This window comes from Vombatus ursinus, unplaced genomic scaffold, assembly GCF_900497805.2.
Source record: "Vombatus ursinus unplaced genomic scaffold, bare-nosed wombat genome assembly UNPS02014791.1, whole genome shotgun sequence".
Lineage (NCBI taxonomy): Eukaryota > Metazoa > Chordata > Mammalia > Diprotodontia > Vombatidae > Vombatus > Vombatus ursinus.
In genome coordinates this window covers 10,646,605-10,718,693 of record NW_020954569.1, presented here as the reverse complement: position 1 = coordinate 10,718,693, position 72,089 = coordinate 10,646,605, and the positions used below count along the sequence as shown (strand labels likewise).

The window sequence follows — 72,089 nt, the reverse complement described above, 5'->3', positions numbered from 1 at the left end:
GAAAGAGAACTTTCATTTAAAGTTACAGTAGAACTTTCATTTAAAGTTAAAGGAAGTTACATGATAAAATACTTGTGATTCTGCCTGCACAGACAAAGAAGGAATTACATGAACATAATTACAAAACACTTCACACAAAGAAAGTTAGATCTAAATAATTAGAAAAACATTAGTTGGTCATAGGTAGGCCAAGTTAATATAAAAAATGGCAATTTTACCTAAATTAATTTACTTATTCAGTGGCAATTAACCTACCAAAATATTTTACAGAGCTAAAATTCATCTGGAAGAACAAAAGGTCCAGAATATCAATGGAATTAATGAAAAGAAATGCAGGGGAAGGTGGCATAGCCATACCAGATCTTAAATTGTGTTATGAAACAGTCATCATCTGAACTACTTGGTATTGGCTAAGAAATATAGTGGTGCATCAGTGGAATAGGTTAGGTACACAAGACTTAGTAGTCAACGACTATAGTAATAGAAAAGCTTCAAGTATTCCTGAAGAAAAGAGATCTGAATAGAAAATTTGACTTTCCAATACAAGACTCAAAAGAAGAAGAAGCAGAAGAAAAGGTTAAACCTGCATCAAAAATAATCAAGAATAACGTTAAACTGTTTAAATATCTATATGGGAAGATGACACATGGAATATCTGAGAACCTTATCATTATTGGGCAGCTAGAAGGAGTATACATAGAAAGAAGTTGTGGGGAAAAGTCGATTATGTTGGGATGATTTTTAAAACATATATTAGAGAAAGAGGGATGTACTGGAAGAAAGGGGATGAGAGAGAAAGAACAGGGGAAATTGTATGAAACAAAAGAGATACATATACATGCAAGAGCTTTTATAGTGGAGGGGAAAATAAGGTGGAGCAATGTTTCAACATCACTGACATTTAATTGGTTCGAAGAGGATACACACAGTTATACTGCACACACACACGTGTATATGTATGTGCATATGTGTACATATACATACCTATGTAATGGATAAGATAAATATATCTCATTTCAGAGCAAAATGAGGAGGGGAAAGGAATAAAGGAAATGGAGGGTGATGAATAGGAGGGAAGAATAAAGTAAGCAGTGGTCAGGAGCAAAATAGGCTTTTGTGGAAAGACAGGATAAAAAAGAGAGAAGGATAAACAAAATGAAATAGGATTCAGGGAAAGGTATAGTTAGCAATTATAACTGTGAATATGAATGAGATGAACTCACCCATAAAATGGAAGTGGTCAGTATAATAGATTAGAAACCAGAGACCAATAACATGTTTCTGAGGAACACATTTGATGATAAATGTTGGAGAAGACTTGGGAAAATTGGAACACTTATGCATTGTTTGTGATGTTGCGAACTGATCCAACCATTCTGGAGAGCAATTTGGAACTATGCTAAGGGGCTAAAAAACTGTGCATAAGCTTTGACTCAACAATACCACTTCTAGGTCTGTATCCCAAAGATATAATAAAAATGGTTAAAACACCTACACGTACAAAAATATTTATAGCAGCTCCTTTTGTGGTGGCCAGGAATTGGAAATTGAAGGGATGCCCAACAGTTGGGGAATGGCTGAACAAGTTGTAGTATAAGAATGTAATGAAATACTATTGTGGTATAAGAAATGATGAGCAGGCATACTTCAGAAAAACCTGGAAAGACTTACATTAACTGATGCTGAGTGAAGTGAGCAGAACCAGGAGAACATTGTACATAGTAACAGCAACATTGTGTGATGACTAATTATGATAGACTTAGCTCTTCTCAGCAAAGCAAGTATCTAAGACAACTCCAAAAGTCTCATGATGGAAAATGCTGTCAATAACCAGAGAAAGAACTATGGATTCTGAATGCAGATCAAAACATACTATTTACTCTCTCTATCTCTCTGTCTTTCTGTCTCTGTCTCTCTGTCTCTGCTGTCTCTCTGTTTCTCTCTCTGTCTCTTTGTCTCTGTCTCTGTCTCCACCTCTCTCTCTCTCTCTCTCTTTTTCTCTCTCTCTCATTTTGTTTCTTATTTCTCATGGTTTCTCCAATTTGTTCTAATTCTTCTTTACAACCTGCCTATTGTGAAAATGTTTAATATGAATCCACATGTAGAGCCTATATCAGACTGCATGCCATCTTGGGGAGGACAAAGGAGAGGGAGAGTGAGAAAATTTAGACTTCAAAATCTTATGGAAGTTAATATTGAAAACTAAAAACAAATAATTTTTTTAAAAATATAAAACACATTTGAAACAGAGAGACAGAATTAAAATAAGGAACTGAGGCAGAGTCTATTTTTCAATTATTTAATTTATTTTTAGTTTTCAATATTCACTTTTATAAGATTTTGAATTCTAAATTCTGCCCCCATCCCCAAGATGGTAAGCAATCTGATATAGGCAATACATGTACAATTATATTGAACATATTTCCACATTAGTCATGTTGTAAAAGAAGAATCAGAACTAAAAGGAAAAAAAAGACGAGAAATTAAAAAACAATAAACAAAAGAGAGAAAGAAAATAGTATGCTTAGATCTACATTCAGACTCCATAGCTTTTTTCTCTGTATGTGTATATCATTTTCCATCATGAGTCTTTTGATATTGCCTTAGATCATTCCATTGCTCAGGAGAACTAAATCTGACAGAATCATTCATTGCAAAATTTTGCTATTACTTTGTACAATGTATACACCCAAAAAAACTTTGGGAGGAAAAGATATAGATAGATAGGTAGGTAGGTAGATAGATATAGATATAGCTATCTCTCTCTCTGACACACACATGTGTGTGTCTATCAAAAAAGAAAGAGCACATCAATGAATTAGAAATATAACTATGAATAGAAAAAGAAAAAATTAAAAATCCCCAATAAAACATGAAAATGAGAATCCTGAAAATCAAAGGAGAGATTAATAAAATTGAGAGTAAAATAGCCATTAAACTAAAAAGTAAACTAGCAGCTGGTTTAAAAAAATGAAAAATATAAACCATTGTTTGATTTGATTTAAAAAGTAATAAAACTAAATTACTGCTATCAAAAATAAGAAAAGGATAAAGCACCATCAATGAAGATTAAATTAAAGCCATTATGTGGAGTTGTTTTGCCCAAATATTTGTCAGAAAAACTGACAATCTAACTGTAATAGATGAATATTTACAAATATTTATAAATATGTGTTTATTATATATTTGTATATTATAGAAAATATGAGTATTTACATATATATATGACTGTATATATACATATGTGTATACATATATATGTATATATACTGCCAAGATTCAGAGGAGATGAATTTAAAAAGTCTTGAATGAGCTCCTTAATAAAAAATCCCATGAACAGATGGATTTAAAATTAATTTCACCAACTTCTAAGAATAATTAATCCTAATATTATTTAAACTATTTGAAAAAAGTAGATAATGATTCCTACCAATTTCATTTTATAACACAAATATGGTTTGATACCTATATTAGGAAAAAACAAAAAATGAGAAAGAAAATAATAGATAAATTTTCTTAGTTCATACAGATGCTAAAATTATAAATAAAATATCAGCAAGGATACTATAGCAATATATCACAAAGATCATATCTCATGACCAAGTAGAATTTGTACCAAGAATACAGTACTGGTTCAATATTAGAAAAACTATCAGCATCAATGAATATATCAATAACAATAACAACAAAATCATATGTTAATAGTAAGAAGTGACATAAAAGCCTTTGAAAAAACATAGCACCTTTTTCTATTAAAAACTGTAGAAAGCACAGAAATAAATTGAACCTTTCTTGTAATGACAAATAGTGCCTATTTATAATAAAATTCAGGCATTATCTGTAACATGGATAAACTTGTAGACTTCCAATAAGATCAAGGTTGAAGTAAGGATGTCCATCATCACCAATATTATCTAATGCTGTACTAGAAATGCTAGCTATGGCAATAAGACAGAAAAAAAAAGAAACTGAAGGAATAAAAACAGACAATGAAAAGACAAAACTGTTTTCAAATACTAGGATGGTATACTTATAGAACTCTAGAAAATCAACTAAAAATCTAGTAGAAACAATTAGTAACTTTATCAAAGTAATAGGATATAAAATAAACACATATAAAACATCAGCATTTCTATGTGCTGCCAACAAGACACAGGAAGAAGAGATATAAAGAGAAATCTCATTTAAAATAACTGAAGTCAATACAAAATATTGAAAATCTACCTGTCAAGTCAAACTATACAATTATATGAATATAATTACAAAATAGTTTTCATACAAATGAAGACATATCTAAACAAAGGGAGAAATATGCCCATGAGTAGGCCAAGCTAATATAATAAAATGACAATTCTACCTAAGTTATTTTATTCATTCAGTTTCATACCAAACTACCAAAACATTTTTAATAGAGCTAGAAAAATAAAAAAACAAAATTCATCAGGAAGAACAAAAGGTCTAGTATATCAGAGATATTAATGAAAAAAATTGTGAAGGAAGGTGACCTAGAATTTTCAGCTTTCAAACTAAATTACAAAGTACCAATTATCAAAATAATATGATACTGGCTAAGACATAGAGTTGTAAATCAGTAGAATAGATTAGGTACACAATACATGTAGTAAATGACCACAGTAATCTAGTCTTTGATAAACCCAAAGTCTCAAGCTTTTGGGATATGAACTCACTATTTAACCAAAAAAAAAAAAAAAAAACCCTGAGAAACTAACAATTTGAAAGAAACTTGACATAGGCTAACACCACTCACCATAGTCCAAGATAAGATCAAAATAGAAAAAAAATAATTTTGATATAAAGCACGATATCATAAGTAAATTAAAGGATCTTGGAAAAATCTACCTGTCAGATCTATGGATAAGTGAAGAGTTTAAGACCAAATAAGAGAGGGAAAGGGTCATGGTAAGGGAAATAGATGATTTTGGTTAAATGTTATTAAAAAGCTTTTGCATAAACTAAACTGATGTAGCCAAAATTAAAGGGAAAACAGGACATTCTGTGCAAAAAAAAATTACACCAAATTTCCTTGATTAGGCATAATTTCTCAAACATATAGGAAACTGAGCCAGTTTTATTAAAAAAAAAATAAGAGCCATTCCCCAGTTGATAAATAGTCAAAAGATATGAGCATACAGTTTTCAGAAGAAGAAATTAAAGCTATAAATTGTGTCATAAAAATGTTTTAAAATCACTAGGGTTTGGAGAAATGCAAGTTGAAACAATTCTGAGATATCATCTCACACCTATCAGATTGAATAACAAGAAAGAAAATGAAACTAACAAATGCTGAAGGGGAAGTCAAAAAAACTGGGACATTATTGCACTGTTAGTAAAGTTGTAAACTAGTCCAAAATTTCTGGAGAACAATTTGGAATTAAGTTCAAATAGTTTTCACATGGTACATACTCTTTGACCTTGTAGTACCACTGCTAATCTGTTTTCCAAAGAATTCAAAGAAAAGTTAAAATGATCTATTTGTACCAAAATATTTAGAGGAGTTCTTTTTGTGGCAGCAAATTTTTGGGAATTTAGGGGATGTCCATCATTTGGGAAATGGCTGAACAAGTTGTAGCATATGATTGTGATAGAGCATTATTGTGCTATGAGAAATAATGAGGAGGATGATTTCAGAAAAACTTCGGAATATGAATTCATGCACAGCAACATGAGCAGATCCAGAAGAACATTATACACACTCGCAGCAATAGTAAGGATGATCAACTTTAAAGACAGTTATTTTGATCAAGACAGTAATCCAAGACAATTCCAAAGTAGCCATAGTGGAAAATACTATCCACATCCAGAAAGAGAATTGATGAACTCTGAATGCAGATTGTAGCATACTTTTTATTTGATTTTTTCTTCTTCTTTTCTTTTTCTTTTTTAAATCTGTTTTCTTTTGTAACATGGCTAATAACAAAGTGTGTTTTGCATGGCTTCACATGTATACTTGATATCAAATTGTTTGCTTTCTCATAGCGTGGCCAGTAAGTTAGAGAGGAAAGGAATTTGAAACTCAAAATTAAACATATATATATATATATAAATATTTAAAATTTTACATATAATTGGGAAATATTTAGTGAAATAAATATTTACATATATATTTAAATTAACCACTGAGCATTTCCAATGTCAGAATTTTATGCTATCAGCTACTATCTAGGTTGTCTCAGAATCTTTTGAAATACTCTTTCTCACAAAATGTATGATATATGTCACATGGTACTATTCTCTAGTCTATTACAGACTTAAAAAGTGACCACTTTCCCCATACAGCACAATACTTTCCACCTCAGAAACCAACTTTTCTTTATTAGTGATTTTCAGATCATTTATGTATTTTTTCCTCATTGATTCCTTTACATTTTGAAGAATAAAACTTTTATTATGGTAAATTAAGACTATATTAGCTGTTCTTTTCTTCACAGAGAGTTCTAGAAGATATTTAAATAGTTGATGCTCTCCATAATTGACTTATCATTTCTCTCTTCACACTTATGATTTGTTTATCCAATGCCTCATGTATTTCTTCTTTGTGTCCAGGTGGACATTGTTACTTCACTTTGCATTGATCTTCATCTGAATTCTCTATACCATAGTTCACTTTCTTCCTGGTTCCCTTGTATGAAGAGAACTTATTTTTGTTCATAGGTATTTTACTCCTATCGTCTTTACCCAACTATCTTATCTCTATTGAAAATAGGGTATATGCAACTAGAGCCCCCAATTACAGTGTGCAATTTTTTCAAATTATGTGTAATTTGGATGAGTACTGTTTTTGTAGTTTCTTTGAACAAGAATTAAGGTCATTTAAATTATGTTTGTTTTTTCATCTATCAGTCATATTTATGAGCCAAAATGTGCTTCCTTTTATTATGACCTATGTAACTTATTTTGTTTGTTGCCTATACTCTGAGATATGTATTACTCAGATTCTTATAATTTAGCCAATGCTCATATTCTTAAGATCTGGCCCACTTGCATTAGTGATACAAATGCTTAGATTCCTTAAGTATCTGCCCAATAGGATGGATATTCTAATAAACCTTGTCTTTGACTGAAAGAAGGCTTGGGTCAAATTCATTCAGGCAGTACTTACATCTCTTGCTCTCAATATTTTGGGGTCCCAGCACCCCTAAACCTCTAGACTTCAACATATGGTTCCCTGACCTGGAAGAACTGCCTAATCTCAAACTCTTCTGCAGCCAAGACTGGAAGGTACATAAGTCTCCCCTCTTGGCTCCCCCCCTTTCTTTCCCTGCAGTTGGGGTCACTCTCCAAGCATCAAGCCTTGGAGGTGCTTTTCGAGCAGATAGTTATGAGGCTGTCTCACACTCAGCCTGATGCTCTCAGGCTCTCAGTCTACTAGTTAGGTTTCAGGGCATGAACCTGGCTACACCTTCCGCTGTATGGAGGACAAGGATTGATGCCCTATCTGGAAGCATATGCCCAATTCTGTCAACTCTCTTGGCACTAGGGAATTGGAAAAACTGCAGGTGCTTTTGGGTTCCTTGAGGTTTACTTACTCCCTTCCCTTTAGACCCCTGAATCTTCCTTCATGGAGGTTACAGGGAAAAGTTAGAACAGCTAAAAACATCTTCGCAGGTTCTGGAAGTTTTGTGATTGATCAAGGACTTTTGAAAAACCTCTTTACAACCCTGGTCACTCCCTTCTCCGACTCCCTTCCATTGAGTCAAGAGGGTATCTGTTAATCCTTCTCAGGAGAAGAGAGTTTCACCCTCTCCCCTCCTATTTCTGAATTCACCCTCTATAGCATAGGTCCCACTGGCTATGACCTTGGGCCCTGGGACAGCCTTTGCCTGGAAGCATCACCCAGGTTCAGCACATAATGCTCAAGGTAAAGAAGCTAGCCTCCCAACTTGGGTAAGCATGCTCTTTTATTATTGGCTAGGCAATGGGGTTAAGTGACTTGCCCAGGATCACACAGCTAGTAAGTGTTATGTGTCTGAGGCTGGATTTGAACTCAGGTCCTTATGACTCCACGGCTGGTGCTCCATTCAATGCACCACCTAACTGCCCCTAAGTGTGATCTCTTAAACTTGTAGTTTTAACTGTTAATGATGAGATGTTGATTCTCCGTGTAAAGTAATTTGGAAATGCATTTAACAAAACTGAAGTCACCTGTTTGGTAATGGGTTTGTTTCAAGTTTCAATTTGGTGAACTTTTTGTATCAGTTAGGTCAAGCAACTTTTCATAATTTGGTTAATGCTAAAATATTTTGACTATTGTTTGTTATTGTTTTAATGTATAAACTTGCCAAAAAACTTGTTTGGGTTTTGTCTTGCTTAGAATTTGCAAGTGAATAGAAAAAATCTCTAAAGATTGGCTTTTTACACCAGGACAAATTTAAATTTGAGATGTAAATCCTGGAAAAGTTTTCTCTAAACTGTGAATAGTGAAATTTGCTGTTTGAGGTAAAGTCTCATGGGACCATAAATGATTTTATTTTGAGTTGTCTGATGGATCATAATTCATCTGTAATAAATAGTCAATAATCCACCATTGAAAGAAATGCCACACACTCCTCAGAAAGAATGTGATGCAGGTGGGAAGTCTGCAACAGGAAAACACTTAGAGGACAATTTTAGCCTCAGTCTAAGATGGGATCCTCCTGGCTCAATTTCTCCACTATGTTCCTTTGAAAAGGAATGTTATCCACCTGGCTCTTCCTGAGTCTGGAGGTGGATTTGATACTGTATGGTTGGACAACTGAATTATCTGAATTCAGAGTTAAGGATGTTTTATCCTGAAACATTTGGGAGCTAAATCTAGTCCTTGCTTTATCTTTTTATAGCAAATTTCTATAGTCAGAGCAAATAGACAGCAAAAGATCAATGCAAGTGTGTGAGATCTTGCTGTTTTGACCTGAATGTGTAGTCATTCAATACCCCCAAACTACTGAAATTAAAATCAGAAACATTTTCAGTTGGATTTGGGGAAGAAAATTTGAGTAATAATTGAAGTGAAAGTTAACCTCTGGCTAATTCATTTATATAATTATGAACCCTGAGTTCTAGACACACATTTCCAACTACTTATAAGACATTTCAAGCTGAATATTCTACTAGAATATCAGTCCCAATATTTCAAAACCAAAATGTATTCCATTTCCCCAAAAATTCATTTCTACATTTGATTTCCTTGTTTCTTCCAGCAACACCAGTCATTTTCCCTTGTTTAAAACCTGGGTGTTATCTTTGACTCTTGTCTCCATCAGTTTAGTTTTCTTTAACCACAATATATTTCTGGCCCCTCTTTTCTGTTACCACTGCCAGTACATTTGTACAGGCCCTTATTGACAATTTGCAGAACTTTTGCTGTAATCACATACTATCATAGATATAGAACTCCACAGGTAATTATTGATTACTCACTTTAGCATTCTGTATTTTTTTTTCAGATTAGAAAAAAGAAGGGAAATCAAGTAACACAAGGAATTAGAATTTTGAAAAGATTCCTTGATCCCAAATACACTGTTATTGTACTTCCTAACACAAACCTCCTGCTAGATCTACCCATGCCCATTCTCCTTCCCCTTAATTACTGCTTCACACTTTCAACAGACTAAGCTTTTCTTCATACACCTTTCCATATTGCTTCTACCTATTGAACACTTCAGTGGTTCTGTATTGTCTAACAAATATAATTCAAATTCTTTAGCCAGGCATTCCAGATCCTGCATAATCTGCCCCACCCCTACTATTTCAGCTATATTTTATAATACTATTTTCCTATAGTTATTATGAACTGGACTTTTTGCTAACTTTGTACATGCCCCACAAACACCCTTTTTTTAAATCATGCTATTCTTGAGGACTGAAATGCCCTGCTTAACCATATTTATGTTTTGAATCCCTCTCCATCTTTTAAAGATCAATAGAGATATCGTTTTCTCTTTCTGACTTTCCTTTATTTTCTCAGTCAATGCCCATTTTTCCCGTAGACCTCACACAACACTTTCAGTGTTCCTCTAATTTATGGGAATCTTGTCTGTGATCACAACTCTAGCGAGTCTCAAACTCAGAATTTGAACACAGCCTCTCTTGATTCCTGCTGTTAATGATTGCCTAATGTCCATCAAACTATATATTCTTCTTTTTTTGTATAATCATCATCACCATCATTTCTTCACAGTTTTAAAAGACATTTCACATTTGTTATTTCATGTGAACCTCACATCACTTTCATAAAGCCTAAGGATAAGTACTGTTGTCACAACTTTTACAGGTGAGAAAAAAAAGGTCCAGAGAAGTTAATTTGCTAGGGTCAAAGTAGTACATTTAATTGATAAAGTCAGTCAGAATTCAGATCCTATGAACTCTAGTGGGATACTCCTACTGAGAAGGTATAACTTTCCATATTGATTCCTATACTTCCTCCAACAGAAGGACTACCTTGTTGTTTTTAACCTTTAAAACACTCAATGGAAGTAAGATTTTTGAAGAAATTCATTTTGAAATGAATCAGTCAAAATACTACTCCTACTACTAATATTTTACATAGTATTTTCTATGTTTCAGTCACTGTACTAAGTGCTTTACAATTATAATTTCATTTGATCCTCATAACAACCCTCATGAGGTAGGTAACATTATCACCATTTTAGAGTTGAAGAAATTGAAGCAGAGGTTAAATGACTGGCCCAGGGTCACAGAGCTAGTGTCTGAGATAGGATTTAAACTCAAGTTTTCTTATCTCCTTATCCAACCCTCTGTCTATTGTACCCACCAGGTACTATTATATCCTAGTCCTAACCCCTCAAGGGAATGCTTGAATATACCCTGGTTTTTTTTTTTTTGACCCAAAGAAACTCCAGTCTCTAGGTCTCATTGATAAATAACCTAAGCAGTGCCAATAGTTTCATTTCCAGAAAGTAAGGTATTGATTATTTATTTTCTTAGCATCCAGGAAAGCAAAAAGAGATGAGTGAGTTTTCTATACATATGCAGATTCTAGAAATTATTACTATATTGTTAAAAGAAGAAATGTAGAGCTCAATCTACAAACTGAAATGGTTATCACTAGTATGGTTATTATCATGACCATCATTATTTGCCTTTTATTAAGGAGGTAAATTTTTAATGACTAAAAAAACCACATTTTTACTCAAAGGAACTGTATGCTATATAATGCCACCATACTCAAATTTTTATGGATGGTTCTGATAAAAAAAAAAAAGAATACAATGTGAGTATGTATTGCCAAACTTCCTTGCCCTTCAATAGTTGCAACTTCTTTTCAGCTTTCAAACTTCCTTTCTGTTAAAAAAGTACTATCCACAGTACTCAATTCATTGACATCATCACTACTTCTAGGGTAATAGTTCATCCTAACAAAACGCAGGTGTCTAGGGATTCACTTAGTTTACTAAGTAGTGCCCTCAATTTTGGAAATAATTGAATGTGTCTCCCTAATTAACTATTCTACTACCAGGGAATAATGTAGGCAGAAGGAAGTACCTTTGTTATTATGTAAATATATAATGTTATTTTCTACCAGCTTGTGTTTATACTTTGAATGCACCTAATACTAAAAAAAAGTGTTCTATTCATTCATGTAAATGTTGTTTCTGTAATTATGTTTTTAACTATGTCCTTACAAATTTTAATAATGAAAACAGATTATTCTCTAAAATTACATCTCATTTTTGTTGCATTCTTTAAATAAACAACATGATGATAATGGAACTTTAATTAGGGTGTCTTAATCATTTAACATAATGCATATTAGTTTTAATAATAAAACATGATGATTTCAGTTCATGTAGTTTTTACAATTAAGTTGTTTTTAGATATAATATGCAAATGAAGAAAATATTCCATTGAAGGATGTCATTTTCAATATCATTCTTTTATCTTCAAGGTGATTTGGAGTGCTAAATCAATTATTTTAAGAATTTATTTTTAGAATGAGTGCTTTCTTATGACATTAAATCCCCTAATTTGCCAATGTGTTAACTAATGATGGTGATGATGATAATGATGCACAGGAAAAATAGAAACTTCAGAAAATGAAAAATTATGTTCTACTTCATATTTATTAGCTATGGAAATTATGTATTGGATGAAATATAAAACTGATATAATTTTCTACCCATAACTCATTATTACATTACAGTACTGAATCTAACTACTGATTTTTACCTGGTAAATGTTAAAGTACTTGAAAGTGGGAGAATTGCAAGAAAGATTTTATTACAAGGTCAAAGACTAGAGAATGCACTTATAAGTTGGATGAGACACATGGACTCTATATTCTGTTTTAGCTTTGAGCCTGCAACAACAACAACAACAACAACAAAATCACTGGCTAAATTTTTCTTGCTTCTACCCTGACATTTACTGATATACCTTCATTATTTGCCAATTATTTCTACTCAATGGGACTAACTAAAAATTAAAACAGAAAGCAAAGCAAAACAGAGCAGAGCAAAGCAAACAATTATATATATATATATGTGTGTGTGTGTGTGTGTGTGTATGAGTGTTTGTATATATATACATATATATGTATATATATATAGTTATATATATATATATATTCTGCTTGAAGATGGATCTGCATTCATCCACACTTATTAATTGTAGTATAAATAAAAATGACAAATGTTATCCTATTGCACAAGTAAATAGCTGGTTTTAATGATTAGAAAATGTGATCTTCCATGGAAGTTCTCTTTCATTACATAATATAGAGTATAACCTATGTTGATGAATTTTTGTGCAACATAAGTATGGTATGATCCCACCAACATAGGAGGAATAGTAAAAAGGTATAAAGTCAAATGTGGGACCTGAATGTTCCTTCTCTCTCTAAAGTCTGACTCATACTCAATCTGAACTTGCAGTGGTTTATCTGGAGAATTATTTTAAGTGAGGTTGCCAGCCATTACCATTGCCCTTTGACTCCAACTCACAACTCTCAGAGTACATACATAAAGCTTTCAGTGATCCAATAGTATTCACTGACACAAAATTCAATCTTATTAATATCAATATTATTCTGGGAATGTTCTATAGCTCTCATCATGGGGCATTTTTTTTTCAAATAAAATTTTGTTTAAACAGATCAAATGATAATATGACTGTTGGACATAAGTAAATTGCAAGATGCTACTAATGATCATTTGTTTGGCAGAATTCCTTAAAAGATATAACTGAGAAAGTGAATGATGAGAAAGAAATGATAGTCACGGAAAGAATGAGATTCAACAAACTGATAACAAAATTAAACTAGTAAGTGCCTCTAAGAAAATAAAAGTTCCAAAAGAAAGTCTACAATACATTGCCTAGATCATTTATATATGTAGAAAGGGGTCCTAGGGTAGAATTTAGTGATTCTACTAAATTTTAATTACTAAAATACTAAGGGTAGAGAGTGTTCTAAAAGTCATAGTCTATTTTTAATGTTATTAAAGCTTAAAACTTTGTGAAACCATTTGAGATATTTTATTTTCTCTGATAAATTACTTGTAAGTCTAGTGGTCTTCAAATAAAGAAAGAAATGGGAGAATGAGGAGGGCCATAAGGCAAGTAGGAAAAGAGGGATAGAATAAAGAAAGAAAAGAAGGAAGGAAGGAAGGAAGGAAGGAAGGAAGGAAGGAAGGAAGGAGGGAAGTAAGGAAGGAAGGAGAGAAGGAAGGAGAGAAGGAAGGAGAGAAGGAAGGAAGGAGGGAGAGAAGGAAGGAGCGAAGGAAAGAAGGAAGGAAGGAGGGAGGGAGGGAAGGAAGGAAGGAAAAAGGGAGAGAGGGAGGGAGAGAAGAAAGCCTTTAAGATTAGAGACATTAAAAACTATTAAGGTTACATCACTCAACAGAAATAGTAAAAATAGATTCGATATCTGGTTACACACATATCCTTACTAAAAATCTGCTTCTGTGAAAAGAACCTGGCATTATTTGCAGTGCAAATAACATTTGCATTGTGTTCTTGAGAACAAGGTAAGACATTAATGAGTTCATGATTTTCTGAGCATGAAAATGCTACATTTCTAAGGAAATTGCATAGAAGTAATCATCAGACCAATATAGCACTGTTTTGATTTAACTGTAGTGCCTAAAATAATTTGAACTCTAATTTTTAAAGGCAATAGTGTGTTAATATTAGTACAATTCTTATTTTATAGATTTTATGAGAATTGGACAAATTGTCTTTGTTTTTGATATGTTGAAATTACTTTCTTAGAATGAAATAAAAAAGATTAGAACTGGTCTGTAGTTTATCAAAAATTCTCTTCCAACCTTTCCATGATGCCTACCTAAATCATTGGTTAGAAATAGTAGTCCTTGATTTCTAGATAACTTTCATGAAAATCTGTCATAGCTTGATGAAATATTTTAGATTATGTGAAAATCAGCGACATGCTTCTCTTTAGCAGATCAGAGCCCTTAATCTGCAATGAGTGTAATGCATGTGAAGAAGCTTGTTATGGAATCACACCATGGCTAACTCGATGGTTTTCAATTTCTCATGAGCTGAAAAAAAAATAGTTGAGTTTTAACAATCACTTTTCAAGAATGTTTATTATATCTATCCTTCTCTAGCAGAAGAGATTCAATTCAACCAGTCTTTGAGTACATAACATTGTTTTTAGGGTAGTAGCATGATAGAATGGAAAGAACACTGGTTCTAGAATTAGAAGACCTAGGTTCTAATGTTTTGTTGTTGATTAGCCCTTTACCCTGTCTTTAAGTCATTTAATCTTAGCTGGACCTCAGTATTCTTAACTCTAAAAGTGAGGGGAGTAGGACTAAAAGCCAAGTTCTCTTTCAACAAAATGTCTATAATCCTAAAATCTCATTTATGAAAGGAGGGGATATTAAATAAAATGGGGAGATATTGTGCCTGTCTTTGACATAATTTGTCTGAAGAAAAGAAATTTATATTCATGAAATGGTAAATTGTACAACTAGGAAGCATAGGCATTGGTACTAAAACATGTACCTGACCAAGCTGTAAGCACTCCACCATGTTTCTTCAGCTGCCTTCATGGCCATTGGAACAAATTTGTTCTTTGAACCAAGGGTCCTTTGGTAGTATGAGATTTTTTTTTTACAACCATGTCTACCAAAAACTGCAACCTAGATGCTTCCATCAAGCCCAGAAAATTTCATTTCAAAAGATCCCTTCAGCCTAGAAATAAAACTTGGAAAGTACCCTCAGCCTCTGTGATCCCACCCTCTTATTGAATGGTTCCTGCCAGAATTTACATTTAAAAAGGACACCTACACAAACCATCTCTTTATTTCTCACCAGGCTGCCATCTGGACTCTTTCATCATGCTTTGCTCCCATGGTGGGTAATTCTTCCCTACACCTTTAGGCTTCATTTTATGCATTCTCTTCCATCATTAGAATATAAGCTTCTTAAGGACAGGTACATTGTTTATTTTGCTTTATTCACATACCCAGCATTTAGTACAGTGCCTGACATATAATAAATGCTTGTTAACTGGTTGGCTACTTCATTTTTGTTTCAATCACTAAACTGGAGTAAAATAGTGCCTCTTTAGAAAGAGACTAGGAGCTCAAAAAATAATTACAAAATGGTGTCACAAGTCCAGACTCTGGCCTTCCCTTGAGAAACATTTTTTTTTTATTTTCTTTGCTTCCTTAATACTCTTCTGTGACCTCTTGCTCAAATTGTAATTCAATATATTATCACTCTTTCTTATGACTCATCTTCACTTGTTCTCTTCTTTTATCAGCCCCAGCTGACTGTCCACATAGAAATAAAGCTTTATTCTCTTTATCCCAGGAATAATTACCCACATTAAGTTCAATGGTCCACTCAGAGCCTGAGAGAAAATAATTACTCTAATAAAAACATGGCCAATGACCCTGAAAAAAAAGGCAGTCAACCAAAATATTCCAGAGAGGGATTTCAGATGTACTTCCATAGAACCATAAAAGAAGTCTCTTCTTTTATGTTCTTTCCTGAAAGGAGCACATTAGTGCTCCTACAACATTTGTGTGGCATTTACTTCCTTAACATGGAATTTCATCATAAATGTTTATAATTCCACCCTAACATACTTCTTCATCAGGGAATTTGTAGGCCCAATAATCTTAAAGAGTTCCTTATTGAATACCATTTAGAGAAATATCAATTAATCAGTGAAAAGGCTTTATTCAGTATCTACCTTGTGGCAGAAAGTATGGAAGATGCTAGATATACAGATACTAAAATGAATCCATCACTGTTCCTAACAAGTCACAATCGGGAGAAAAAAATATGTACATAGAATTAGATACAAAATATGGATGAAGGAAATATATGTATGTATATATATATATATATATACACACACACACATATACATACATACACATACATGAGTGTGTTATATATACATATGTATATGTGTCTATACACACATATGTGTGTATATCTATATATGTGTATGATATATGTGTGTTTGTGTTTATATATATGCATATACATATACATATATACATACATATACATATACATTTTTTGGGGGGGAGAACAACTTCAGGAATCAGCAGAGTGCTTATGTGTTAGATGGCATTTTAGCTGATCTTTCGGGAAAACTATGAATTCTAGGAATTTTAGATGACACAGAAATGACCTCCAGGTTTGGGGGATGGACTATGTAAAGGCACAAAGATCAGAAATGAAATACCATGTTTGAGGAGCCACAAGGAGGCAAGTTTCTATGGACCATAGGGTGCATGAAAAAAAAAATAAACTAAAGTAGGTCTGGGAATATAGGTTGGAGCCAAGTTGAGAAAATTTTTAAATATGAAAGAGTTTATATATTATCCTAGAAGCAATGGGCAGACACTGGAACTTCTTAAGGAACAGCTGTCATTGTCGATCAGACCTGTGTTATGTTTTCTACAGCTATTTTTTTGTCCTTCCTTTCCTAAGCTATTGACTCTCTCTTGAATATCTCTCATTTCGTTTCCCAATTTTTCTTCTACCTCTCTTATTTGACTTTTAAAATCCTTCTGAGCTCTTTCAAGAAGGCTTTTTGGGCTTGAGACCAGTTCATATTCCCCTTTGAGGTTTTGGATGTGGGTCTATTGACAATGTTGTTCTCTTCTGAATTTGTGCCTTCATCTTCCTTTTCCCCGTAATAATTATCTATGGTTATTGTATGTTTCTGCTCTCTATTCATGGTGTTTGCCTATTTCCTGATGAAAAAAAAAAAGTTGAGTTCTCCTGCTGGAGTGAAGGGTGCACTTACCCAAGATTCTTTTTGTACTCACCTGGGCCTTGCACTTGAATTTTTGGTTCCTGTTCAGTCGGGCCTTGCACAGGGATGTTTTGTGGTTGGTGAATGTCTGTCAGTGTAGAACTTTGCCTCCTGGACTTGTGCTTCCCAGAGTTGTGCTGAGGCCCTGGGTGATAGGGCCCTGGATGATTTGGCTTCTGGAGAATGCCATTTCCCATGGTGGTTTTCTAAGCTGGTGTCTACCAGTTCCCCTGCCTGTATTGAGGCTCTCAGAGGGGTCCCAGTACTGGCACTTGCCTGCTCCACCAACCTGGGTCTCAGAATCACCCCTGGTATGGTGAGGTGGGGCTTGCCACTAGTTTGCTGGGACACTTCTTGTCCTGTATTGCTCCCCCTCCCTCAGAGTGAGAGGGGCTTTTGCCTTTAATCCCCCAACCTTCCTGGGTTGAAAGATTGCTGTACCCTGTCTTTTGGCTGGCTCAGAATTTTTCCTGGGTTGATATTTTCTGGACTTTTGGAGGTCAATAAGGAAGGGTGAGAGCAACTTACTTCTTACTCCACCATCTCGGCTCCCAGAAGTGGAACTTACCACTGCTTTTTAAAAAGTCTTTCCTGATCTTCAATACCTGTGTTTTGGAATATCATTTTCGCATACCTAGACAGTGAACAGAATTGAAATAGGTAATGAGTGACATTACATTTCACTTAGTAAAGGATGGTCTATCTGGCTTTCATAACTTTCAATGATCCATCCCTACTTTACCCATTCAAATTTTTCTTCTATTAAATCTTAATTTGGGAGACAGTATTGGAATGTGCTAAGTGTGCTGCATTTGTAGTCAAAGAATTTCCATTCATATGCTACCTCTACCACTTAGTCCATCCTACAAATTTGGACAAGTTAGCTAGCATATCTAAGTCTTAATTTCTTCATTTTGAAAATTCAGCAATTAAAAAAGATGGCCTTGAAGTTCTCTTCCAACTCTAAATCTTTGAAGCATGACCTTTCTAGTCCCATCAAACTAGTAATGTCACCATAATGTGGAAATGCAATGATAATTTCTGATTAGCATTTTAAAAATTAATTTCCATGCATAAGTATTCATTTTCTTTTTAAAATATATTTTCTTTATTTTGATAAATATTTCTCAATTACATCTAAAAGTTTTTAGATGACTTTTAACAAAAATTCAGTCTCTATTTTTCCCTCCTTCCATTCATCCCTCCTCCCTAAGAAGAGAAGAAATTTGATATTAATTATACATGTGAAATCATGCAAAATATATTCCCATATTAGACATGTTACAAAAGAAAACAGCCAAAAAAACCCAAGAAAAATAAAGTTTAAAAAAGTATGCTTCAATCTACATTCACAGTTCATCAGTTCTCTCTCTGGATGTGGATAGAATTTTTCATCATGGGTCATTTGGAACTTCTCTTGGATCATTGTCTTGATCAGAGTGGCTAAATCTTTGATAGTTGATTATCCTTATAATATTGCTCTTTTTTTTTTTTTTTGGCTAGGCAATGGGGTTAAGTGACTTGCCCAGGGTCACGTAGCTAGTATGTGTTATGTGTCTGAGGCTAGATTTGAACTCAGGTCCTCCTAAATACTGGTCCGGTGCTCTATCCACTGCGCCACCTAGCTGCCCCTATAATATTGCTCTTACTGAATTGATGGGTATCCTCTAAATTTCCAATATTTTGCCACCACAAAAAGATCTCCTATAAATATGTTTTGTGCTAATAGGTCCCTTTTTTTATTACTTTTTGATACACACCTAGTAGTGGTATGCAAATTATTCTTCAGAATCTTTAGAGTCACACAACTCTATCAACAATGCATTAGGGTCTCAATTTTTCCACATTCCTTGAGCATTTTTTTTCTGTAATGTTAGCTAATCTGATAGGTTTGTGATGGTACTTCAATGTTGTTTTAATTTCCATTTCTCTAAGTATTAGTGATTTAAAACATTTTTTTTTCCTGTGACTATAGATGGCTTTGATTTCTTCTGAAAACTGATCATGTCCTTTGACCATTTATCAACTGAGGATTAGCTCTTATTTTTTTTATAAAGTTAGTTCTGTAATCTATATAGTTGAGAAATGAGGCCTTTATTATCTTTCCACATAAAAAGGTAAACAGTTTAACCTTATTGAGTCCTTCATGATTTTTCTTTTGTGTTTACCTTTTTATACTTCTTTTGTTTTTAATTGTTTAGTAATTTTTAACTTAAATACAAAAAAGATTATTTCCATGTACACAGTGCAACATGAAAAAAGGATTCAATATAAAACCATGAATTTTAATTTCGTGCTGTTTACTATTTTGAAAAAAATATGCGATAAATACTACATATCATTTTCAAAGTTATGTTTCTTTCTAAATTTTCTTTTTTTCTCTTTTATATGTTTCTTTCTAAATTTTCTTTTGTTCTCTAATTTGCATTTTTTTCTTTCTCTCTCCATAGGCCACCATTAGACACACAAATGCATATACATGAACAAACACATACGTGTATAACTATATACATATATATGTAAAATTATAATATAAATGCCTCTAACATTTTTCCCCACTGAGTGTGGATAACATTTTCCTTCATAGATTTTTTTTTTTTGCAGTTTATCTGAGTATTTATAATACCTTAACTAAGACCTAGAATTAGGTATAGGCAATGGAGTTGCCACATACAGTCTAGTCCTGCATACAGTACTACTACAAGGATCCCCTTTCATCTCATTGTGACTAGTTGTCAGAGCTTTTTACCTTCTCTGGCTTGTATTTCTGTCACTACCACCTAATGATTGAAATGTAATTGTTAATCACAGAATTGTTAGTGTTCTTTAATATATAACCAGAAACACATGGACTTGTCACCATGTGTACATTTGGAGGAATTATCTTCCAAAATTACTAAGTAGAAATATTGTAATATGAAACATAAGGATATTACTGTCTGGAGCTGTTTGTTTGGGGGATAAAAAGAATCTTTGTCAAGAAGAAATTCAAGAAGCTGAGTTTCTTGACTTCAAACTATGCTAAGAATCTATTACTGAGATAACACATATGTTTCTAACTCTAGGCAAACTATTTTCACCATAAAAATCCTATTGGTAGTGCTCTTGGTGCTCTGTGTTGCCTTGGGGCCTTTCCTTCCTCGTCATTGACTGTCCTTTAGCCCACCCGGACTTCTTGGCTCTGCCAGCTTCCCCACCGTGGTCCTTAGCTGTCTAGAACCATGCTGTCAATGAAGTTGCAGAGCTCTGATACAGGGATATTTGAAGTTGATGATGAAATTGCAAAACAGTCTGTAACTATCAAGACCATGTTGGAAGACCTAGGAATGGATGATGAAGGGGATGATGATCCAGTTCCTTTACTAAATATTAATGCAGCAATATTAAAAAAAAAAAAGGTAATTCAGTAATACACTCACCACAAGGGTGATACTCCTTCTAAGGTAGATGTGAACAAAGATAAGTGAACAGATGATATTTCTGTTTGGGACCAAGGATTCCTGAAAGTTGACCAAGGAACACTTTTTGAAATTATTCTGGTTGCAAACTATTTAGACATTAAAGGTTTGCTTGATGTCACATGCAAGACTGTTGCAAATATAATTAAGGGGAAAATTCCAGAAGAGATTCACAAAACACTCAATATCAAGAATGACTGTGCTTTCTGCTTCTGAGAGCCAAGATGGAGGAGTAAGAGGTGAGTCACTCTTACCCTTCCTTATTAACCCCTGAAAGCCCAGAAAATATCACCACAGGAAAATCCCTGGAACAGCTGAGTCAGAAGAGAGATGGGGTGCAGCAGTCCAGTAGCCCAGGTAGCTTGAGTGATCAATGGGAAAGGCCTCTCTTACCCTGGGGGAAGGGGAGCAGCACAGAACCAGAGGCATCCCAGCAAGCTAGTGGAAAGCCCCATCTCAGCATACCAGGAGGAGATCCTGAAGCCCAGGTGGTGAAGCAGGCAAACACCAACACCCAGACCCCTGAGTGTCTCAATGTGGGGGGGGGGGGTGGAGCTGGTGGAAACCAGCTCAGAAAACCACCAGGTGCCTTGGCATTCAACAGAAACCAGCTCTGTCAGTGCCTTAGCAAAACTAAGAGAAGCAGCACTCCAAGGAGCTTCAGGCAGATAAACACCCTACAACATCCATCTGAAAGAAGCAGAAGAAAACAAGAGGAAGGAAAGGCCCAGGGAAGCAGGAAATCTCTAGAAGCTACATTACCCAGTCCTACCCCTACAGCTCCAGTGTTGCTGATTCCAGCCCAACACCGGGTAAGCTGCCAGAACCCTATAGCCTCCAACTGCCAATATTGGAGGCCCCAGCACACAAAGCCAGCCACCAGGCCCTAGGCTCCCAACACAAGAAGCTTGGGTCAGTGCTCTCTGCTCCCCAGCAGGAGAGCTCAATCTCTTTAAAGGCCAGGAAATAAGCAAACACCATGAGCAAAAAGAAAGGTACAATAGATTCTTATTATGGGAAAAGAGAAGATCAAGGCAGAAATTCTGAAGAGGACAACAGTGTCAAAAAACCCACATCTGGAACCTCAAAAGGGAATATGAACTGGTCTGAAGCCCAAAAGGCCTTCTTAGAAGAGCTCAAGAAGGATTTTAAAGGTCAAATGAGAGAGGTAGAATAAAAAATGGGAAAAGAAGAGAGGTATGCAAGAAAGAGTCAATATCTTGGAAAAAGAAGGATAAAAAATTAAGTGTTGAAAACAAGTACCTAAAAAATATAATTGGCCAGGGGCAACCAGGTGACACAGTGGATAGAGCACCGGCCCTGGATTCAGGAGGACTTGAGTTCAAATCCGGTCTCAGACTAGACACTTGATACTTACTAGCTGTGTAACCCTGGACAAGTCACTTAACCCCAATTACTTCACTAAAACAAAAAGAAAATACAATTGGCCAACTGGAAAAAAGTACACTGAAGAAAACAAGTCCCTACAAAATATAATTGGCCAAATGGGAAAGGAGGTACAAAATCTAATAGAAGAAGACAATTTGTTAAAAATTAGAATTGGGTAAATGGAAGCTAATGACTCTATGAGAGAGCAAGAATCAGTCAAACAAAAACAAAAGAATGAAAAACTAGATGAAAATGTAAAATACCTCATTGGTAAAACAACTGACCTGGAAAATTGATCAAGGTGAGACAGTTTAAAAATTATTGGTCTACCTGAAAATCTTGATTAAAAAAAAAAAAAGCCTGGACAGTATCTTTCAGAAAATCATAAAGGAAAACTGGCCTGAGGTCCAAGAAACAGAGGGTAAAATAACCATAGAAAGACTCCACCAATCACCTCTTGAAAGAGATCCCAAATTGAAAATGCCAAGGAATATAGTAGCCAAATTTCAAAATTACCAGGTCAAAGAGAAAATATTGCAAGCATCCAGAAAGAAACAATTTAAATATCATGGAATCACAGTCAGGATTACACAGGACCTTGCAGCTTCTACATTAAAAGACTGTAGGGCATAGAATATGATAATCCGTAGGGCAAAGGAGCTTGGATTACAACCAAGAATCAACTACCCAGAGAAAATAAGCATGATCTTTCAGGGGAGGAGATGGATATTCAATGAAATAAGGGACTTCCATACCCTCCTGATAAAAAGACCAAAGCTCAACAGAAAATTTGATATTCAAATACAAGACTGAAGAGAGACATAAAAAGGTAAATGGGACAGAAAGAAACAACATATTACTAATAAGAGCAAACTGTTTACATCCCTACAAGGGAAGATGACACTTATAACTCTTGAGAACTGTATTGTTATTACAGCATGTTAAAGGGGTATACATAAAGAGGGTGGGAATAAATTGATTTAGATGTAATGATGAAAAAAATCTAGTCAAGTGGGTTAAATAGATCCAAGAAAGTGGAATAATCTGATCTAACTAAGAAAATGTACTGAGAGAAAAGGAAAGAAGGAGGCAGACAAGGGTAAATTATATCACAGGAACAGGCACAGGCACAAAAACCTATTACAGCAGAGGAAAAGAAGGGAGGGAGATGAACATTGTTTGAATCTTACTCTCATCAGATTTGGCTAGAGAAGGGAATAACATAATCAGTTAGGTATAGAAATCTAACATGCCCTATAGGCAGTAGGAAGGAAAAGGGGAAAGAAAAGGGAAGGGGGGTAGAAGGGAGGGAAGAAGTAGTAAGGGTAAAGGAGAAGAAAAGTGAGGGGGCTAATAGAAGGAAAGTGGAACTGATGGAGGTGGTGGTCAAAAGCAAAACATTAGGGAGGAGGGAAAAGGAGAAAGAAAAGCATAAACGGAGCGGGGAAGGCTGGAGAGAAAGACACAGATAGTCATCATAACTGTGAATGTGATACAGGAATGTAATGGAATAATATTGTTCCATAAGAAATGATAAATAGGGCGGAGTCAAGATGGCAGAGTAAAAGCAGTGACTTGCTTGAGCTCTCCCCCAAACCATACCTATAAAAAATGTCTCTAAACAAATTCTAAAGCAGCAGAACCCACAAAAAGACAGAGTGAAACAAATTTACAGCCCAAGACAAACTGGATGGTTGATCACACTGCAGGGAAAGCAGCACAGTTCAGCATGGGTGCACAGGCAAAACAGGCCTCAGTGAACCTGGAGAAGGCCTCAGAGGACTGAATCGTGGGCAGCTGTGGTGGTTTTGAGACTTCTCAACCCACAAACAGTAAAGTCAACTTAGAAGGTCAGTGGGAAAAGTCTGTGACTGTGGTGAAAGAGAGAAGCACAGTCCCAGCTCCAGTCCCCAAGCTTGGCTCTGGGACTATAGCTGGTTCTGGGGCTTCAGGCCCACAGACTAAGGCGGAATTGAGTGACTGATCAGTAGGGATTACAGGGATCTCTTGTAGGTGCAGGATTCTCTTGCTTTGCCCATGCTTGGATCTGGATCGCAGTTCTGGGTGGCAATCCTACTGTGAGAAGGACTGCTGGCATGGTGGAGCTTGTAGTGGAGGTGGAGAGGAAATCCTTCTCACAGTTCCTAGGCAGAAAAGAGTGCTTGTGGTCACCCATATACCAGAGAACAGGCCAGGAAAGAGTAAACACCTCGCCCTTTATCATACCTCTTTGGAGGAACTGAAAATTTATGGGTCCCTAGAAGTACCTCTAAAAACAGATGCACAAAACCCTTGAAGCTTGGGATAGTACATTCTCCACACTGCAAGCAGACCCTTACCTTAACAAAGCGTTTAAAACTCAACTATTTGGCTGGGATCATGAATAAACAAAGGTCCAAAAAAAGTCAGACCATAGAATCTTTCTTTGGTAACAAAGAAGGTCAAAACAGATAACCAGAAGAGGAAAAAAACGTCAAAGCTCCTACATCCAAAGCCTCCAAGAAAAATATGAAACAGTCCCAGGCCATGGAAGAGATCAAAATGGAGTTTGAGAAACAAGAGAAGTTGAAGAAAAACTGGGAAGAGAAATGAATGTGATGCAAGAAAATCATGAAAAACAAATCAATAGCTTGCTAAAAATACTGAATAAAATACTGAAGAAAATAACACCTTAAAAATAGTCTAGCAGTGGATAGAGCACTGGCCCTGAAGTCAGGAGGACCTGAGTTCAAATCTGGCCTCAGACCAAATGCTTGACAAATACTAGCTGTGTGACCCTGGGCAAGTCACTTAATTCCAATTACCTAAAAAAAAAAATAGCCTAACCCAAATGGCAAAAGTGGTCCAAAAAGCCAATGAGGAGAAGAATGCCAAAAAAGGAAAATTGTCCAAATGGAAACAGAAATCCAAAAGCTTACTGAAGAAAATACTTCTTTAAAAACTAGAATGGAGCAATTAGAACCAGGAGAACATTGTACATAGTAACAACCATGTTGTGTGATGACTAATATTGATAGACTTAACTCTTCCCAGCAATACAAGGATCTAAGATATCTCCAAAGGCCTCATGATGAAAAATGGTATCCACATCCAAAGAAAGAACTATGGAGTTTGAATGCAGATTGAAGCACACTATTTGCTAGTTTTTGTTTTGTTTTGTTTTTTTCTGTTGTGTTTGGTTCTCTTTCTGGTGGTTCCTCCTATTAGTTCTAATTCTTACTTACAACATCACTAATGTGAAAATATGTATAGCCTCTACCCAATTGCATGCCATCTTGGGGAGGGAGTTAGGGAGGGAGAGGGAGAAAAATTTAAAACTCAAAAGCTTGTGGAAGTGATTGTTGATAGATCAAAATAAATTAATAATATTTTTTAAAAGCAATGTCACAGAGAGTCAAAATGGCTCTATTCTCCTGGTAGGAGGAGCCAGCTTACATGACCATTTATCAGAAAGATGTCTGAATTGAGATCAATGCATAGATTCCTCAATGATTACAGATTCAAGAGGACTGATGAAAGTCTTGGTAGGAAGGTGGTAGACTACAGATCTAAAACAAACTGAAACTAAACTAACCTCTATTTCAATGTTATAGAATTTCCTATCTAGGGATTAGAGTAGGGGTGTATATGATTGTGAATGAACTAAAAACTAAAATAAACTATCTGAGATAAAGAAAAAAGAATGACTTTACTGAAGAGGAAGAAGCCCAGGTATGCAAAAAGAACCAGTGCTGTGAAGAAAAGTGAAGTTTTGTGCCTGTTGACACTGTAACACCGTAAGTATCATTCTAAATAACTAGTTACACTGCTCTGTTTATAATTGCTTAAAAAATGCTAGAAAAATGCAGCAGCAAATCCATTGTATTAGCAGGATATCAATTGTTCCAATTGCATGGGTAGTGTTTTTTGAGTCTAGAGTTTAATCCTATGGCTGTTTTAACTAGTATAATCAAAAGTCTTTTTACTTTGGTCTAAAAAAAAAAAGCAAAACTGAAACTATGTGGATTCTGTTGAAAAAAATTATCAGCATAATGTAATGAAATAAATCATCTTTCCTTTTCTCACATACTTTCTAATATGTATATATATAATATATATACACATATATATGTACACATGCATATATGTATATGTATATATAGTATATACATACACACATATATGTGTGAGAATGTATATATGTATATTATTTTAAAAAATAATCTCACTAGAAAAACTTCATTTGACAACACTTTAAGGGATTCTGACTGAAAACGGCCTGCTCAGTTTATTTTAACCAGATACAGAGTCATCTAGTATAACTAATTATACAAGCAGCAATTAAATATAAAGCAAATTATTGAATGTATTGATTTATGGAAGAATCAAGCTAAGCCATGGCTTAGTGTACCAGTATTTAACTGCCTAGATAAGAAACCCCTGTGGAAAGGAAGAGTAGAAGAAAATAGCTCTCAGTGTCATCTGTAGTATTACTTCCTTCCATATCATCCTCAAGAGAAATTATTCCTGGCATTAACACATATTGTTACTCAAGACCCTTCTTCTTTCAAATAAAATATATTCCTGAGGTCATGAACTCTTGAAACGAGCATGGCTACTTTAGCAGAAAAAAGGGATATTAACCTTAATATTCCATCCAAATTTCCCCAAAGTAATTACTGTGCCTGCTGCCCTTTCTAAATCCCTGAGTAGATTGGACTGAATGACATTTCTCATTTTCTTTCCTTAATAGTACTAAATATAGTATTACTTTTTGCCATTAGAAAAGCAATTCTTGTTAACTTCCTTTTGTTGCTAATAGACCTATGCTGATTGGTAGTAGTGCCTTCCAGGCCAATTTTAGGCATACCTGGACAATGGACCCTAATTGACCTCTAAAACCATCCCCAATCAACTCTATCACAGCTGAAATTGTTTTTACTAAGGGACATAGATTTTCATTATGGAAGTAGAGATAGGTCAGACAATGCAAATGTTCTTGGGATAGTTAACACATTGATTTGAACTGACTCTGAGTTATAAATGAACAATGTTAGCTCCTTTACTGAAAGGTCATTTAATGGAAGGAAGGAGAATGACAGTGCACAAGGGTACTGCTGAACAGAAGAAAAGAAAGAGGAGAGAAATGATAATGTAGGAGGGAGAAAGGCATATGGAGATAGAAGACTGAGCCTAAAGACAAACTTGACCTACTTGAAAATTTTGACTTGTGTTATTTATTCAATTCAAATAGATTGAAATATCTATCAATATGCTTAAACACTGACAAAATCTGCACTTTCAATGAAACATTGATATTTGTAACATACTATTGCAATAATTACATTGTTTTAACCCTAAGGACAATATAATGACTCCTAAAGTCCACTGAAATCCCTCCCCTTGAGCTTTAGAGATTTCATTTTAGATGAGAAATTCTGAGTTCAGTCACAATCACACAAACCACTACCCCAGTCCCTAGATAGGAAATTCTATAACATTTAGGTAGAGGTTAGGTTCTCTGACTTTGATTTTATTTATTTATTAATCCATGGCTTCTTTATGTTTAAGATAAAATTTCATTTACTAGAAAAAGTTTCAGTAACAAATCAGCAGATTATATATTATGATGCCTATGGAGAGATGGACATCAGGTTGGCAAGTTGGGGAAAGAACTGACCTTTCTTGGAACTACTCTCAGCCTCTTCTGAGAGGCATATGGAAGGAATATCTATTCCAGATGTTTCCCTTATGTGCTTTATAACTCTTGCATCCCTTTGCTCCTCAAAAGTATTTAGAAAGGCAATTCTTGCTTCTGTCTTTCTAATTCAGGTATTCAAAATCTCTCTCCTGGGTTCTGAGATGGCTTCTTCCTGTCATACAATTTACTTAAGTGATGACTCAGTCTATCATATATTGACTTGGATTAAGTAAGTAGGTATACAGGCACTGTTCATGCTTTGTGTTGATTGTTTGAGTCTTCCAAAATGTTTTTATCAAATTTTATTTTGAGGTGGGTAACACCTATGGAGGAAAGTTTTTATTGACAGAAGTCATATAGAGAAATTTGTTAGATGTAGTAACATATTAGCTGGAATTTAAGAGGATGAATAAGAATTCATCAGGCCAAAGGGGGAAGTATCAGGAAATTTAAGGCAAAGGAAACATTATGAGCAAGACCATTAAGATGGAAAAAACCACAGAGTATGTGAAAAAGGCAAAAAATATTTTAGCTTACCTGAAGTATAGTGTTGGAAAGGTAAGACAATATGTTTAAATCAATATGATAGATACTTAAAAGCAACCAGTATGAGGAAAAAGACTATTGTTAAATGGGGGCCAATTCTAAGAGAAATTGAATATACTGTGGCCCTTCTAAGTTTTGTTTTTAATGTGTCATATTGACTTCTTTTAATGGAAATTATTCTGTTCATGTTCTGAAATCTAAGAGGTAAGGTAATATAGTAGATAGAGTTTGAAACATAGAGAAGAAAGACCAGGTTAGTATCTCTGACATTGTGCTCTCCTGCCTTTGTGCATTCGCTCAAACTCTTCCCAATATTGGAATGCTCTCTCCCCCTCTTTATCCACTTGACTCCAATGCCTACTTCAAGTCCAATTCAAAGGCCATTTCTTCCTGCCTGCCTCCTACAATAACTGTAATCAGTAATATTTTAACCTTCAGAATTCAAATATTATTTTGTCACTGTTCTAGGTATCTCAGTGGGTAGTGTGCTGGGCCTGGAATTAGGAAGACCTGAATTTAAATTTAGCTTAAACATTTACTGTCTAAGTGACCAGGGCAATTCACTTAACCTCTGCCTATTTCAGTTTTCTCAACTCTAAAATGGGAATAATAATAGGACCTATCTCACAGGGTTGTTGTGAAGATTAAATAACATTTGTAAAGTACTTAGCGAGTTACCTGGCACATAAAACAAACTAAACTTGTATTGCCTTTCCCCTTCCTCCCCCTTCCCCCTCCCCATGGATAGAGGGTTGGACTTGTATTAGGAAGACTTAAATCCAAGTCCCATCTCTAAAACTTACTAGTAGTACCCCAGAAAAGTCTCTTAACATCTAAGTGACTCAAGCAACTCCAAAATATTATCTGCTTGATTGTGGATAGCCTGTAATCTACAATGATGGGAGGAGTTCTTCATAAGGATTCCCACATGATCACCAAATTACAGGTCCTGAATATATTTCTAAAATAATTATCATGAAGTATTATGTATTCCATCTTATTACCCTGCAGTAACTAAAACTTCTTGTGGGAAGACATCATGTCTTCTTTTGACTTTATATTTTCTTCAGCATGGTATATATCACTTTCTATTCAAAACATTTTCTGTATTCTTGTATTTCATGTACTGTGAAAATTATTTTCATTAATATATAATGGGGCTTTTGGAGCATGTCCAAATTGCCTAATTTAGAGACATTCCAAATGATGTTTGCTGTGGTGTGCCCAAATCTCCTAAAATGATGGCACTCTGTATCCACTGCCTACTTTATTGATGGGTGTAGTCTTTTTTTATTGGCTAAATAGTCAAAAGAGGCTGTGTCTTTAAAGCTGGCTAGACTGAGACAATCATTTTCTGTCACTCTCTGTCTCCCACTCTTTTATGTGCACAAGCTTTTTTGCATTTACCTATTGTGCCCAAAGTGAAAATTACAGGATGTCATGAACTGAACCAGTGAGAAGGGAAGAAATTCTTTCCCTTCAAATTTACCCAAGGTACAAGAAATGGTCCTAGGGTTGTTTGTTTCTATTTTATTTATTTTGTCATCAGTTTAATGTGCTAATCACTTGTCAAAGACTTTGAGCCAAGACCACCTTGAAGCCAAGATTTCAGTTGGAATGTTGTATTCAGCCATCCTGACAGAAAAGCCTTGAGAAGTCATGATATGTGGGACTAGGCCCTGAAGGGGCTTTTAAACTTGTAACTTAGATTGAGATCTATAAGACCTGAGCTAACCTAGAAACCCAATCCTTTCTCCTCCCTACAGACTGAGGTAGTACAATGCAGGAAGAGGATTATACTCCACAAGTTGGAAGTAAATTTGTACATTTGTAATTATAATTTTGAGGTAAATATTCCTTTTGAAAAGCTAATTTGACTGCTAGTGGCTAAATAGAACTGAGGTGTAGTGGACTATCCCTATAGTTAAAGGAATATTGTTGGGAAAAGCTAGAAAATTTGACAGAGAGCCAAGAAGATACACATTCCAAAGACCAGTAGTGGTATCAGGACACCTTGAGGAGTGGTGAGATGCAGTATACCTGGCCTTAAGGCACTAGGGGTTTCTAGTCAGATTTGCAATTATAAAATCACGAACTTTATCAATTACAACCTATAGCCAAATCAAGAATTCTCTCTGCAATACTGTTGTTCATTCTTTGTTTTTGAAGATAACCATTTACTTTATGGGGTGATGCCTTGACTTGCACATGGATTGCATTTAAATAAGGTAGAGTCACACAAAGTCATCAACTTCACTCTATCTTCCCGTGTCATCAAAGACCAGTAGCAAGACAAAAGTCAAGATGACTGGCAGTGATTTGAGTACAGGTTCAGTGGACATAGATCCACTCCTTGTAAATTACATTAAACAAGATAAATAGAAGAATATGAACAAACTATAAAATTAATTTATGATTAAGATACAAAATGAAACTATTGCCGTCCTGATATTTTGGTACATTTGGGACAGTTACCCAAGTATATTTTATGTGTAAGAACAGAATCTGCTTGTGCATGAATGATCTTGTCAGTCATATTAAAGTTTTTCTTCCTTTAGAAGAAAGAGATATGTGTGAGTGTTGGGGTGGGAAGAGAATGTACTAGATGAAATCCGTGGAGAACAATGGAAGGCAAGTTCAATACCATCATCTGTCAGTAGCTCCTTTTTACCAAGTAGGGGTTAGAGCCACAACTGAATGAGTAGGGAGAGCACATCTCCCACACATCAAACAACCTTTCAAATGTTTTTTTAATAACTGTTCATTCAGCAGGAGGATGTCTACACAGGCATCAAAAATGGTGGCAAAAATGCTTTGTTTGATAACCACGAACATTTTTCAGTCAGTAAAAATAGTTTTAGTTCTCACAGTTGGGGAACAAGCTAATCAATCAAAATACCATGTATAGGACTGAATGTTGGGAAAATGTTCCTAATTTATAAGAAAAATTGGTGATTTATTTTCAGTTAAAGAAAAAAAGTAAAAGTGATAAATGAGGATGACTTTATATATATATATATGCATATATATAATGTGTGTCTATATATATAATTCCTTCCACTCTAATGTCAAAAAATAAGTTGATGTTCTCATTATGCATTTGTAAACAACCTTGTTTTATAAAGAATTAGGGTAAATAGAAATAGGTATATACCAATTCCTTAAATTCAATATGTGTGAATAATATATTAGTACACACCAATTTTATTTTATTTCTAGACCAAAAAACTTGGGTATTTTTATATACAGTATTTTTCCCATATATTTAAATATACATAAATTTTATTGCATCAGTGACTTCCTGAAAACTTTCTTTTTGGAATACCCAATAAAATTTACTAAGTTAATTGAAATTGATACTTTTCTATCCACAGAGATCATGATTTCTATAGGATTTCTTTTGAGTAATTAACTCTAAGTTACCTGGAAGTTCTATGTCAGATCTGCTTGTTATTCACCTCATATTCATACTCTCATATTAATTATAGTACCCAGAGGGTTTTTTCTAAAGTACCCATAAAGTAAAAGCCAATATCATATAGTTGTTAGAGTGCTAAACCAAGAGCCAGGAAGACCAGGTTCAAATCTCTCTGCTGACACATGTGATCTGGGTGACCTGGAGTCAATATCTTAAACTTTCAGTTCTCTAGGTAATACTCTAAGAATGTAAATTACAGAAAATGTGCCAACCTAAAGTAGTAGAGAAAATTTCCCTAATACCAATGAAATTTTAGGCCCAATCTCTATCTTCCAATCCCTTTCCCTGTCCTTATTTAATAAGAGGAAGTGTGTTATAATGGTCAGTAATCCATACCTCTATGTTATATACTCTCTGAATGATTCAAAGTATGTGATTTATTCTCCCCTGCCTCAAGCAACTCCTTAAGTCCTTAAATGCAGAATAATTCTTGCTTAGCTGAACTAGAAAAGGGGGTTTCCTCATTATAGGAGAGTTCATGTCATTAGTTAACCATATATTCAAATCATATGATATAACACATTCATATGCAAACACATAATATGTGCATTCATATACTTATGGAAATGTGTGTGATATACATACACACATATATGCATATACATACATAAATAACTTAAAACAATTTAGAATTTTGGAATGTCATATATGTTGTATATTTATGTATTGAAACATATGAGCAATGAGGAATTATATAGTCAAAGAAATATGGCATCATAGATTTAAAACTAAAAGGGACCTGGGGGGGGGCAGGGAGGAGTAAAAGCAGTGACTTGTTTGAGTTCACTCCCAAACCCCTCCAAATACCTATAAAAAATGGCTCTAAACAAATTCTAAAGCAGCAGAACCCACAAAAAGACAGAGTGAAACAAATTTCCAGCCCAAGACAACCTCGATATTTGATCACAAAGGTCTATTGTGTGGACAGGTAGAGGAATGCAGTTCCCTTGGGTGCCCAGGCAAAACAGGCCTAAGTGAACCTGGAGCAGGCCTCAGAGGACTGAATCGCAGGCAGCTGTGATGGTTTCCAGACTTCTCAACTCACAAATGCCAAAGACAACTTGGAAGGTCAGTGGGAAAAGTCTGTGACTGCGGTGAGAGAGGAGCTAGGTCTCAGCCACAAGTTCTGAGCACAGCCCCGGGTGGCTGCCTCCTGAGCTTCTGGCCCACAGACTGAGGGGGAATCTGGTGGTTGATCAGAGGGGGATTGCAGGGATCTCTTTGCCAGTGCTGAGGCAGGAATCTCTTGTTTTGCCCAGGCTTGGATCTGGGTCACAGTTCTGAGGGATGGTCCTGGGGCGAGGAGGAGTGCTGGCATGGTGGAATGTGTTGTGGCAGTGGAGAGGAAACACCTTGCCCCTTATCATAACACCTTGGAAGAACTGAAAATTTACAGGTCCCTAGAAGTATCTCTGAAAACAGCTGTACAAATGCCCGAAGCTTGGGACAGTACGTTCTCCACATTGGAAGCAGACTCTTACCCTAACAAAGACTTTAAAACTCAAGTAATTGGCCTGGATCATGAATAAGCAGTGCAAAAAGAATCAGACTATATTATCTTACTTTGGTGACAAAGAATATCAAAACACACAACCAGAAGAAGACAACAAAGTCAAAGCTCCTACATCCAAAGCCTCCAAGAAAACTGTGAATCAGTCCCAGGCCTTGGAAGAGCTCAGAAGGGATTTTTGAGAAGCAAGTAAGAAAAGTAGAGGAAAAACTGGGAAGAGAAATGAGAGTAATGCAAGAAAATCATGAAAAAAAAAAACTCAACACCTTGCTAAAGGAGACCTAAAAAAAACTGAAGATAATAACATCTTAAAAAATAGCCTAACCCAAATGGCCCAAGAGGTCCAAAAAGCCAATGAGGAGAAGAATGCCCTAAAAAGCAAAATTGGCCAAATGGAAAAGGAAATCCAAAAGATTACTCAAGAAAACATTTCCTTAAAAATTAGAATAGAGCAATTGGAAGCTAGAGACTTTATGAGAAATCAAGACACTGTAAAACAAATCCAAAAGAATGAAAATTAGAAAAAAATGTGAAATATCTCATTGGAAAAACAACTGACCTGGAGAATAGATCCAGGAGACAGAATTTAAAAATTATTGTACTTTCTGAAATCCATGATCAAAAAAAAAGAGCCTAGACATAATCTGTCAAGAAATTATCAAGGAAAACTTCCCTGATATTTTAGAACCAGAGGGCAAAACAGAAATTGAAAGAATCCACCGATCTCCTCCTGAAAGAGATCCCCAAAGGAAAATCATAGGAATATTGTAGCCAAATTTCAGAGTTCCCAGGTCAAGGAGAAAATATTACAAACAGCCAGAAAGAAATAATTCATGTATTGTGGAAACACAATCAGGATAACACAAGATTTAGCAGCTCCTACATTAAGGAACTGCAGGGCATGGAACATAATATTCCAGAGGGCAAAGGAGACAGGATTACAACCAAGAATCACCTACCCAGCAAAACTGAGTATAATCCTTCAGGGGAAAAAATGGCCATTCAGTGAAATAGAGGACTTTCAAGCATTCTTGATGAAAAGACTAGAGTTGAATAGAAAATTTGACTTTTAAATACAAGACTCAAGTGGAACATGAAGAGCTAAACAGGAAAGAGAAATGCTAAGATACTTATTAAGGTTGAACTGTTTACATTCCTGCATGGAAAGATGATATTTGTAACTCATGAGACCTTTGTCAGTATTAGGGTAGTTGGAGGGAAAAAATATATGTGTGTAAATATGTATATAAAGATAGATAGAGGACATAGGGTGAGTTGAAGATGAAGGGGTCATATCTGGACAATTAAATTAAGGGGTGAGACAGGATTATACTGGGAGAAGGAGAAAGGGAGAGGTAGAGTGGGTAAATTATCTCACAAAAAAAACAGAAAAGAAAAGGCTCTTACAGTGGAGTGGAAATGGGGGAAGGTGAGAGGCAATGAGTGAATCTTATTCTAAAAGGATTTGACTTAAGAAGGGAATAACATACACAATCAATTGGGTATGAAAATCTGTCTAACCCTCTAGGAAAATGGATGGGGGGAAGGGGACAAAAGAGTAGGGGGATGATAGAGAGGAGGTCAAATTGGGAAAGGGGGTAATCAGAAGCAAATACTTCTGAGGAGGGACAGGGTCAAAAGAAAGAATAGAATAAATGGGGGGCAGGATAGGATTAAGGGAAATAGAGTTAGTTTTTCACAGCACTTCTACTATGGAAGTGCTTTGCACAACTGCAGATGTATAACCTATATTGAGTTGTTTGCCTTTTCAATGAGGGTGGGTGCGGAGGGAGGAAGGGAGAAAATTTGGAATCCAAAGTTTTAAAAACACATGTTTAAAAAAATGTTTTCACATGCAACTGGGAAATAAGAAATACAGGAAATGTGTTACAGAAATCTGTCCTGCCCTACAGGAAAAGAGAAGGGGAAGAGGATAAGAGAAGCAGTGGTAGAGATAGAAGGGAAGGCAGACTAAGGGAAGGGGTATTCAGAATGTATGACAAGTTGGGGTGGGGGAGGGGCAAGATGGGGTGAAAATTTGGAACTCAAAATCTTGTGGAAGTAAATGTTGAATACTAAAAATAAATAAATTTATTTTAAAAAATTGTTTTGTTTTTCTTATTGCTCATCATATTTTGTCCTTGATATAGGGGTTTTAGGAGTTGACTATAATATCCCTGTGAGTTTTCCCCTTAGTATTTCTCTCAGGTGGTGATAGGTGGATTTTTTCTATTTCTGTTTTCCCCTCTTGTTCTAATGCTTCAGGACAATTTTCTTTATTTCTTGTATTATTGTATCAAGATTCTTTTTTTGATCAGAACTTTCAGGTAGTCTAATTATTCTTACATTTTATCTTTTTGATCTGTTCTCTCTATCCATTGTTTTTCTTATGAGTTGTTTCACATTCTCTTCTCTTTTTTATCCTTTATGGTTTTTTTTCTTCATCTCTTATACCTTAGCTGGCTTACCCTTGCCCAATTCTGATTTTTAAGGAATCATTTTCTTCCTTAAGATTCGGGATCCCCTTTTCTAATTGGTTCACTTTTTTCATAATCTTCTTGTTTTTCTTTCATTATTCTTATTTTTCTTTTTAGTTTTTCCTCAATTTCTCTCATTTGATTTTAAAGTCTTTTTTTAAGTTGTCCAATGAATTATTTTTGGGCAGGTGACCATTTGACATTACTCTTTGAGGTAGAAGGTTTCTTTACTTCAGTATCCCCCTTGGAAGATGAGCCTCAATCTTCTCTATTCCCATAGTAGCTCTGTATGGTTGGATTCTTTCTCCTTTGCCTGTGCATTTTTTCACAATAATTTAGCTTTTTCAATCACCTCTAGTCCTAGAGGATGGTGCCTCTCATCCTCTTCAGTTCACTCTTCTGACCTTGAACTCAAACCAAGACCTCCAGCCTCCTGTAAGTGCCCACAGCAAAGGCATCTCCATGTCACTGCCATTGCACTCACCAAGTGTGTGCTGGTTCTTTCTCACCCAGTCACTCTCTGCAGCACAGCTGGGTCTGATATTCCTTGTCAGCAGAGGTTCCTTCAGTCTTCCCCAGTTCAGAAGCTAACCTCCCCTTACTGTCCTTGGCTGTGGCCAAGGCAACCTCCCAAACCAGCTAACCCCAGAACTTGGTGCTTATTGTTTAAGCAGAACTAGGATTTAGCCTGTAGGTATTTATTCTTCACAGGCTTCACCTGTGGAGCTGGACCTTTTCTTCATATCTCCTCCAACTGTCCCAGGAAGACCCCTCTCCTGCCCCTACTCTTATTTGTTTTCATGACTCTATGTTTGCCCAGAGGAGTTATTTTGTCTCTTTTGTGGAGGAAAATCTTGAGAGCTTGAAATTTTCTGACCTACTCTGTCATCTTCCCAGAATCCTCTCTCCAGTTCTGCTTTTTAAGGCATTATTCTCCTCACTGGCTTTTTGCACCTCTTTATCATTTGGCCTATTCTGTTTTTTAAGGTATTATTGTCTTCAGTATTTTTTTGTGCCTCTTTTATCAAGCTGTTGACTCCTTTTTTATGGTTTTCTTACAACACTTTCATTTCTCTTCCCAATTTTTCCATTACCTTTCTTACTTGATTTAAAAAAAATATTTTTTGAGCACTGCCATTGCCTTTGACCTATTTTTATTGGAGGTTTTGAATATTGGAACTTGGACTTACTTACCTTCTGAGTGGGTGTTTTGATCTTCCTTGTCACCATAGTAACTCTATGGTCGTTATTTTTTTTTCCTGTTGTTTGCTCATTTTCCCAGACTACTTGATTTTTAACTCTTTGTTAAAGTAGAGCTCTGCTTCCAGGATGGAGAATGCACTGTCCTTAGATTGAAGGTTTTTTGGAGCTATTTTCAGAGATACTTCTAGAGACCCATAAAATTTCAATTCTTCCAAGGTGTTCTGATCTAAGGAGAGGTGTATTTACTATTCTCTTACCCTATGCTCTGGTCTGTGAGCAACCATAAGCACCCTTTTCTGACCTGCAACTGTAATGAAGGTCCCAGCTCCACTGTGGCCCTAAACTCTAGTTTGTTAGTGTGTGTCCTCACCTTGGGACTGACACACAGAATATGGTACCAGAGCAAAGTATTTGCAAAGAAACAAGAGTCCTGCCTCAGCTCTGGTAGAGAACACTGCAATCTCCTTCTGACCAATTGTTTGAACCCTTAGTATCTTTGCTCTGAGTGCTTCAGAAATAGTAGCTACTGCTTCTGATTCAGTGGTTCCCAAAGCCTGCTCCTTGTTTCTGGAGCTGGGTCTGGGGCTATGTTGATGTGGCCATGACTGGACTATGCTGCACTGTCACCTAGGTGTGACAGACCTTTCCTGCTGACTTTCTTAGTTGTCTTTGTCTGAAAAATTATTGAACCCCGTCTTTTTGTTGGTTCTGCTGTTTTATGAATTGTTTTATGGCATTATTTAAAGGTGTTCTGAGGGATTTGGGGGAGAATTCAGGGGACTTACTGCCTTTTCTCCACTATCTTGTCTCCACCCCCAAATAACTATCAATTTTCCTTCAGTTCAACCTCTGTTCATTGATTTAGTTCCCTTTATTTGAAAATTATATTTTACGTCTTGAAACTCATGATTATTTTGCTAACAATGCTACATCCCTTATATAATTTCCTAAGAAAATTTAAGGATTGATAATTTTCTTTTGTGGGTTTTTTTTCATTAATACTAATTGCAACTATTCTATAAAGTGGGAGAACTATGAAAGTGGCTATATCTGACAAAGCAATCATTATAGCCCCTTGGTTAATAAATTTTTCAACCAGTCCTGCACTCAAATACTTCCTAGTTTGGTAGATCTAACCAGAGCCTGTGCTCTGTTGGCAATATCTTTTGAGAATTAAGTATCGATTTCTTCTTTGCTAATGAGACATTGCAGTGAAACTTAAGTTATAAAAATATTATGTTAAACAAATAGCTGTTATTTCTTGATATGAATGAAGAAATTTTAATTTAAAAAAAACTCAGGCATTATCTAGATTCCTTATTGTCATTTTATCAGGTTAATAAAAAAATTACTGGCATTTTTTTCTCTTTGAACTTATCTGAGGCCTACCATGTGCAGTCATCATTTGAATTGTAGTGTTAAACTGAAATTAAACTGCAAATCTCAAAGGACCTTTCAGGTTTAATGGCTTCCCTTGAAATAGACATGTAAAGGGGAACTTGTCTATGAGGTACCTAAATCAGAAAGGTTAATTATAAACCCATAAAATGACCTTGGAAATGTTGTATCTGTCTAGAGATAGAAGACAGTTTGACTTTTAAGAATCCCAAAGTGGATCTTAATTGCTCCAATAAAATTTGATATTAAACTAAGTTAGGTACAAGTTTTGGTTACCACCACCACATAGTCATGTGCTGTAAATGTCAATTAAAATTTTTATATAACAAAGGAACTCTGACTCTCTTTCCTCAAATATTGTTAACAAGTAAATAGAATTATCTTTTACTGCTATTTTTAAAAACCTATATTATGTATGATAACTCTATATTAGGGATCTTAGAACAAAGCAAAAATGTAATTTTATTGCTTTCTTTATTGGAGGCTTACTAAGGCATCACATTACTGAGAGACATTTTAGAATAATAATATTGAGCGACATGTTGCAATGGTATTTCTTAATAATTTTTTTAATTTCCCTGTGTCACCTTTATTTTCTATTATCATTTCTTTTCTATATGGTTGATAATTAGTAAGATTCCTGATTGTTACTACCAATTTAAAATCTCTTAGATCTATGTACCATTTATATTATCTTAATATCTGTTTGCTATTTTTCTTGGTCTGCTGATTGAATTTAATTAGTTTGCTCTTTGAGGGTATATAAATAGCTTCCTTCTCCAAAAATGATTCCTTCTTTTTTATTTTATTTTATTTTTCTATCACTCTGCCTATAGATCATAATTTCATATGTTTCTGTGTATCTACCACCAATATGTCTTTAAAATAATAAAAGTATTGTACAATAACCTTGGTATTTAAAGCCATTTTAATGGAATAAATAACAACAAAAATTAAACCTTAAAAATTGAATAACCAGAATTAGGATTCTGAGAAGATGGCAGAGTAGGTCAGAAAATTTCTGGCTCTCCAAATTTCCTCCACACACAGAACATTATCTCAAAATGAACATAGAACCACCAAGATAAAGGGGGTAAAGCAGTATCCTTCTAGGACAACATGAGAGGACATGAGGAAAGACAGAACCTCCAAGGGCTGAGGTTTGGCTTTAGTGAAGTGCAAACACCTCCAGGCTGACTCCTCTGAATCAACAAATAACAATCCCTAGTGTCAACTGGGTCTGGAAACACCCTAGCAGTCAAGAACTTTCACCTCATGTTTTATCAAAGAAATAGGAACCTGGGGATCTGACAGGTGAGTAAGGGTAGATTGAAGGGCCCTCTGTAGTTAGCAGACATTAGGCCTAGCAGTGTTTCCCACACATGATATCAGATTAAGGCTAAGGCCTAGGAAGAGGGAGCACACACCCAGTTAGTATGGTACTGCAAAGAATAAGAACATTTTCTGGACAGCATAGCTGGGGGCACTAGTGGATTAGCTGATCTTAAGGGAGTTCCCAAGGTACCTTCCCCAAAGAAAGAATTCAGAAAGTAACATTAAGAAGACCCTGAGACCTGGAGCTTCATCACCAATAATAAAATCTAATTACAATATAAATAGTAAACCTATATGCATCAAATACTACGGGATTTAACTTTTTAAAAGAAAAGTTAAATGAGCTGTTGGCAGAAAAAGATAGTAGTGCTAAATACTGGAAGAATGTAATCTCACCCTTCCAGAACTAGATAAGTCTAATGAGAAAAAAAAAAATAAGAAGTCAAGGAAATGATTAAAATCATTACACATGCTATATATGATAGATGTCTGGAGGGAATTGAATGATAATAGAAAGGAATACAACTTTTTCTCAGTGGATCATGGTATCTTTATAAAGAGTGACTATAAAATAGGTCATAAAAATTTTACAGTTCAAAGCAGAAAAAATATTAAAAACATCCTATTTCAGATCACAATGAAATAAAAAAATTGTATTTAATAAAGGACTATGGAAACATAAACTAAAAACTAATTAGTGATTAAGCCACTTAAACTTAAGTAATGAGTGCCTTAAAAACAAATCAAAGAAATAATCAATAATTTCAATAAAGAGTATGACAATAATGAGACAATATACCAAAAGCTATGGGATGCAGCAAAAGCAGTAATTGGGAAAATCTCTAAATGCTTACATCAAAATAATATAGAAAGAATGAACCAATTAATTGAGTATGCAATTAAATAACTAAAAAAAAACCCAACCTAAAATCCCCTTTTAGACACTAAATTGTAAATCCCAAGAATCAAAAGTGAGATTAATAAAATTGAGAATAAAAAAGACTGAATTGATAAATAAAACTAGGAGTGTTTTTATGAAAAAATAAAATAGATAAATCATTAGTTAATATGATTTTTATAAAAGAAAGAAAACTGAATTACTAGAAATAAAATGAAAAGGATGAATATACAACTAAAAAAGATGAAATCAAAACAATTACAAAGAATTATTTTGCCTAACTATACGCCAATAAATTTAATGATTTAGGTGAAATGGAAGAATATTTACAAAAATATAAACTGACTAGATTAGCAGAAAAGGAAATAAGATATCTAAATAGACCTATTTTGGGGGGAAAAAAGAAATTGAACAAGCCATAAATGCTTAAGAAAAAATCACAAGGACCAGATGGATTTTTTTTATTGTTTTTATTTTACAGCCATTTATGCCATGAATTCGTAGGGGATTGGTTCCAACAGCTCAGATTCCTCGCCATTGGTTTTCACAAAGTATGCTTCTCTAGGTGGAGCAAGCTGGCATTTCAGTTGAACCCAAGTGCTTTTTCCTTTGGCTTCCTTTTTCTTCTGATCATTTTCCTTTACCCGCTTCAGGAAACTATCTTAGCTCTTAGAATGTTTAATATGCTCAATACGCACAATAATTCTCTTGGCTAGAATCTTGCCCTTAACCTGTTTGTTCACAACAATGCCTACAGCATGTTGAGTAACATTATAGACAAAAATATGGAATGTTTCACGAATTTGGGTGACATCCTTGTGCAGGGGCCATGCTAGTCTTCTCTGTATCATTCCAATTTTAGTATATGTGCTGTCAAAGCAAGCACTAGGACCAGATGGATTTACAAGTGAATTCTATCAAACATCTAAAGACAAATGAATTCCAACATCAAATAGATTATTTAGAATAATAAGTAAAGAAGGCATCCTACCAAACTCCTTTTATGAGACAAATGTGATACTGATACCTAAACCAGGAAGAGAAAAAACAGAGAAAGAAAATGGTAGACCAATTTCATTAATGAATAATGAATGCATAAATCATAGCAATAATAAAAGAAAAAGAAATAGAAGAAATCAGAATAGGAAATGACATAACAAAACTATCACTTTTGACAGACAATATGATGATATGCTTGGAAAATCCCAGAGACTCAGCCAAAACACAATTTGAAATGAGATTTTAATAAAGTTGTAGGATAAAGTGTAAATCCACATAGATAATCAGCATGCTTATATATCATAAACAAAACTCTGCAAGAAGAGATAGTAAGATATATCTCATTAATAATAATTCTAGACAATATAAAAATTTTGGGGAGTGTACCTACCAAAACAAACCCAGGAACTTGAAAAAATTATTTAAAAATTACACAAATAAAATCAGGTTTAAATAATTAGAGAAATATTAATTATTCATGGGCAGACAGGGCCAACATAATAACAAATGATAATTTTACATAAAATAATTTATACATTCAATGTCATCCTATTTAAATTTTGAAAATATTAGTTTACCAAGTTAGAAAAAATAATTACAAAATTTATTTGGAAGAACAATATGTCAAGAATATCAAAAGAACTAATAAAAAATGTAAAGGAAGGAGTTTTAGCAGTACCAGATCTTGAACTATAGTATAAGGTGGTAATTAACAGAATTATTTGGTACTGGCTAAAAAACAGAAAGGCAAATCAATGGAACAAAGTAGACATCCAATTTACAGCAGCAAATGACTATAGTAACCTTGTATTTAACAACTTTAAAGATGTAACTTTTAAGGATAAGGATTCATTATTTGGTAAAAAAAAAAATGTTTGGAAAGTATTATGGCAGAAACAGCATAGATCAATATTTTACAGTCTTATTTTACACTATTTACCAAGATAAGGTCAAAACGGATATAGTAACAGCAACATTGTCTTTTTAAAAAATTCCATACTGAAGGATACTTAAGATAGCAGAAAAACAACATTAATAATATCCAACAATTATGTAGCATTTGAAGGTTTACAATGTTCTTTACATGTATTACCTCTTTTGATCTCTTCTTGAAAGAACTGGATGACAACTTGTTAAGTATTTCATAGAGGAAGTTCCTTCATTATGAATTGGACTAGATGGCTGATGAGGCCCCTTACAACTCTTTTTTTTATTAATTTATTTTGATTTATTAACAATCACTTATATATGCTTTTGAGTTTAAATTTTTTCCCCTTTCCCCCCCACTACCCTTCCCAAGATGGCACACAATCTGACATAGGCTATACATATACATTCCTATTAAAATATTTTCACAGTAGTGATGTTGTAAGTAAGAATTAGAACCAATAAGAGGAACCACCAGAAAGAAGAAACAAAACTCAACAGAAGAGAAAAAAAATAGCAAATAGTATGCTTCTATCTGCATTCAAATTCCAAGGTTCTTTCTTTGGATGTGGATAGCATTTTCTATCATGAGGCCTTTGGAGATGTCTTAGATTCTTGTATTTCTGGGAAGAGTTAAGTTTATCAATATTAATCATCACACAACAAGGCTGTTATCATGTACAACATTCTCTTGGTTCTACTCACTTCACTCAGCATCAGACCATACAAGTCTTTCCAGGCTTTTCTGAAATTACCCTGTTCATCATTTCTTATAGCACAATAGTATTCCATTACATTCATATATCACAACTTGTTCAGTTATTCCCCAATTAATGGGCATCCTCTCAATTTCCAATTCTTTACCACCACAAAAAGAGCTGCTATGAATATTTTTTGTACATGTGGATCCTTTTCCCATTTGTTTGATCTCTTTGGGATATAGCCCTAGAAGTGCTATTGTTGGGTTAAAGGGTATACACATTTTGATAGCCCTTTGGGCATAGCTCCAAATTGCTCTCCAAAATGGTTGGATCATTTCACAACTCCACCGACAATGCATTAGTGTTCCAAATTTCCCACATCTTCTCCAACATTTATAGGTGTGATATGGTACCTCAGAGTTGTTTTGATTTGCATTTCTGTAATCAATAGTGATTTAGAGCATTTTTTCAAATGACTATAAATGGCTTTAATTTCTTCATCTGAGAATTGACTGTTCATATCCTTTGACCATTTATCAATTGGGGAATGACATATTCTTATAAATTTGACTTAATTCTCTATATATTTAGAAATGAGGCCCTTATCAGAGACCTTGGTTGTAAAAATTCTTTCCCAATTTTCTACCTTCCTTCTAATCTTAGGTACATTAACTTTGTTTGTGCAAAAACTTTTCAATTTAATGTAATCAAAGTTATCCATGTTACTTTTCATAATGTTCTCTATCTCCTGTTTGGTCATGAATTTCCCTGTTCTCCATAAATCTGATAAATAAACTATTCCTTGCTTTCCCAATTTGCTTAGAGTATCAGCCTTTATATCTAAATCATGAGCCCATTTTGACTTTATTTTGGTATATAGTGTGAGATTCTGATGTATGCATAGTTTCTGCCATACTCTTTTCCAGTTTTTGCAGCAGTTTTTTTTAATTTCAAAGAGTGGGTTCTTGTCCCAGAAGCTGGGGTTTTTGGGTTTATCAAATAATAGATTACTATAGTCATTGACTACTGTGTCTTGCATACTTAACATATTCCACTGATCCACCACTCTGTTTCTTAGCCAGTACCAAGCAGTTTTGATGATTGCTGCTTTTTAATACAATTTAAGATCTGGAATGGCGAGGCCACCTTCCCCTTAAGTTAGAACAATTATAAAGATCCATAAATTTCTCAGATTTTTTTTTCTGTGAAGATGCAAATGAGAACCACTCCATGCCTTTGTTTTTTATCCTTTTTGATTCTTGTCCATATCTTTCCATAAGTCATCAGTAAAGAGTCTCTATAGAGACAAAAACAAACCAAAAAAAATAGCCACATGGGTAATGGGACTCTCTTGACAGAACTAGATTGGTCCTGGGACTGAAGCTATGCAGTTCATCAGTCCTGTACTCAAAAATGCTTTCTAGTTTCATAAATCTAGCCCAGAGTTTGTTCTCTGTTGTCACAACTTTTGAGAACTAAGATCTCTCTTTTGCTACTGAGGGGGACTATCATAAGTCTGGGACTTATGATAAATAAACATCAAATAAATATTCATATTTATATATTTTTATTTTAAATATTGTGTATACTATAATACAATATTTTCTCTATAATGTATTCATTGTAATATATAAAATTATATAGTTTTATATAGTATGTGTGGTATATATTTGTGTATATATGAATATGCATGCTTTTTATTTTTTTTATTCTAAACTAGGCAAACATAAAAAATGAGGATTTCTTTATAAAAACAGTAAAATAAGTTTTTTATATGAAGCAATATGTACATACATATATCTACATAGATATACATATATACAAACATATATTACAATATTTATTCACTTCAGTATTAGTTCCAAAATTGCCTTGCTTTTTGGTGTTGACTTCAGAAACACCTTCATAGCTCTTCTGTTCATATTCTTTAAATGTTTCACTGATGTTTGTTTCTTCCTTCCTTTGGGTAGCGTACTACTAAAGCTATCTCTTACTTCGTACTCAATTTTCCACCCCCTCTAAGAGAACATCCCATGCATAGTCAAGCTAACCAAAAATATTTTCCTCATTCTACAACTCTAGAAGATCATCTCTCTATGATGATATGGGAAACATGGTTCATCAGTAGTCCTTTGGAGTCATAGTTAGACATTGCAATTGCCTGTTGCCTCCCTTCAGTATGTGCATATCCCGGGGCAGAAGTATGGGCACATGCATTTTAGGAGCCTATTTTGAACTTCACATCTCTATTCATATTCTCTACCCTTTGGCCTTCAATGATGACCACTAGTTCTTAAAATTCCTCTTTTCCCCCCTCTTTTTATAATTCATCATCAAAATATTTTGATTATAACACCTCTTCAATCCTATATTCCTTCTTAAATCTTATATACCTTTCCCTATCTCTGCCCATTTCCCTGTTGAGTTTAATATATTACTGCACCAAACTGTGTGTGCATGTGTGAGTATATATGAGTGTGTAAGGATTTCTCCTTTGTCTTATTCAGGTAATAGTGAGACTCATGTGATACTCCCTCCCTCCACCTCATCCTCCATTTTTGTATGCTTTATTGAATAATGACTTATAATTCAACCTGATTACTTACCTATTACATTCCTTCCTTTCCATACTTTTCTATGCTCTTTCTAGATCAATACAAAAACTTCAGTACTTCCATATTTTTAAAACTCTGACTTCCCTACTTGCCAAGACAAACCCAGGAACTACATATACAAATTACAAAATACTTTTCACACAAATAAATTTAGATCTAAATAATTAGAAAAATGTCAATTGCTCATGGGTAGGCCTAGATAATATGATAAAAAATGACAATTCTACCTAAACTAATTTATTTATTCAGTGTCATAACAAACTACCAAAAATTATTTTATAGAACTAGAAAAAATAATAACAAAATCCATCTGGAAGAACAAAAGATTCAGAATATCAAGGGGAATAATGAAAAGAAATGCAACAGAAAATGGCCTTGCCATATCAGATCTAAAACTTTATTATAAAGCAGCAATCATCAAAACTACTTGATAATGGCTAAGAAATAGAGTGTTGGATCAGTGGAACAGGTTAGGTACACAAGACACAGTAGACAATGACTACAGTAATCTCCTGTTGGTTAAACCCAAAGACTCCAGCTTCTGGGATAAAAACTCATTATTAAAAAAACTGTTGGGAAAAGTGGAAAATAATATGGGAGAAACTAAGCGTAGACCAACATCTCACATCATATACTGAAATAAAGTCAAAATAGGTACATGACTTACACTTAAAGGGTGAGACTATAAGCAAATTAGGAGAGCAAGGAATAGTTTACTTGTCAGATCTGTGGAGAAAGGAAGAATTGATGAACAAACAACAGATAGAGAACAGAAATGAAAAATGGATAATTTTGATTACATTAAATTAAAAAGGTTTTTTGCACAAACAAAATCAATGAAACCAAGATTAGAAGAGAAGCAAAAAGCTGAGGAAACAATTTTTACTAGTAAAGGTCTCATTTCTAAAATATATAGAGAACTGAGTCAAATTTATAAGAATCCAAGTCATTCCCCAATTGATAAATGATCAAAGGACATGAACAGGCAGAATTTAGATGAAGAAATTAAAGCTATCTATAGTCACATAAAAATGCTCTAAATCAGTATTGATTAGAGAAATGCAAATCATAACAACTCTTAGCTACCTGATCTCACCTATCAGATTGACTGACATGACAAAACAGGAAAGTGTTAAATATTGGGGAAGATGTGGGAAAATTGGAACACTAATACATTGTTGGTGGAGTTGTAAACTGATCCAACCATTCTGTAGAAATGTTTGGAACTATGCCCATAGAGCTATAAAACTGTGCATACCCTTTGATCCAGCAATGCTTCTTCTAGATATTTATCCCAAAAAAATCATAAAAATGGGAAAAGCACCCACATGCACAAAAATATTTATATCAGCTCTTTTTGTGGTGATCAAGAATTGAAAATGGAGGGAATGTGAATCAATTGGGGAATGGCTAAACAAGTTGTAGTGTATGAATGTAGTGAAATACTATTGCTCCTTAAGAAATGATGAGCAAGTGGACTTCAGAAAAACCTGGAAAGACTTACATAAATTGATACTGAGTGAAGTTAGCAGAACCAGGAGAATATCACATACAGTAACAGCAACATTGTGTGATGACCAACTTTGATAGACATAACTAGTCTCACCAATACAAGGATCTAAGACAATTCCAAAAGACTCATGATGGAAAATGCTATCCACATTCAGAGGAAGAACTATGGAATCTGACCGATCAAAGCATGTTATTTTCTCTTTTTTTGCTGTTGTGTCTTCTTTCTTGTGGTTTTTCCTTTTGGTCCTAATTCTTCTTTACAACATGACTAATGTGGAAATATATTTAATATGATTGCACATGTACAGCCTATATCAGATTGCATGCCATTTTTGGGAGGGGAGAACAGAGAGAAGGGGAGAAAATTTAGAATTCAAAATCTTACACAAGTGAATGCTGAAAACTAAAAAACAAACAACTAAATAAATAATGTGACTTTGTCTTTTTCTCTTTTATTCATAGTAAAATGGAAGTACTTCATCATTGCTCATACTCTTCCATTTGTCCAAATAAAATTGTCATTTTAGTTTTCTATTGATTCTTATTTTTGTGATTCAAAGTTTCTACTCAGCTCTAGTCTTTTAATCAGTCAGTCAATATACTTTTATTAAGTGCCTATTATGCCAGACAGTGTGTTAATGTTCATAGGCAAGAAAAAATACCTGCCCTAAAAGAGTTCACATTCTAATGTAGAAGATAGCAGGCAAACTATAATGTACAAACTAAAAGATAAATAGGAAATGTTCAACATAAGAAAAGTACTGTAATTAAGAGGCATTGAGAAAAACTTCTTATAGAAGGTGAGGTTGTGGTTAGGATTTGAATGAAACCAGAGGAGTCAAGAGGTGGAAATTGAGAAGAAAAGCATTCTAGGCATGGGGTACATTCAGTGGAATTATTGTATGGTTTTCTTTGTATCCTCAGCACTTAGCATAGTGAGCATCATATAGTAAGAACTTAATGAATACTGATTGACTATTGACTAATGTAATCTTAAATTTATTGACCATTATTTGATTAGGTGACTTATTGTAAACTCTACTGGAGTATAATCTGGAGAAAAGTATGATTTTGTCATTGTTTTTGCTACCATCTTAATGAAAAATATCTAAAAATTCATAGTTCAGTCTGCTCCTCTAGACAATGTCCTAAACTACAGAATGCCATTGTTGAGGATAGCATTGAAGCACATGATCCAAAAAGAAAGGGAAGAACTTCCAAGATTTAGTCAGTTTAAATCTGTGAAACTTTCCATAAATTACATGATTCAGATTCATAGGACATTTAGAGCATCCCTTTGACTGAATGAACTTTCAATATTCATTAATTTTACTTGACCAAGTAATCACAAGATAGTCTAAACAATCTGTCTTTAGCCTGTTACCCATTCGTTATCAGGCAGGCCAAGGACAATGGTTGGTATAATTCAAATCAATAGAGATGTTCACTTCAAACACTTGGAATTGTCCCACACACAGACCACAAGGTCCCAAAATTTAGAGATGGAAGGGGACCTGAGATTTCATCTAATTCAGTTCATATTACACATAAAATAAATGAGATTCAATGAGATGAAATGACACATACATCACCCCCAACATCATACTCTTTGTAAGTCACTGGGTTTTGATTTGAGCTTAGTTCCTCTTACTCTATACCAAAATCTTTTCCCACTGTACCATGTTGCCTCTTCATTAAACAAAACCAACAATATATTTTCAAATGATACATATAATCCTACATACACCAAAAAAAATTTGCTTTAAAAAACATAATTTTCCATTTGATTGATTATATTTTTGAAGAATAATCTAGTAACAAGGAAAACTACTTCTCCATTACTCTCAAAAAAGAAAATAAATTAGGCTATTAGAATATTATTAGAATACAGACTATTTTTAAAATGAAAGAACAAGATGTTATCTTGGACATGTTCACAAAATATCAGTACCCTGGAATGATACTATTAGTACTATCCTATTTATGACAATGAGATTCAATTTACTTTCCCCAGATGTCACATGATCATTATTGGACAAACAAGTCTAGGAAGCTTTTCATTACAAAACAAGATTTTTGGTTCAGGTTTAATTGTCCCAAGTTATGAAATTCTGTAATAATGGGTTTTGTTTATTAAGTTTCCCCCAATTTTAAAATTATAAAAGTAGATACATAAACAAAGTTAATCTAATATATGTTACATATAAGTTCTAAGTTGATTTTTATTTGTAAAGTTTTGAAAATTTAGGGAAAAACCCAATTAATTTAGCCCACTTTTATCTAATAGGAAAGAAGCAAGAATCTCATATTTGAATTCAATGCTATGATTTGGCTGTGTTTATAGGATAATCAAATTATTTTTGAAAGGGATTCCATGGTGTTATAAGGCAGCTGAGTATAAACTTCTAATAAACCATGAAATACGTTAATGATTTAATAGCCTTCCAGCATTTCCCAAGATTTATACTTTGGAGGAGTACAGGATAATAAGAAATTTTGTCCTTTGAGTACTTTCAATACCATGCCTCAGATACAGGACAAGCAACTGATGAAAGTCAGTGTTATCTAGTTTTCCTTTATTGCTTATCTCTCAGGAGAAAGAGCACCCAAGTTCACTTGACCTTTGTTCATATTTCTACTTTTCTTCTAGATAATCTTCTGTGGTTCCTCTCCATCTTGTTAGCGGTGGAATTGAGAGAAGTGAAAAATCTCTGATACGTCAATACAATCATATACGAACAAGAATCCCGTCAAAAATATACCAAATAAGTGATCATGCAGCCTATGTTTATAGACCTCTTTTGAAGCAGAGCCTTCTGCATAGCAAGTCAGCCCACTCTACTTTAGGATAACATAATTTTTAAGAGAAATGTACTTATATTAAACTTGAATTTCCCTCTCTATAACTTCTACCTATTGTTTTCAGTTCAGTCTTCTGGAGTCCAAGCAGGTTATGTATCATTTCTATTTGATATACTTCTTCCAGGCCTTAAAATAAAAGTCTCTAATACATCTTCTCTTTTCTAGACCAAACGTCACCAAATAATGTAAATTATTCTGTGACCTGGTTCTTGCAAGACCTCCATCAACCTTGTTATGTTTTTCCATGTGTTTTCAAGTTTCTTTCCATTGCAATCCATCCTCCACTAAACTAAATAAAATCCAATGCCTGCCTATTACTTTTAGGATGAAATGTATACTTCTCTGTTTAGCAATTAAAATTATGTACCACTATCATGCCTTTCCAATCTTCTTATCCGTAGACCTTACCACATACTCTATAATCCAGCATTACTGTACAACTTTCTGTTCCTCCAATATGATGCTGTGTCTTTGCTCTGCCTATTTTACATATCTGGAATGCTCTTCTTCCTTGTCTACCTCTTCAGACTTCTCTGGCTTCATTCAAAATTTAACTTAAATCTCACCTTTTTCATGAGGCTTTTTATACTGCCTCTCCACTACTACCTTCCTTAGAAGATTATCTTCCACTTACACCATATAATACATATGTACATACATATATACATAATAATTATATATTATAATTACATATTATATGTACATAATTATTTATATGAGGTCTCTCCATTAACATGTGACCTTCTTGAGAGGAAAGACCATGTATTTTCCTTTATTCACATCTCTAGTGCACAGCACATGTCTGGTGCATAGTAAACATTTACTAAATACTTGTTGACCAACTGGTTTATGAATAACCTTCCCAAAAGATGGCACCAATAACTGAATGAAATCCTTTTTGATCACTGTCAAGGCTTGAGTGATGGTAGGAAGTTAGTTTTAATTTGCTACAATGTGCTTTAGCTTTAATTTTATTGTACTGCAAAGTTCTTTATTTTACTTAACAATGACCATTAACATTTTAGTTCTAAGTATCCATCTTACTCTCTCTGCCTTTTTTTCTAAAAGGCAATTTGGTAACAAGATCAAAAGATTTAGGGTTAAAATGGGCTTGAAGAACAAATAATAAAAGAACTGTTTGACAAAAGACTGAGGTTCTATTTTAGTTTAATGTGAATTCCTTCACAGACAAAGGACACAGAGGTAAAGTGGAAAGATGTACAGAGATGTCAGAAATATGATCGTGAAAAGTTGGAAAGATTAGAAAAGGAATGGTAATTTTTTATTTCTACTTGAGATCCTTTCCTAGAAAACAATTAAGGGAAGCTTCTATCTGTACTATGACTTTAGCAGTAATTCTAAATCAAATACAGGAAAGAAAATATTTCCAAAAAAGCATTATGAACAAACGTAACTAACACATCATAATAAGCTAGCCACACAATTTATTTAAAAATATTTTTTTAAAAAGGAAAGAAAAGAACCTTAAATAAATTCCAAGGACAACTGGTATTTTAGTAACTTGTACAGTGTGCAGTTTGTATTTATGCTTGTGATAACAACAATCATGCATGCACAGAATTCAGTTTGATCTACCTAATATTGAGAAGGTAAAAGGACTGAGGAAATATCTCTATATTCTCCAGCTTAACAGAGATACTGATATATTCCTTGAAATAATGGGTAAAAACATTTTAAAGGAGATAATTAGAATTGCCTATTTTTCACAAGTGGTAAAATGAATGGATGCTTCTGGAAGCTTACATCTCCAGAAGTCTGTTTTTTTTTGTTTGTTTTTAATATGTATACCCTTTGATACCTGGCAAAATTTCTATTCATCATGGTTCAAAAATGCTGGGGCCTACAGAAAGTGAGATCCTACATTTTTATAAGACATAGAATGACAGACTGCTTGAAGACCCTTTTTATGCTTTCTAGAGCTATAACCTGATTTCTCTTTCTTTCTTTTATTTAGGCAATTGGGTTTAAGTGACTTGCCCAGAGTCACACAGTTAGTATATGCCAAGTGTTTGGTCTGAGGCCGGATTTGAACTCAGATTTTCCTGATTTTAGGGCCAGTGCTCTATCCACTGCACCACCTAGCTGCCCCCTATAACCTTATTTCAAACTGACTTGAATGAAGGGGAATTGCAGGTGACTTACTCTGTACAGACAATCAAAGTACCAAATAGGTTGATATGTTTAGAAGCATGGAAACCATAGGGTGCCAGTCTTTCATATCTGACTATCCAATCACTTGAGACTCTTTTTCTTCCAAATTTAATTTCCATGATTTCATCTATGCCAAATAAGACCAGTTGCAATATGCCTGGTCTAGTCCAGGCTAGTTCAGTGATTCAGTCTCAGCATTGAAATACAATGAAATACTCATAGACCATAATATTAAATTTATACATATGTATGCATTGTGAATATATATGTATATATGCATACATACATGTACATCTGCATGTGTATATATACACTATATATATACATATACAATGTACAGATATATATTAATTAGAGGTTTAAAAATCATACAATTTTCAATTACAAAAGATAATGATTCTGTCTTCTACAGCATTTATTGCATCAATAATGCTGATAGAGAAAAAAAATACAACAGCAAGGTAGTAGGACTTCTGCCAAACATTCCATCAACTAGCCCCCCCGTAGCTGTAGATCTTTATGTTTCAAGTGAGAAATAAGTATCAAATCTTAAAGAAGGCTTCCTTGCCTCCTTAAAAGAGAATCCATACCAAAGAGAATCTATATAAAATCTATATAAACCATCTATATAACTATACCAACTAGATAAAACAAATGCAACATCTGCCACAGGAAGGGAATCCTATCCTGTTTCAGGATGTCAGGAAATATAAGATTGACATAGATAGATAGATAGATACATACATACAGATATAGATATAGATATATAAATTTTTAAAAAAACAAAATAAAAAATAAACATTTCAAGTGTTATAATAGGTATGAGGATTCTCATCCACAATTGTGGAATGAAGGTGTGCTTATAAGGAAGTAACTTTTTATGTTATAAAGACTGATGATGTGATTCAACAGGTACTACCAGGATATAGTTAATCTAGCATTTGTCAAGAAAGAAGAGACATGTAGTAGTGCTTAATCATTCCCTCTCTTAGGGATACTGAAGTAGCCATGTATCAATTGGACATGAATAATAGCTATGATATTTTTTCCAAGACATGTCCAGAAGGTGACAGAAAAACTCCTGAGACTTGTGAAGCTTGATTACTACAAGTAACTCTTGATGATTAAAATAGCAACAAATAATTCTATCAGTGGAAAATTTGAAAAATATTTCTAGGCATTTTGAAGTCCTAGACAAGAAACTGGAAAGAATATCTACATGGGGGAAAACAAACAGAAAAACAAAACTGTTCTCAATTTAAAACATGCTATCTAAATAATAATATCAGAAACAATCAACAAAAACATGTAACAATCCAGGGTGACATTTTAAACCCATTATGGTTGCATGTAGCCTTCAAACATTTATCATCAATCCCAAATAGGATTGGACTGATATCAAGTAAAGACAGAATTGTATTAAACTATATTAATCACTTGTACATACATGATATTAATTTATGCAGATTCAACAAGAGATAACTGTTTCATCTCATGGTAACTTCCTCCAAAAACAAAAAAAAATATCATTTTGAATCAATACAGCCATGTCATAATTAGTGGAAAGAATTAATTCTATTTAGTGGTCATATTAGGTAAATTGTCATTGTACATTTCAATTGAGTTGGAAACAATTGTCATGTTTTACATATAATTATGACTTCAAATATGAATTCAAAACTCAAATAATGCAACCACTTTATTTGATTCATTATTTGCATGAATCTGGACTTAGCCCTCAGTATAAAATATTTTAGGTGCTCCCAAGAATGTTAGAATTGAAGGCTTTTAGCTTAAAGGCAAAGGTGGAATTAAAGCAATGAAAGAAGAGGACATTCAAAAATACCAGGGTCTTCTTCAGGCAAAACTCACTGAGCTTAAATCTATCAAGAAAAAGTTGAGACTGCATGTTAAGAGATTGATTGACATCCTGACGTCAAAATTTAAATGAAGAACAAATTTAGTGAAAGTATCATTTGTGAATTTTCAGTCAATGCATATTTTCAGCATGTTAAAATACCAATTAGGGATAGAGTAAAGATGGCAGAGTAAAAGCAGTGACTTACTTGAGCTTTCTCCCAAATCCCTCCAAATACCTGTAAAAAACAACTCTGAAACAAATTCTAGAGTCACAGAACCCACAAAAAGACAGAGTGAAAGAGCCCAAGACAACCTGGATGATTGATGGGAAAGATGTATTGTACCAGGCTAGGAGAAGAGTCCAGTATGAGCTGTGCAAGTAAAGACTAGGCCTCAGCAAACCTGGACCAGGTCTTCATGGACTGAAACACTGGCAGCTGTTGCAGTTTCAAGACCTTTCAACTCACAAACGCCAAAGAAAACCTAGAAGATCAGTAGGAAAGGTCTCTTGGACCTGGGTGAGAGAGAAGCACATTCTGGGCCCAGCCCTGGTCCAGCACTGGGGCAGTGGTAATGGCTATTTCCAGAACTCTTGGCCCACAGATGGTAGGGGGATCAGATGAGGATTGCAGGAATGGCTTTGTTGGCACTGAGGCAGGATTCTCTTACTTGCCCATGCTTGGATCTGGGTTGCATTTCTGGGTGCTGGTCCTGGGGCAAGGAGGAGAGCTGGTGTGGTGGTACTTGTGGCAGCAGTAGAGAGGGAATCCTCCTCACAGTCTCAAGGCAGAGAAGAGTGCTTGTGGTCACTCATAGATCAGAGCATATGCCAGGAATGGAGTAAATACCTCTCCTTTGATCATACCTCCTTGAAGAACTGAAAATCTACATGTCCCTGGAAGTATCTATAAAAACAGCTGCACAAAAGCCTTGAAGCTTGGGACAGTACACTCTCCACACTAGAAGCAGACCTGTCCCTTAACAAAGAGTTTAAAAGTCAAGTAATTGACTGGGAAGATGAGCAAACAGTGGGGGAAAATTAGCCTATTCTTTGGTGACAAAGATCAAAACATTCAACCAGAAGAAGACAATAAAGTCAAAGCTCCTACATCCAATGCCTCCAAAACAAAACAAAACAAAACAAAAACATGAATTGGTCTCAGGCCATGGAAGAGCTCAAAAAGGATTTTGAATAGCAAGTAAGAGAAGTAGAGGAAAAAATGGGAAGAGGAATGAGAGTGATGCAAGAAAATCATGAAAAACGATACTGACGAAAATAACATCTTAAAAAATAGACTAATCCAAATGGCAAAAGAGGTCCAAAAAGCCAACGAGGAGAAGAATGCCTTAAAAAGCAGAATTGGACAAATGGAAAAGGAGGTCCAAAAGTTCACTGAAGAAAATAATTTTAAAAAATCAAGACATTATCAAACAAAACCAAAAGAATGAAAATAAAATAGAAAACAATGTGAAGTATCCATTGGAAAAACAACTGATCTGGAAAATAGATCCAGGAGAGATGATTTAAAAATTATTTGACTACCTGAAAGCCAGGATCAAAAAAAAACCTGGACATTATCTTTCAAGAAATTATCAAAGAAAACTTCCTGGATATTCTAGAACAGAGGGTAAAATAGAAATTGAAAGAATCCACCAATCACCTCTTGAAAGAGATCCCAAAAGAAAAACACCTAGGAATATTATAGCCAAAGTCCAGAGTTCCCAGGAAAAGGAGAAAATATTGCAAGCCACCAGAAAGAAACAATCCAAGGACTACGGAAACACAATCAGGATAACACAAGATTTAGCAGCTTGTACATTAAGGAATCAGAGGGCTTAGAATATGATATTCTGGATGTCAAAGGAGCTAGGAGTAAAACTAAAAATCACAAGCTCTTCAAATACCTTTAAATAATGACCCTAAACAAATTCTAGAGTAGCAGATCCCATAAAAATGGAGTGAAACAATTCTTTAGTGGAAGACAACTTAGAAGGTCAGAAGAAAGGTCTGTTTCACCAGGGTGAGAGAGGAGCACAGTCCAGCAAAGTTCACCCAGGGCAGACTGGGCCCCAGAAAATCAGGTGCAGCCCTTAGGGTAATTGAATTGTTGTCAGCAGTGGCAGTTTCCAGACCTCTGAGACCACAGATGGTTAAGGAATCAGAAAATGGTTCAGAAGAAGATTCACAAGGATCCTTTTGCTGGTACCAGGAGCTGTATTCTGTTCCATTTTCTGTACTTGGATCTGTGTTGCATTCCTGGGTCTTACTCCCAGTAAGGAGTACTAGCACAAAAGGAAATATAAAGTACCTCATAGGAAGAAAAAAAAACTGACCTATAAAATACATTCAGTAGATATAGTTTAAAAATTATTGGACTACCTAAAAGCTGTGATCCAAAAAAGAACCTAGAGATCATCTTTCAGAAAATTATCAAGGAAAACTGCCCTGATACTCTAGAACCAGAGGGTAAAATGAAAATTGAAAGAATTCACTGATTACTCCCCTGAAAGAGATTCCAAAATAAAAACTCTCAGGAATATTATAGCCAATTGTAGAACTATTAGGTCAATGAAAAATATTTTAAGCAGCCAGAAAGAAATGAGTCAAATACCAATAAACTACAGTCATCTTCTACATTAAAGGATTTTAGGTCTTGGAATATGATATTCTAGAGGGCAAAAGAGATAGGATTACAAGAAAGAATCACCTACCCAGCAAAACTGAATATAATCCTTCAGGGGGGAAAATGAATATTCAATGGAAAGAGGACTTTCAAGCATTCCTGATGAAAAGACCAGAGCTGAATAAAAATTTTGACTTTGAAATACAAGCTGCAAAAGAAGCATAAAAAAGAGCTGAGTCAAATTTATGGAAAGGGGAGTCACTCCTCAAATGATGGATGGTCAGAGGATGTGAATGGGCAAATTCAAAGATTTTGTTTAGAGTTATTATTTAAAGATATTTTGAGTGGTTTGTGGGAGAGCTCAGGAAAGTCCCTGCCTTTACTCTGCCATTTTGGCTCCACATAAGTTAATTCTAATGGCAATAACCCAGTGCCCAATTGCTATCAAATACTCCTGTTTATATAAACAACTATATAGGGCTATCTATAGTCATATGAGGGAAATGTTCTAAATCACTCTTGGTTGGAGAGATGCAACTTAAAACAACTCTGAACCACTACCTCATGCCTGTCAGGTTGCCTGGTGTGAAAGAAAGGGAGGATGACATTGTTGGAAAGGATGTGGGAAAATGAAAACACTGGTGTACTGTGGTGATGGGGTTGTGTATTGATTCAGCATTTCTGGAGAGTAGTTTGGAACTGTGCCCTTTAATTAAGCAGTGCCACTGCTGGGTCTGTATCCCAAAAAAGAAAACCATCAAGGTGTACATTAATTTTTGTAGTGGCTCTTTTGGTGGTAGGAGGGAGTGGGAAATTGTAGGATGTTTATCGGTTGGGGAATGGTTGAGCAGGTTGTTGTGTGTGATTGTGATGGAATGTTGTGCTTTGTGAAGTGATGAGCAGGATGCTCTCAGAGGGGCATGGAGAGACTCACATCAACTGGTGCATGGTGAGGTGGGCAGAGCCTTGGAGAGCACTGTGCACAGTAACAGCACTATTGTATGATGATCTATTGTGAATAACTTGGCTATTCTCAGCAATGTAGTGGTCTGGGACAGACTTTATGATAGTGGGTGGGAGGGGTTCTGTCCATCTCCAGAGAGGGAACTATTACAGCCTGAATGCAGATCAAATGTACTTTTTTTTTCTTTATTTTCTTTTTCTTGGATTTTTACTTTATTTTGTTTTCTTTTACAGAATGATTTGCTTGGAGGTATGTTTTGCATGACTGCAAATGTGCAGCCTATGACTCATGGGTGGGGAACCTGTGGCCTTGAGGACTCATACGGCCTTTTTGATCCTCATGTGCAGCCCTTTTAATGAATTTAGTCTTCAGGCCACAGGTTGCCTAGCCCTGGGGTCAAGTTGCTTGCCTTCTCAATTGGGGGGAGGAGGTTAGGGAGGGAGAGAATTTGAAACACAAAATTTTAAAACAAGGAATGTTGAAATTGTTTTTGCATGCAATTGGGAAAAAATAAAATAAATAATGAAACAGGAAATAATTAAATAATGCAGAAGCAGGAAGAAAATAATTAATTTAAAGATTGTTTAAAGAATCTGGACTCTTTTATTGGCACAGATTAAAAGAAATATTGATAATGTACAACATATTTCAGGTTGCAAAAGTTTTTCATCTATCAAATATCTTCAGAGAAATGATCAGGTCACTGACCATGTATAGAATAAAATCTTATATGGAGTAGAAGTTTAATATTCTTTATAAACTAATAGAATTTCAATCCTCATAATATAGTTATAAAAGAAAAATTTCCTTGAGAAATTGGGAAATAAATTGTATTGTGAATGGAGAATTATTACAAACAGAACTATGACTTACAACTGCATGGAGATTGTGCTGGTCCATAAAAATGTAAAATTAATGTTTTAATTGATATTACCTAACTGAATAATTATACTCTCCTAATTAAATGATATTAAAAGTGTTATAAAAAGATATCTAAAAATTAATTAAGCCATATGGGAAAAGTACAATGTACATATATAGCCTATGTTCCTACCTGCTATAGACATTTTACAGACATATTGAGTCTACAGAAAAAGATATTATATCCTAATGTTTTTACTCAGTATGTGTGTGTGTGTGTACACACATATATATGTATATGTATACATATATACTGACATTTTAGTCACATGTACAGTAATCTGGGAAAGTTTATAAAATAGCAGGATGGTGACTTCTCCAAGGACTATTTCCATTTGAACCTCATAAAAAAGATGCGGACAAGTTAACAATAATGGCTCACATTTATATTACTTTCAATTTTATATAGCATGTTGCATAAATGACTCACAGGAAATGCATGAATGGCTATTCAGTAAAATTAGATGAGAACCAATGTGGAGACCAATTTGATGAAAAAGCTGTGTAGGAACAAACCCCAGCAGGAAAAGACTGAAAGATCAATTATATATGAAATAACTATTGAATGGATAAAATATCTTAGAATTCAACCTACCAGGAAACATGTATAAACATAGGAAATATAGCAATACAACTACATAACACTTTATGGAAATAAATATAGAACTATATAATTAAAGAAATATTAGTTGATCATAGATAGGCCCAAACAATATTGTAAAAATGACAATACTACCCAAATTAATTACTCATTGACATTCTACTCAAAGAACCAAAGGATTACTTTGTAGAGATAGAAAAAAATAATAACCAAATTCATCTCCAGAAAGAAAATGTCAAGAATATCAAGGATGATTTTTTAAAAAGATACAAATAAATAGATATAGATATCCAATATATATATATCCACCTTTGACACTTATTGCAAAATAAAAAGATGGACAATGGAACATTAATATCCAAATCATAAGCATAGATGTACAAATCCAAGCATAATACAAAAGAGGGTAGATCAATGATGATCTTTTTTTTCCCTCAAAATCTATATTGACATATCTATCTGTATCTAAATCAACTTAGGCTTTCAGTTTTGTAGATAATTTGCAAAAGCACCTCACTCTCCTACAGAGAAATGGATGAATTATAGGAGAAAAAAATTCTTTAAAATGTGGAGGAAGTAATAAGAGGGACTGCCATGCTGGACATGAGAAGTATAAAGGAATTGATTGATTAAATACCTAGGAAATATAATAAGGAAACAAATAATGAAGAGTAAACATTCTATCTTTCACTTTGTGACTTTGTGATAGAGAACAGACCCCATATTTCAAGAGAATGAATTACATAGAATTTTCAGAATAGATAAACAAAAAGAAGGGATTGGAATCTCTTTAGAATAAAAATTTTATAACACAAGCTATTCTGATCAGAAACAAAAGGGATATGCTTAAAGAGACAGAGATGTATGATAGAGATCAACTTAAAAATGGACAATAACAAGAGCACCTAGAATTTATACACTGCTTTAAATTTCTTAAAGTACTTTATAAATATTGAAATAAAATATTTCTGAAGGTAAAAGATAAGCTTAAAATCCTAAATAAACTATTTAACAAAACTGAGCATAATACTATGGTGGTGGTGGTGGGGTGAACCTTTAATGACAAAAATAATTTCCAAACATTCTGATTTTTTAAAAATCATAACTGAAATGAATCTTTGAAAAGCAAATTCAGGATGGGTGGAACCAAGATGGAGGAGTAGGGGAGAGGTAGAATGGGGTAAAATATCTCACATAAAACAGACAAGAGAAAGCTTTTATAGTGAAAGGAAAGTGGGGGAAGGTGAGACAGAATGAGTAAATTTTATTCTCATCAGATTTGGCTTAAGGAGGGAATAACATAAACACTCAATTGGGTATGTAAATCTATATTACCTTTCAGGAAAATAGGGGGGACATTTTCAACTTTCACTCTCACAAGATTTTGAGTCCCAAATTTTCTCCCCATCTCTCCCTCCCCCCACCCAAAGACAGTGTGCATTCTGAATACCCCTCCCCCAATCTGCCCTCCATTCTATCATCCCCTTCATTCTCTTATTCCCTTCCTCAGAAAATAGGGGGGAAGGGGATAAGAGAGCAGGGGGATGATAGAGGGGAGGGCAGATTGGGGGAGATGATAATCAGAAGCAAACACTTTTGAGAAGGGACAGGGTCAAAGGAAAGAAAAGAATAAATGGGGGGTAAGATAGGATGAAGAGAAATATGTTAGTTTTTCACACCATGACTATTATGGAAGTGTTTTGCATGACTACACATGCATAACCTGTATCTAGTTGCTTGCCTTCTCAATGAGGGTTGGTGGGGAGGGAAGAAGGGAGAGAATTTGGAACCCAAAGTTTTAAAAATAAATGTTAAAAATTATTTTTACATGCAACTGGGAAATAAGATGTACAGGCAATGGGGTATAGAAATCTATCCTGCCCTACAGGAAAATAGAAGAGGAAGGGAACATCTAGGAACAGAAGGAGAAAGTTCAGGATCTATTGCCAAAGATAACGTAGTCATTGGTTAATTCCAGCAATGTTCTTTCTGTCCAAGACCTCAGAGGATTTTCAGCAATGCTTCCCAGGTACATAAACAGTGACCATAGAGAAACATAAAAAAAAGTACCCAGCATCAACAGATACCCCTCAGTTATTGAACTCAAACACTTATAGGTATTACTGTTCCTACCTCTTTCCCTTTTCTCTCCACCAAATTGACTTTAAGAAGCCTATATGTCTATCTGTCTGCAATGAACAGCAAGTGAGAGAGAATTTTGCTCCCTTTGTTTTATCTTCTTCTTACATTGCTAATGTCAGAGATAGGTTTGAACTTGCATCAGGCCTTTTAACAATTAACTGCTTTCCTGTCCTCACAGGTGAAATGAATGCTTCACCTTTTTGATTACAGGAATATCATCAGGGCAGCTAGGTGGCTCAGTGGATGGAGCACCAGCCCTGGATTCAGGAGGACCTGAGTTCAAATCTGGCCTCAGACACATACCACTTAACTAGCTGTGTGACCCTGGGCAAGTCACTTAACCCCCATTGCCCAACTAAAGAAAAACAAAACAAAAACAAGGAATATCATTCAATGAGTTCATGGTTATTATTTATGTCAAATAGATTATATACTTATTAACATAATCTTAACTTTTAAGATCAGATTTTACCTTAATTGTTAGATGTTGAAGTAGTTAAATCTTCAATAAATTTCTAATTGTATTCATTTAATTTTACATTATTTTCCACTATGCTTATATGCACATTGAAGTCTGACTATTACTTTATCTTAATTAATATTGTAACATCACAATAAGATTGTATAAAGACATCTTCCTCCCCTAAAGCAAAGTATTATTATTATGTTGGTAATGAAATAGCATAAAACTATTTTATTATTGGTGTGATATGTTACTATGGAGATAAAGAACATGGATTAATAGATCTCAGTCAAATCAAAAGCAAAAAATAGATCTAATTAAAAGAGATAAAGAAGGAAACTAAATCTTGCTAAAAGGTACGATGGAAAATGAAGTAGTATCAATACTAAACATATATGCATCAAGTGGTATAGCATCCAAATTTTTAGAGGAAAAGTTAAGGGAGTTACAGGAAGAAAAATACAGCAAAACTTCACTAATGGCTGATCTGTACCTCATCGTCTCAGATTAGATAAGTTTAACTACAAAATAAAGGAGAAAGAAGATAAGAAGATGAATAGAATTTTTGAAAAGTTAGATATAGTAGAACTCTGGAGAAAATTGAAAGGGTATAGAAAGAAATATACTTATTTTTCTCAGCAGTGCATGGCACCTAGACAAAAAATGACCAGGTATTAGTATGAAGCAGTCATTCAATGGTGGCATAAGGTATATCAGTAGTGAGATAATTCAAAAAGAATTTTATTATTTTTAGCAACTATACAGAAGAAACTGTTTTGTTTGCTTTTTAAAAATTAATTTATTTTGGTTTATCAAAAATCACTTCCATAAGCTTTTGAGTTTTAAGTTTTTCTCCCCTCCCTCCTGACCTCCCTCACTAAGACAGCACTCAATCTGATATAGGATATACATATACATTGCTATTAAAAATATTTTCACATTAGTGATGTTGTAAGTAAGAATTAGAACCAAGGGGAGGAACAACAAGAAAGAGGTCTATCAATATTACTCATCCCATAACATGGCTGTTACTGCCTACAATGTTCTCCTGGTTCTGCTCACTTCACTCAGCATCAGACCATGCAAGTCTTTCCAGGTTTTTCTGAAGTCTGCCTGTGCATCATTACTAATAGCACAATAGTATTCCATTATATTCATACACCATAACTTGTTCAGCCATTCCTCAATTGATGGATATCCTTTCAGTTTCCAATTCTTTTCCACCACAAAAAGAACTGTTATATATTTTTGTACATGTGGGTCCTTTTCCCATTTGTATGAACTCCTTGGGATACAACCCTAAAAGTACTATTACTGGGTCAAAGGGTACACACATTTCGATAGCCCTTTGGGCATAGTTCCAAATTGCTCTCCAAAATGGTTAGATCATTTCATAACTCCACCAACAATGCATTAGTGTTCCAATTTTCCCACATCTTCTTCAACATTTATCATGTTCCTGTTTTGTCACATTGGCCAATCTGATAGGTATGATGTGGTACCTCAGAGTTGTTTTGATTTGCATTTCTCTAATCAATAGTCATTTAGATCATTTTTTTCATATGACTACAGATGGCTTTAGTTTCTTCATCTGAGAACTGCCTGTTCATATCCTTTGACCATTTATCAATTGGGGAATGATTTGTATTCTTATAAATTTGACTTAATTCTCTATATATTTTTTAAATGAGGCCTTTATCTGAGACACTGGTTGTAAAAATTCTTTCCCAATTTTCTACTTTCCTTCTAATCTTGGTTGTAGTTGCTTTGTTTGTGCAATAATTTTTCAATTTAATGTAATCAAAGTTCTCCATTTTGCATTTCATAATGTTCTCTATCTCCTGTTTGGTCACGAATTCTTCTGTTCTCGACAAATCTTTTGTTGTTGTTGTTGTTGTTGTTTGCTTTTTTGGTTGTTTGTTTGTTTTGGCAATTGGAGTTAAGTGACTTGCCCAGGGTCACACAGGTAGTATGTGTCAAGTGTTTGGTCTGAGGCCGGATGTCAACTGAGGTCCATCTAACTTCAGGGCTAGTGTTCTATCCATTATGTCACCTAGCCGCCCCTATGTTCTCCACAAATCTGATAGGTTAACTATTCCTTGCTCTCCCAGTTTGCTTACAGTATCAGCTTTTATATCTAAATCATGAATTTAATTTTACTTTATTTTGGTATATGGTGTTAGATTTTGGTCTATGTCTAGTTTCTGCCATATTCTTTTCCAGCTTTCTCAGCAGTTTTTATCAAAGAGTGAATTCATATTCCAGAAGCTGGGGTCTTTGAGTTTATCAAATAATAGATTACTATAGTTATTGACTACTGTGTCTTGCATAGCCTATTCCACTGATCCACCATTCTATTTCTTAGACAGTACCAAGCAGTTTTGATGATTGCTGTTTTGTAGTACAATTTAAGATCTAGAATGGCTAGGCCACCTTTCCCAGCATTTCTTTTCATTATTTCCCTTGATATTCTGGACCTTTTGATATTCCAAATGAATCTTGTTGTTATTTTTTCTAACTCTATAAAAAATTGTTGATAGTTTGATTGATATGGAATGGAATAAGTAAATTAGCTTAGGTAGAATTGTCATTTTTATTATATTAGCTTGGCCTACTCATGAGAAACTGATATTTTTCCAATTATTTAAATCTGACTTAATTTGTGTGGAAATTTTTTTGTAATTATGTCATATAGTTCTTGGTTTTGTTTCAGTAGGTAGACTCCTAAATATTTTATAATGTCTATAGTAACTTTAAATGTAATTTCTCACTCTATCTCTTGCTGTTGGCTTTATTGGTCATATATAGAAATGCAGAAGATTTATGTGAATTTATTTATAGCCTGCAACTTTGCTAAAGTTATTTATTATTTCAAGGAGTTTTTTTTTACTTGATTCTCTAGGATTCTTTAAGTGTATCATCATGTCAGCTGCAAAGAGTGATAGCTTTGTTTCTTCTTTGACTATTCTAATACTTTCAAATTCTTTTTCTTCTCTTATTGTTAAAGCTAACATTTCCAGTATGATATGAAACAACAGTGGTGATAATGGATATCCTTGTTTCACCCCCAATGTTACTGAAAATGCTTCTAGCTTGTCCCCATTATATATGATGCTTGCTGAAGGTTGTAGGTAGACACTATTTATTATTTTAAGGAAGACTCCATTCATTCATATGTTCTCTAGTGTTTTTAATAAGAATGGGTATTGAGTTTTGTCAAAAAGCTCTTTTCTGCATCTATTGAGATGATCACGTAGTTTCTGTTAGTTTTGTTGTGGATATGATCAACTGTGCTGATAGTTTTCCTAATATTGAACCAGCCCTGCATTCCTTATACAAATCCTATCTGGTCATAGTGTATTAGTCTTGATTTAAGTTGCTGGAATCTATTTGTTAATATTTTATTTAAAATTTTTGCATCTCTATTCATTAGGGAGGTTGCTCTATAGTTTTCTTTCTCTGTTTTGATTCTTCCCAGTTTAGGTATCAGCACCATATTTGTATCATAAAAAGAATTTGGTAAGACTCCTTCTTCACCTATTTTCCCAAACAGTCTATACAGTATTGGAATTAATTATTTTTTAAATGTATGATAGAATTAACTTGTATTTCCATCTGGCCCTGGAGATATTTCCCTAGGGAGTTCATCAATGACTTGTTTAATTTCTTTTTCTGAGATGTGATTATTTAAGTATTTTACTTCTTCTTCTGTTAATCTGGGCAATTTATATTCTTTGTAAATATGTATCCATTTCACTGAGATTGTCAAATTTATTGGCATACAGTTGGGCAAAATAGTTCCTAATTATTGTTTTAATTTCCTCATCTTTGGTGGTGGATTCACCCTTTTCATTTTTGATATTGGTAATTTGGTTTTCTTCTTTCTTTCTTTTTAATTAAATTAACCAAAGGTTTATCTATTTTATTGTTTTTTTTTCCATAAAACCAGCTCTTAGTTTTATTTATTAGTTCAATAGCTTTCCTAATTTCAATTTTATTAATCTCTCCTTTGGTTTTCAGTATTTCTAATTTGTTGTTTAATTGAGGATTTTTAATTTGCTCTTTTTCTAGTTTTGTTTTAGTTTCTAGTTTAGTTCTAGTTTAGAGCTATAAAACATCCCTTAAGAACTGCTTTTGCTGTATCCCATAAGTTTTGGTATGTTGTCTCATTATTGTCATTCTCTTAAAGGAAGTTATTGATTATGTCTATGATTTGTTGTTTGACCCAATCTTTTTTTAGGATTAGATTACTTAGTTTCTAATTTTGATCTATCTTTCCATGGCCCTTTATTACATATAATTTTATTGCATCATTAACTGAAAAGGATGTATTTAATATTTCTGCCTTTCTGCATTGGATTGTGAGGTTTTTATGCCCTAGTATATGGTCAATTTTTGTGTATGTGCCATGTCCTGCCAGGAAAAAAGTATATTCCTTTCTATCCCCATCCAATTTTCTCCAAAGCTCTATCATATCTAACTTTTCTAATGTTCTATTCACCTCCTTAACTTCTTTCTTGTTTACTTTGTGTTCAGATTTATCTAGTTCAGAGAGGGGGAGATTGAGGTCCCCCACTAGTATAATTTTGCTGTCTATTTCTTCCTGTAATTCCCTGAATTTCTCCTCTAAGAATTTGGACACTATACCATTTGGTGCATATATGTTTAGTAATGATATTACTTGATTGTATATGGTGCCTTTTAGCAGGATGTAATTTCCTTCCTTATCTCTTTTTATAAATTCTATTTTTGTTTTTGCTTTGTCTGAGATCAGGATTGCTACCTCTGCTTTTTTTTTTTTTTACTTTGGCTGAAGCATACTATATTCTGCTCCAGCTTTTTGCCTTTACCCTGTGTGTGTCCCTCTGTTTCAAATGTGTGTCCTGCAAACAACATATTGTGGGATTATGGTTTTTAATCCATTCTGCTATCCTCTTTCTTTTTATGGGAGAGTTCATCCCATTCACATTCACAGTTATGATTGCTATCTTTGTGTTCCTCTCCATCCTTTACCACTCTGTTTATGCTTTTCTTTCTCCTTTTCCTTCCTCACTAGTGTTTTGCTTTTGACCACTGCCTTCCTCAGTCCCTACTCCCTTCTATTATCCCCCTCCCTTTTCTTTCCCCTTTTCCTACCTACTGTCTATTAGGCAAGTTAGATTTCTATACCTACTAGATTATGCTATTCTCTTTTTGAGCCAAATCTGATGAGAGTAAGGTTTAAACAATGCTCGTCTACCTCCCTTCTTTGTCTCTGCTGCAATAGGTTTTTGTGCCTTTTCCTGTAATGTACTTTACCCTTGTCTGCCTCCTACTTTCTCAGTACATTTTCTTAGATCAGATTAATCCACTTACTTGGATCCATTTAACACACTTGATTATTTTTTTTATCATTACATCAAAGTCAACTTATACCCACCTGCTGTATGTATACCACTTTAACATGGTGTAATAACAATACAGTTCTTAACAGTTACAAGTGTCATCTTCCCTTGTAGGAAAGTAAACAGTTTGCCATTATGAATAACATGATGTTTCTTTCTGTGCTGTTTACCTTTTTATGTCTCTCTTGAGTCTTGTATTTGAAGTTCAATTTTTCTATTGAGCTCATGTCTTTTTATCAGGAAGGCTTGGAAGTCCCCTATTTCATTGAATGTTCATATCCTCCCATGAAAGATCATGCTCATTTTCAGTGAGTAGTTGATCCCTGATTGTAACGCAAGCTCCTTTGCTTTACAGAATATCATGTTCCACGACCTATGGTCTTTTAATGTAGAAGCTGCAAGGTCTTGTGTAATCCTAACTGTGGTTCCATGACATTCAAATTGTTTCTTTTTGGCTGCTTGCAGTATTTTCTCATTGATCTGGTGATTTTGGAATTTGGCTACTATATTCTTTAGCATTTTCAATTTGGGATCTCTTTCAGGAGGTGATTGGTGGATTCTTTCTATGGCTATTTTACCCTCTGGTTCTAGGACCTCAGGGCAGTTTTCCTTGATGATTTCCTGAAAGATACTATCCAGGCTCTTTTTTTCATTGTGATTTTCAGGTAGATCAAGAATTTTTAAATTGTCTCTCCTGGATCAGTTTTCCATGTCAGTTGCTTTACCAATGAGGTATTTTATATTTTAATCTATTTTTTCATTGTTTTGTTTCTGTTTGACTGATTCTTGCTCTCTCATAGAGTCATTAGCTTCCATTTGCTCAATTCTAATTTTTTACAAATTGTTTTATTCTATTAGATTTTGTAACTCCTTCCCCATTTGGCCAATTGTATTTTTAGTGACTTATTTTCTTCAGTGTACTTTTTTTTTTCCAGTTGGTCAATTGTATTTTTTAAGTAGGTGTTTTCTACAATTAATTTTTGTCCTTCCTTTCCCAAGCTATTGACTCTCTCTTGCATTCCTCTCATTTCCTTTCCCATTTTTTCTTGTACCTCTCTCATTTGACTTTTAAAATCCTTCTTGAGCTCTTCTAAGAAGGCTTGTTGAGCTTCAGACCAGTTCATATTCCCTTTTGATTTTCCAAATGTGGGTTTGTTGACAATGTTGTCCTCTTCAGAATTTCTGCCTTGATCTTCACTGCTACTATAATGAGATTCTACAGTATATTTCTTTTTGCTCATGTTTTGCTTATTTCCTGGTCTTTAAAGAGATTGAGTTTTCCTGCTAAGGAGTACAGGGCACTGACCCAAGTTTCTTGTGTTGGATGTCTAGGGCCTGGTCACTGGCTTTGTGTGCTGAGGTCTCCAATGCTAGCAATTGGAGGCTGTAGGGTTCTGGTAGCTTACCTGGTGTTGGGCTGGAATCAGCAACACTGGAACTCTATGGGTAGGATTGTGTAGTGTGGCCCCTGGAGATTTCCTTCTCACCCGGGCCTTTTCTTCCTTTGGCTTTCTTCAGCTCCTTTCAGATGGATGTTACAGGATGTTTATCCAACTGGGGCCCCTTAGAATTCTGCTTCCCAGAGTTTTGCTGAGGCACTGGGAGACCCAGTTGTTCTTGCTCCACCATTTTGGCTCCTGAAACTTGTTTGCTTTTTAATTCAGAATTTGAGATACCAATTCCATTTGCCACATGGATTTTCTTGTGATTCTTTGATGCAAACCATTGGAAAAGGCATAGAAAGGACCATGCTAAATTCTCCCTTTGGAGAACTACCCTGGGAGTACATTTCTGAAATTGAGCACAACTATGATGCCCAGCACAGTGCTATAGTAGATACTAAAATGTTTTTGATTAATTAATTTCATTCCCATTTAATTAGTTGTGAACAGGCAGGTATATTATATAGTTTAGAAATTTTATGCACTTACGCTAAACTGAACTGTGTGCTATAATTCTTTCTCTCTGAATTTTGCAGTGAAGGATCCCAGAAGAGTACACAATTCAGGCCCTAGAAGTATTGAACTAGTCCCAACAGAAATGACTTCTTGTACATAGTAAACAGAACACGGGAATTGACCTCAAGGAATATCTGGTTTTGGTATTTTTTTGATAGAATCAATAGGACTTGACCACTGGTTGATTATGAGTAATGGAAAAGAGTGAGGATTTGTAAATGACACATTAATTATGAGCCTGGGTGACTGGGGGGATGCCATTTACAGTAAATGGGACATTAGAGGGGATACTTTTTTGGGAAAAGAAAATTAGTTCAGTTTGAAAATGGTAAGTTTAAGATGACAATACAGTTCAAGATAGCCAAAATATTGGAGATATAAAACTGGAGATTATGGAAGAGTTATTGGATAAATAGATTTAAGAATCATTAAGCAATATTAACTGAATTCATGGGAGGTGATGAGCTCATCAATCAAAATAGTATCCATCTCTTTTTTCCCTAACTAGTCAGTGACCTAAAAGGGTTTTATTTTTTATGCATTATTGAACCTAAACTATCCATGAACTGTGCTGAATCAGGCCTAGTTCAAAACTGAAAGCAAAGGAGAGATGCAAATGGTTCTAGGGAAACTTCATGAAGGAAAAACAAACAAACATATATTTTTTTTTGCTTTCATGTACAAGTATGTTACCTGTACTGAAATATAGATAGATGATAAATATATATATATATATATATATATATGTTCTATACATAGAAGGCCAGGATATGTGAAGAGAAAATACATTATATTTGTGTTTGAAATATTTATTAATGTAACATATATTTTCTTTATTTTCCTGGAATTATTTCTTATTCATTAATGCTTATATACAAATATATATGCACATACACATATACATACACACACATATATATGTATATATATATACATATACATATATATGGGATAAAGTAGACAGTAGGTGTTTACATCATTATGCATTCATTTATCAGAACACACAGACATATATACATTAATATATCTATCTCTGTGTGCATGTGTGTGTGTGTAAATTTGAGTGATAACCATAATGAAATTACTATGTGGTCACATTATGATATTTTCCAGAATTAAGTTAAAATATATTAGATATTATTCTTATGTTACTTTCATATTGTTCTGTCAACTTTAAATTTAATTATTTATTGTTAAAGAGCTATTAAGGATTTTGTGATGTTTGCTTGTATCCTCAGAGGAACACGGACGGTTTTTATTAGCTATTTACGGGTATACACAGCAAATATCATTGGATAACTTCTGGGAAATATAACCATGCATAAAAACAATCCTATCATGTGACATAAAATTTTAATGACTATGAAATGACATTAATGGCACCTACTAATTCATGGTTTCAATGTCTTGGAGAATAGAGCAACAAAATTGATTTGGTGTGCACAAAAACAACAAAACCTATAGACAAACAACAAGTAATTCTACCTAATGTCACAATTTATGAATTTCATGAAAGACAGATTTTGCTTTTCATGATTCCCCATATCCTCTCCATCATATTGGTCTCTTCATAGTGTCTCACAAAGTAGTAATCCTTGTCTATCCATTTGTAGCTTCAAGTGTATAAATAAAGAAACTATTTGACCTACTATTGCAAATCTGTCATATCTATGACATTTCCCCACAGGCTCAGCCCTATTAACCTCTCCATTTAGTAACTGCCCCTTCAGGTAATTGCATAAACTATCATATAGTGGTTGAAGAAAAAAGCAGGTATTCATTCTGAATGGACAATGTAGCAATTGAGATTTTTTTTTAAAAGACAAATATTTTTATAAAACAATATATTTTTTAATTAAACAATTACTAAGCAAATGTCAAGATTATATATGATGATTTATGGCTATGTTTTATTCATGCTTTTTAAAAATATATATACATACATATACACATACATACAAACACATTACTTACATAAAACTACACACATATATATATACATAAAATATATATATATATATATTTATCACTTTAACTCTCCTCCTCTCTCTCCTTCAAATAATTTGTGCCTTGTAACCAAGATGAAGAGTTAATTAAAATAAATCATCAAAACTGCCATGTCTTAAAATGTATATCTCATTCTATACTTGCAGGTCACCACCTGTCTGAAGTGTGAATCCTACTTCACTCTCAGAACTTCAAAGGCACAGCTTATTACTGAATTGGTCAGAATGCTGAAGTTTTATATAAGTAATGTTTTTTTTTTTTCCTTCATATCACTATGGTCAACATGGAAATTTCCGGTTCTGATTATTCAACTTGCTCTCAGTTAATACAATTCATGCGATATACTTTAAAGGAACTAATAAAACATCAAATACAATTGCTATTGAGAATCACCAAATTTTAATATTGGAAGGTTCCCTATACTCATCAATTTAAAGCCATATTCAATAGATAACAAAAAGCAGAAGAGTCTTGGAGCCAGTTTATGGATTCTTCTAAGAGTCAGTTGTTAAATTATTAATGTCAGTATTTAGACTTCAGAAGTCAGCAAATACTATCAATCAGGGTTTTGTATTTATTGTTCTATTAATTTGCTATAATGTTATAGAGAAAATGTGAATGATACAAATTATACTTTTAAAAAGTGTTTTTTGTTTATGTTTTATTCAGAAAGTTCATTATTAATCATTTACTAGTACATGTAACAAATAGGTAAGTTTTTGTTTTTGTTTAGGGTTTTTTT

The 72,089-nt window shown here is 34.4% G+C and overlaps 1 non-coding gene and 1 pseudogene across 1 annotated transcript; one reads left to right on the top strand and one right to left on the bottom strand.

Annotated features, from left to right (window-relative positions):
• Positions 1-20,484: 20,484 nt before the first annotated feature.
• LOC114047801 lies at positions 20,485-25,869 on the top strand (annotated as a pseudogene).
• A 15,545-nt stretch (positions 25,870-41,414) lies between these two features.
• LOC114048247 lies at positions 41,415-41,521 on the bottom strand. The gene has a single exon (XR_003569727.1). It is a non-coding gene; the product is annotated as a U6 spliceosomal RNA (small nuclear RNA).
• Positions 41,522-72,089: the final 30,568 nt, after the last annotated feature.